This window comes from Electrona antarctica (genome assembly GCF_951216825.1).
Source record: "Electrona antarctica genome assembly, chromosome: 5".
NCBI lineage: Eukaryota > Metazoa > Chordata > Actinopteri > Myctophiformes > Myctophidae > Electrona > Electrona antarctica.
In genome coordinates, this window is record NC_136810.1 from 57,137,695 (window position 1) to 57,209,783 (window position 72,089).

General features: G+C 42.0%; 2 protein-coding genes across 4 annotated transcripts; both read right to left on the bottom strand.

Moving 5' to 3' along the window:
• Positions 1 to 2,500: 2,500 nt before the first annotated feature.
• e2f4 (E2F transcription factor 4) lies at positions 2,501 to 23,090 on the bottom strand. Of its 2 annotated transcripts, none has more exons than XM_079501720.1 (11): positions 22,642 to 23,090; positions 16,031 to 16,140; positions 15,307 to 15,468; positions 14,842 to 14,885; positions 14,231 to 14,295; positions 13,485 to 13,661; positions 11,348 to 11,420; positions 10,635 to 10,787; positions 9,451 to 9,486; positions 6,262 to 6,306; positions 2,501 to 5,037 (listed from the first exon to the last, which is right to left on the bottom strand). In XM_079501720.1, exons 1-11 carry the CDS (start codon positions 22,831 to 22,833, stop codon positions 4,922 to 4,924), a joined length of 1,173 nt encoding a protein of 390 aa, XP_079357846.1. In that variant the 5' UTR covers positions 22,834 to 23,090; the 3' UTR covers positions 2,501 to 4,921. The 2 variants fall into 2 exon arrangements, with proteins under 2 accessions (XP_079357846.1, XP_079357845.1); XM_079501719.1 differs by having other exon boundaries at positions 10,635 to 10,790.
• A 1,513-nt stretch (positions 23,091 to 24,603) lies between these two features.
• On the bottom strand, positions 24,604 to 49,028 carry fbxl9 (F-box and leucine rich repeat protein). Of its 2 annotated transcripts, XM_079501174.1 has the most exons (12): positions 48,776 to 49,028; positions 44,867 to 44,968; positions 43,601 to 43,735; positions 40,727 to 40,906; positions 38,463 to 38,777; positions 36,619 to 36,835; positions 32,203 to 32,363; positions 31,494 to 31,712; positions 30,110 to 30,250; positions 29,565 to 29,645; positions 27,287 to 27,501; positions 24,604 to 26,536 (listed from the first exon to the last, which is right to left on the bottom strand). In XM_079501174.1, the coding sequence occupies exons 1-12, from the start codon at positions 48,857 to 48,859 to the stop codon at positions 26,365 to 26,367; spliced, it is 2,022 nt and encodes a 673-aa protein (XP_079357300.1). In that variant the 5' UTR covers positions 48,860 to 49,028; the 3' UTR covers positions 24,604 to 26,364. The 2 variants fall into 2 exon arrangements, with proteins under 2 accessions (XP_079357300.1, XP_079357301.1); XM_079501175.1 differs by lacking the exon at positions 30,110 to 30,250.
• Positions 49,029 to 72,089: the final 23,061 nt, after the last annotated feature.

The following is a 72,089-nucleotide window of genomic DNA, read 5'->3' on the forward strand; positions in this document are numbered from 1 at the left end:
ATACTCTTGTGTGACGCTATGGTCACGTAGGCCATTCATTTACGAAAAAACACAAGTTAAAACACGGAGATAAGAGGTCTCTGCCCGACAGCAACGATGCATTTATAATTCCATTGCTTTAGTGGGGGTTGCTCAGTAACAGGGTTCTCCCCCTTTGTCTCTCCTGCTCTTTAGTTAAAACAGAAGGTACAATTTCAGAAGGATGCCAATTTTATCCAATCCAATATCAGAAAGGCACCGGGCAGCACATAAGATGCTTTCTGTGGACACGAGTCACACGACCCCCACATGCATGAGCGGAGTTCCTCAGGGCTCTATGCTAGTGGCCTGTCTGTTCACTAGCATAGAGCTAAGATATTTCAGAGTTAAATATCTTCAGCTGAAAATAGCTGATTGTAAGCTTGTAGACCCAATTGTAAGCTGTAGTGGATATAACAAAAATAACAACAATAACAGCGTGAAATTAAACGTTCCTGGTGTGTAAGGATTCCAAGGCTAAAAAATGACAGAGAGAGAAAGCGGCAGGTACAGTGGAAGAAAATGTTTGTTTTCCTTTCGAGGTGAAGTCAAAAAAGGATTAAAAGAATACACACTCAAAATAAAAACAAGAGTAATGCGCGTTAAAATATACATATAATACAACGCGAGAGGTACAGAAGGGAAACGTGAAAGCAAGGCTGGCTATAAATTGCATAAAGCCTTTTGGAGCATTTAGTGCTTTACATTACTGAGGATCACTTTGTGAAGACTTGTGACCAAAGTGAGGACTGTTAGGCAGTAGTTATTTTACCCAAAGAGCCTCAGAAATCATCATTTGGTCCATTTGAAATGAAATGAAGTCTCTCAAGCCAGTCCCATCTCTGCCACAATCTTGGAACGCGTCGGTCCATAATTCCATATATGCTAAAAGTCGAGAACGGGAAAGCCGCCATCAGCTCCAAACACCAAAAAGGGGTATCATGTTCACGAAAAAGGTATTTTAAAATATCATAAGATATTTTGTATTTGACTTTCCAGTAGGAGCATGGCCCAAATGGTGCAACCAAATATAAATTTAAACCGTGATTTACGCAAACAGCTTTATTTTAATACTCATTTTCGGAGATTCCAAAATACAGGGAACAGGCGGAAGCATTTGACATTGTGGAAGATGTCACGTCTTGTCTTGAGAGACTCCGTAAGATGTGTTTTTTTTAATTAAAAGCATTATGCCGAGCAGACTTCCAGCACCACACATTAGCTTAACCCATTCAGGCCTGACGTCGAAATTAAAAAAAAAAAAAGAATTCTAAATCATGACAATTTTCGGAAAGATTTGAGGCACATTTTAACGATTTTTCAAAAATAGCAGACCTACAAGTTCATAGCGCGCCACTCGGTGGCGCGCTATGAGCTTGTAGATCTGCTATTTTTCAATAGCTAAATTATAACAATGTTTAAAACACCAAAAGGGGTTCCCGCCCCAAAATGGGTTAATGGTTAATGTGGTTAAACGCTAACGTGACATGGATGCGTTCCAGGTCTCAATGGGTTAAACAAAGACTGGACTCTACCCAGACAACAGCACTACTGCAACTGTATGAGGCGTGTGTGATGAAAAAAAAAACGTGATGTAAAATCCTCCGTGTTAATTCCAAAAGCTGCAATCCGCAAGGTTTTAGGTACTTTCCCAAAAGGGGAGAGAGCGGCGATTTGCCATATAAATCTGTTAACACCCCAGATTCAAACACCTACTTTTACTGCTCATCCAAGAGCGAATCACGGCTTTTAATGGGTTTAACCATTTTGGGCGGGAACGCCTTTTGGTGTTTTAAAGAATTATGTTATACTTTAGCTATTGAAAAATAGCAGATCTACAAGCTCATACCTATGAACTTGTAGGTCTGCTTTTTTTTTTTATCGTGAAAATGTGCCTCAAATCTTTCAGAGTTTCAGTTTTTAACTCAAATATTCGCTTCTGGAGGGTCCCTGGAACAACATAATTTTTCAGATGGGGGTCGGCGGCATATTACATATAATTGTTGGGGTCCTTGACATGAAATATTGAGAACCACTGATACAGAAACAGGTTTTTCAGAAAACTGTCAGGATTTTGAAGACATTTTTTTAAATTTCGACGTCAGGCCTAAATGGGTTAACAGCCAGAGATACTGGACTCCTGAGCTTCAGGCAGTGCTAGCTGCGAGACCGCCTCCAACCGCTACAGAATGCAGATGGACTAGCTAATATATTGCATCAACATTACCCTACTGCAGGGGTTCTCAACCCATGGGTCGCGACCCCTCGGGGGGTCGCCAAATTATTTTAGGGGGTCCCCAAATTATTATTATTATTACAATAATTTTTATTCACGATTTTTCAAAAATAGCAGACCTACAAGCTCGTAGCGCGCCACTCGGTGGCGCGCTATGAGCTTGTAGATCTGCTATTTTTCAATAGCTAAATTATAACAATGCTTAAAACACCAAAAGGGGTTCCCGCCCAAAATGGTTTAAGGTTATTGTAGCAGTCAATTTATATTGGGGGTCGGGAGGGGGCGGGGCGGGGGTCCCGAGACATTGCTAAAGCATTTCCGGGGGTCCCCGGCCAAAAACGTTGAGAACCCCTGCCCTACTGTACACAGATTGATTAAAATTACATTGTATTCATTGAAATACGGATGGCAGCTTTCTATTTTTTTGAACTCCGAGACGGTGCAAACAGATTAATTTCATTAACACCCAATGAATTTACAGTGTAAGCATGCCATACATACACATATTACATAAAAAAAACGTGGTTATTTCAGTCGTTGCTTACTTGTTGTCAGCTATTGCTCTTGACTCCTCTCTGCGTTTATAATAAGTGGATAGTTTTCATGACTATAAACTTGTCTTTCTATGCTGGTAATACAAAATATATAATATATATTTATATTCTCTATGTAAACTAGGACAGTGCATGTTCAGACTAAAAAAAATGTCCCGTGATGTGTTTGCGAGTCGCGGTTGCCATGATGATGAGGGAGGTACGGGGGTAGGGGGGGGATCCAATAGCGTGCTCCGAATCATGATCATGAGGGAGGTACGGGGGTAGGGGGGGGATCCAATAGCGTGCTCCGAATCATGATCATGAGGGAGGTACAGGGGGGTAGGGGTGATCCAATAGCGTGCTCCGAATCATGATGATGAGGGAGGTACGGGGGGGTAGGGGTGATCCAATAGCGTGCTCCGAATCATGATCATGAGGGAGGTACGGGGGGGGTAGGGGTGATCCAATAGCGTGCTCCGAATCTTGACCTGATGCAAACGGTTTTGTTCCGTTTCCTCCTTACCAGAGAAGTTCCCGGCGAAAAGCCGACTTAAGTTTTATAGAGTACAGCCCGGAGGACCGTTATATGTTAAAAAAAACGATATAGAGTAGGCTACCAAAGTCCTGACGTCACTCCTGCTACCCCCCTGGGTAGTCTTTGCAAAGCCAGACAACTATTCCACAATCTCCGAATGCTATATATATATATAGAACTACACCTCCCGAAATCCGAGCAAGGAAAGCTGCCAATTTCGGTTCATGGAAATATATTCTGAAATATCTTTACATTGTATCGTTTTATTTCCATTTCTGCTAAGCAGCAAGCTATATATGCTGCCTTTGATGATTACGATTTATATTAGGAGAAATTTGCGCGACTGTAAAGATGAAACGGAAGCAGGGAGGAGGCTTCACTTCCGCTTTGTCGCTTGCTCATGATCAGAGCTTCCGTTTCTCCAGACTGTATGATGGAAACATTTGGAAAATTGTGAGAGGCAACAGTCTGGCAACGCGAGACTACCCCCTGGGTCAGGTTAAGAGAAGATTGAGTTACATTTGATATATTCATTCGCTTACTCTTTGGATAAATTAGTACTTTTTCACAGGAGTAAAATTCACCCGGTTGATTATTGTATATTAAATAACGCGATCTAAGATTTCTCTACAGGGAATTTCAATAGAAGAAACAGCGCAGTGACTCGCGGGGATAGCGGACTCTAGCTAGCGGCAGTAATATTAGACTCCAGCGCTCTATAGATCGCTCTGGACGACATATCAGCCGTGTTGACATCAGTATCGGCGTGCAATTATGCAGCCCACGTGCCGCGATGTTTTGACCACTTTCAACCTGGCTTCCCTATTTTAGGAGAAAACCTTAAAAAAAAGGTTTAAAATGTTGACAAAAATAGATGATTTACAAGCTCACAATGCACCGCGTTTGGGACACATTGAGAGCTTATGGATTGGCTATTTTCGAATAGGGCTTAAGTGGTTGAAATGAAATACATTTGTTGATGTTTATCTATCAAAATGTTACTTCGATTTGTATTCATTTGCTTGCTTGCGAGTGAAATGTCCGCGAATAGAAAATGGAATCAATTCTAAATATTTCAATTTGATTAGAAAATGTGTCACTTTTTGACAAAATATCAGCCAAAATATCGGCAATCGGTGGTTCTAGCACTTGGCATGGGTCGGGCTCCATTATAGAGAAAGCCTTTGAAAACCAACAAACACTCATTCGCTCGCTCTCACATACACTCTCATTCGCTCGCTCTCACTCTCATTCGCTCGCTCGCTCTCACTCACTCACGCGCACGCACACACACACACTCCAAAAATAGATTTGCTTGCACGTGCGTTCGTTGGTTTGTGTGTGTGTGTCTCTTAATTTGATCCCTAGGAGAAACAAAAGCAGTCGAAGTAAAAAAAAAAAAAAAAGGGGGTTTTGTTCTTTGTCGCCTGTATTTACAACATCATCATCACTACAGGCCGAGTGAACTCGCGCTGACTGAGCTCACAGCGTGGCCTCTAGGCCTCACCTCGCCTGGCGGAGAGGACGTGGTTGCGGGGGGGGGGGACTGAGGAGGGGTGGGTGGGTATTGGGGGGGGGGGGGGGGGGGTCGGGGGGTCAGAGGTTGAGGATGGGGACATCGAAGAGGTCACACAGTCCTTCCGTCTCGTCCAGGTTGTAGATGTAGTCGTGGTCGCCGGGTGGAGGGGACAGACGCAGGAGCGGAGAGAACACTGGGCGACAAGGAGATTAAAAAAAAAAGGCAATTTAGACATTTAGAAGACGCTCAAAATCCAGAGCGATTTACAGTAAGCAAAAACAACAAGGTAATACATCCAATACATAGAAATAGTCCAGGATCATAACGCAAGCTAAGAACCTAACATCCGTCTAGAATATCTGTACAATGAAACGTATGAGTATACACTATAGAGTGCTAGGTCTACATAAAATGATTTCTAAATGACATAAGTTGAGCCTTTGCATACGCCTGTAAGGTTGTCGAGGTTAGTGCAAGTGCTACAGGCTAAGATGGAGTCTGAAGAGGTGAGTTTTCAGACTACGGCGGAAGATTGGGATGGGAAGTGCAGTTCCGATTGTGATGGGAAGTGCATTCCATAGTTTTGGAGACAGAAGGGAGAAGAGTCTGGGAAGTGTGGAGCGGTGTAATATACAGGGTTCAAGGTTGTCTTTATTTGTCTCCCTTGGGAGAAATTTGTCTTGGCGACAGAGTAAAGGTTTATTCATAAAAGCAGCGTTTCCCAAACACTGGGGTCGGAACACATTTGTGTGGATCCCTTTATTTTTTGTTTCCAACACTTTGTTTTTAAAAGTCTTTGTCTGCCACACTGTGGCAGCAAAGGGTAGGTACAGGCTGCCACGATGCGTTGTGAGCTTGTAGATTTGCTATTTTCAACCAAGTGTAAGATGACTTACACTGGATCTCTTGTCCACTAGTCCCTTCCTAACATTTTAGTACGAAATTGTCAATATATTTACTTATCATCATAGCTTAATTTTCATTTAGTTTGTCAGTGAAAAAAGGTAGTCAACGAACATTTTTTGTCATTGTTTTAGTCGACGAAATCAACACTGTTAATAGGCCTATCTCAAAGAATTTCCCCACCCCCTTTCCACGCCCCCTTTCGGAGCTAGTGGTGATAGCGTGACGTCACTCCATAGACACACATGTTAACAGAGGTCATTTAAGAAGTCTACAACTTTTGTTTTCTCAAGGTAAGGTTTGTTCTATCTGTTCGAGCTGATTTACCATCTTGTTTGCTTCATAATAATATTGGTCTGTCACATTTTTACATTAGGAAATGTACTTAGATTCTCCAGAGAAAAAACATGTAAATGCTAATGTTAAATGACACCACTAGCTACCGGAAGGGGGCATGGAAAGGGGGCTGTGAGATAGGCCTATTATGTAGTTATGTGTGGACAAGCTAACTCACCTTCTGATGACATCAAGTCTTCCAACAAGTCTCCACTCAACATCTCTGTCAGAAAGAGACACCAGACATGAACTTCATGATGCTTCATTTACAGTTAACACTTTTTTTCCCACCGTGGAATTCTTCAAAATAAAGGCGCTAGAGTGGCAGCATATATGGCAGATTTTACTCTGAAAACACCCTTACTTCCCCCCCCCCCCCCACAAAAAAACGGGAGGCATAATCTTCCGTTCTTACCTCACGCTGGTCTCTCTAGAAGCGTTAATATTCCAAACGAGAGGCTAAAGTCTCTCTAGAAGCGTTAATATTCCAAACGAGATGCTAAAGTCTCTCTAGAAGCGTTAATATTCCAAACGAGAGGCTAAAGTCTCTCTAGAAGCGTCAATGTTCCAAACGAGATGCTAAAGTCTCTCTAGAAGCGTTAATATTCCAAACGAGATGCTAAAGTCTCTCTAGAAGCGTTAATATTCCAAACGAGATGCTAAAGTCTCTCTAGAAGCGTTAATATTCCAAACGAGATGCTAAAGTCTCTCTAGAAGCGTTAATATTCCAAACGAGATGCTAAAGTCTCTCTAGAAGCGTTAATATTCCAAACGAGATGCTAAAGTCTCTCTAGAAGCAACAATGTTCCAAACGAGATGCTAAAGTCTCTCTAGAAGCGTTAATATTCCAAACGAGATGCTAAAGTCTCTCTAGAAGCGTCAATGTTCCAAACGAGATGCTAAAGTCTCTCTAGAAGCGTCAATGTTCCAAACGAGAGGCTAAAGTCTCTCTAGAAGCGTTAATATTCCAAACGAGAGGCTAAAGTCTCTCTAGAAGCGTTAATGTTCCAAACGAGATGCTAAAGTCTCTCTAGAAGCGTTAATATTCCAAACGAGAGGCTAAAGTCTCTCTAGAAGCGTTAATATTCCAAACGAGAGGCTAAAGTCTCTCTAGAAGCGTTAATATTCCAAACGAGAGGCTAAAGTCTCTCTAGAAGCGTTTATATTCCAAACGAGATGCTAAAGTCTCTCTAGAAGCGTTAATATTCCAAACGAGAGGCTAAAGTCTCTCTAGAAGCGTTAATATTCCAAACGAGAGGCTAAAGTCTCTCTAGAAGCGTTAATATTCCAAACGAGATGCTAAAGTCTCTCTAGAAGCGTTTATATTCCAAACGAGATGCTAAAGTCTCTCTAGAAGCGTTAATATTCCAAACGAGATGCTAAAGTCTCTCTAGAAGCGTTAATATTCCAAACGAGAGGCTAAAGTCTCTCTAGAAGCGTTAATATTCCAAACGAGATGCTAAAGTCTCTCTAGAAGCGTCAATGTTCCAAACGAGATGCATGTTGAAGTAATGAAGACAGAACATTGTCCTTCTGGTCAAAACCATGGAGAGTTCCCTAGATTAGGAGTTACGAGCCATTCTTTTGGAGCCGTAAAACAAGGAAGTGAACGGCAGCGTGCATGTGTTGTAAAACACTTTTCTTTTTTATATTACTCCTCCAAATCGTTACACAGTATCTCTATAGTGATGTGCTCGAGTCGGATCTGTCCGATATTTCATATTCCATCCTAATTGGCTCACATTGGCTTTCAAACTTTTGCAGGATTGGCCCCGTTTTGAACAAAACCAAGCCTCAAACCATGAACGCAGCGTGCAATTTACGTGAAATCTTTTCACACATACTTTCCTACTATAGCTTTCTATCAATTCCACAACCCATGAAACCTTGAATTTGTGTTGCATTCCTGAGCCAATAATGTGATGACCGGTTGTGTTTCAGGCTTCCCGCTTGAATCTCCTTTGAGTCTCTTAGTGCAGCGGTTCTCAACCCGTGGGTCGCGACCCCTCGGGGGGTCGCCAAATTAGTTTGGGGGGTCCCCAAATTATTTATTTTTTTATTTTATTTTTTCACGATTTTTCAAAAATAGCAGACCTACAAGCTCGTAGCGCGCCACTCGGTGGCGCGCTATGAGCTTGTAGATCTGCTATTTTTCAATAGCTAAAGCATAACATAATGCTTAAAACACCAAAAGGGGTTCCCGCCCAAAATGGGTTAAGGTTATTGTAGCAGTCAATTTATATTGGGGGTCGGGAGGGGGCGGGGCGGGGGTCCCGAGACATTGCCAAAGCATTTCCGGGGGGTCCCCGGCCAAAAACGTTGAGAACCCCTGTCTTAGTGGAAAGTGGAAACACAGCCGGCCTCCATACATTCAAGGCTTCATGCCATGGGAGTGTAATTGATTTGAGAGAAAAAAAGAGCCATATTTTGGGTGAACTATTACTTTAACCCATTTTGACCTGGGAACGGTTCTACAAATGTCTTCTAAATCCTGACTGTTTTCTTGAAAAAGCTATGTTTCTATGTCAGTCGTTCTCAAACACTGTCATGTCACTTTTCACGATTCTTCAAAAATAGCAGACCTACAAGCTCGTAGCGCGCCACTCGGTGGCGCACTATGAGCTTGTAGATCTGCTATTTTTCAATAGCTAAATTATAACAATGTTTAAAACACCAAAAGGGGTTCCCGCCCAAAATGGGAACAGCTTTGTCTAACTATGCACAAAAACGAATTTCACCCACTATTTTACTTGCAAATCTGTGACGTGACAATAAAGTTGATTCCGATTTGTCCAGACTGCAGGCAAATCTGTGATGTGACAATAAAGTTGATTCCGATTGGTCCAGACTGCAGGCAATTCCCATTCGTTTTCTCAAAACTGCTCTTTTAGAACCGACTGTCCACACTGGACTGCAAGGTGGTTGTGAGCTTGAAGATTGGTCATTGATCGACAAGTGACACACGTATAACCCATTGAGACCTGAAGCAGATTCTACAAATGCCTTCTAAATGTCTTCTAATCTAAACCAATAGATTTTTCTAAAATGTAAGGAATAAATAAAAAAATCACACCCGTGTGAACTGACTGGTGTAAGGTCTTATATAGACCGATCAGCTGTGGTCTGACGTAATGTCTGACGTAATGAAATCACACCCGTATGAACTGGGTGACCATAGCAACCATGCTCATTTTTTGGTACGAACAGACAGACAGACAAACTAACAAAGCCAGTTGTAGGAGTGGTTTACACCACTCAAAAATAGCAGATGTACAAGCTCGCAAGCGTGGCACAAAGTGACTCGCTGTGAGCTTGTACATCTGCTACGTTTTAATAGCCAAGGTGTCGACGAGAGCACATGCTTTACCTTTTGTTGGGTCGAACATCTCAGTGAAGTCCAGCACTGGAAGAACAAGATAACAAGTCAACATTACGGCTGCACATCCACCACTACTCTAATGCAGGGGTTCTCAACCCGTGGGTCGCGACCCCTCGGGGGGTCGCCAAATTATTTTAGGGGGTCCCCAAATTATTTAAAAAAAAAAGAAAAAAAAAAGATTTTTTTAATTTTTTATTTTCACGATTTTTCAAAAATAGCAGACCTACAAGCTCGTAGCGCGCCACTCGGTGGCGCGCTATGAGCTTGTAGAGCTGCTATTTTTCAATAGCTAAATTATAACAATGCTTAAAACACCAAAAGGGGTTCCCGCCCAAAATGGTTTAAGGTTATTGTAGCAGTCAATTTATATTGGGGGTCGGGAGGGGGCGGGGCGGGGGTCCCGAGACATTGCCAAAGCATTCCCCGGCCAAAAACGTTGAGAACCCCTGCTCTAATGTATGCAGTCAAAGTTCTTAGAAAAATGATAGAAAAGTAAATGTAACCCGACAGCAATGATTGTAAGAATTGCACTGTACGCTGCATCAATGACACTGTAATTGTACTGCATGCTGTATAGAGCGTCGCAGTCCCGCCCCCTACCGGGGCCCAGGAAATGATTCCCCGTTCATTTTCCTCATGGACATTTCAAAAAGTATTTATTTAAAGACCTTTTAAGCCTCGTACAAAGCCAACTGGAGTTGTGACAAATCAACGAAATCATGACAACAAACACAATTTTTTCAGGCCGAACAAATAATTAGAAAGAAGAAGGAAACAGCAGGTTACAACACTTTTTGTTGTTGTTTTTCTTCTTTGTAATTATTTGTTTGGTCCAAAATATTGTGTTTGTTGTCAAGATTTGTCACGACTCGAGTTGGCTCTGTACGACGCTTATAAGGTCTTTAAATAAATACTTTTTGAAATGTCTATGGGGAAAATGCATTGGGAATTATTTCCTGGGCCTGGCGTCGTCATGAAAGGGGGAGGGACTGCAATGCTCTATTGGAAACGGCTTCAACTAGAGACAAGGCTCAAACATGGCTACTATATACCTGTTGCTTGAACTAGAGACAAGGCTCAAACATGGCTACTATATACTTGTTGTTTGAGGAGCCGTCTAAAATGCAATTCACTGGATATTTTTTGACAAAAGGAAAAAGTCCAACGCTCACTGTCAGAAGGATGCGACTTGATTGGTTCAAATACTGCAGGAGCCGAGGAAGAGGCGGATCCATCCAATGAGGCGGACGACTGGAGCTGCTGAGTGACCAATGGCGTCGTAGCAGGGGGGTTGGTGGTCAGGGCGAGTGACGTGCCATCCGCCACTGCTGGGATGAGAGAGAAAATCGCTAATTTGACTCATTTGAAAATAAATAAATATGCAAAACACTAAAACATGGTTAACACTATATTATACAGTTAGATCACTATTCCGATAGTTATCATTGCTGTGGAGTTTGTTCAGTAACGAGGGTCTCCCCGTAAAAAATAGACTAAAATGTTAGGAAGGGACTAGTGGACAATAGATCTAGTACAAGTTATTTTACAATTAGTTGCATGCTGAAAATAGCCGATCTACAAGACCACAACGCGTCGCGCTCGTGTAGATCGGCTATTTTCAGCAAGTGTAAAAACAGTCATTACGACAGCATCAAGGCCCGCCAAAACACATTTTGTTCGACTAAAATCAACTGTAGATTTAGTCGACTAAAACCTTATGATATTTAGTCGTAACTAACACTAAAACATTCCAGGTGACTAAAATGTGACTGAAACTAAATGAAAACTATTCAAGAGACCATGACTAAAACTAAAGTAAAAATGTGCTGCCAAAAACAACACTGGTGGACTGTCTGTGCGTTCATTGGTTGGACCTCCATCTTACCTGTGGTTGAGGTGGTGTGGCTTGCTGCTGCTGCTGTGATGGAGGGAGTGGGGGTAGCTGACGCGGTGGGGGTCTGCACAGGATCCAGGAGGGGAGACAAGAAAGACCAACACAGTGTTCATTTCATAGATTAGATTAAAACTATGGCGAAACATGTTTGTCGACTGCCTTTTTTCACTGACCAAATCTGAATAAACAAGTGTGTGTGTGTGTGTTAGGGCATTAACATAAAAATCGATTAGTCGACTAGCAAAACGGTAGTCGACACTGTAAATCAAAAATCGAGTAATCGTTAATATTATTTTTAATATTCTTTATGATTTTTCTTTTTTCTTTTACAGCAGACATGCAGCTGTGAGCTCTGTTGTTTTGTTGGTAGTTCTCCAACTTAAGTACTAATCCATTCCTGGCTGATTGTTTTCATATCATATACAAGCCTACTGTACATGGGTTTTACCGTCACCGTCACTCGTGTAGGTGCGGTGGGCGGCAGTGGCACTGGCAGCATTTAAGACAGATTTTTAAAAAGCATATGCCTCATACGCTCAATGGGGACAACTACAGTGTGTAAATACTTTTACTATTGGTGAGTTTATTACTGTAGTTTGTTCAACAAGTTAGATTGGAGACGTGTCGTCGTGTCGTCCGGTACAGTAAAGTATAGCAGGAGTTCCTCCTCACTCTGCCCAATATTATCCAGTTTGGTGACAGTCAAACTACAGTAGCTCTTGCCGTGATTTCATGTTTCTTTTTCTTATTAATCTTTCTTCATGCTTATCCAACAAAAGTGCAGGCGTGCGGCATTATTAAAAACAAACAGCTATGCCGCGCGATCATAGTTCTAATAGTCGCGAAGACAGTTGATCATCTGATTCATAGCCTGGCAAGCCTGCTAGCTAGCAAGCCTAGTATGTAATCATAACCTCCTCCTAGCTTGTAGCTCCTTCTAAAAACCAAAGGAACTGTGGTTGTAACTTGTTGTTGAACATTTAGGGTTGTATGAAAAACATTGCATCGTTCATTCCTCCTCCTCCTCCATCTCCAACAAACATTTTCAACAACGTAACATGCTATGCTGCGCCGTAGAAAGGTCTTGCGCATCAAAAATAGCAGATCTACAAGCTCACAGCGCATCCATCCGTGAGTCATTGTGGACTTGCAACTTTGACTTGACTTTTAACAGCTGATGTGAATTTTGGCCAATCAGAGCGGCATTCAGCGTAATCTAGTAAGAGAGTGGCGACACTAGCCTTGAATCCCATTGTAACAATGGAATGCGGAAGTGCTCATTCTATCTCAATGGAATAGTTCCAATGTTTGGAACTATAGCCCATAGGCACCCGCTTTGTGGTGAGATCAAAGCGTGTCGCCACTCTCTTCCACTCGGCCTGCATTCACCGGCTCTGTTTTGCAGTTAATCCTTCACTCGCGCTGGCCGTTTCAGAACACGATGTTTTAATGCTTGATTGGATGGAAAAAAATATCATATTTTACCGCCGACTAATCGACTATAAACCGATTTTGATGGTATTCGTGTCGACTATCAAAAATCACGTTTGGTTAATGCCCTAGTGTGTGTGTGTGTGTGTAACATGTTTGTCAACTGCCTTTTTTCACTGACCAAATCTGAATAAACAAACAAAATAAAAACCAAGCTACGATGTGTGAGGGAGGGACTAGTGGAGAAGAGATCCAGTACAACTAAAAGACAAGTCACGTTTGGTTGCGCTCTGAAAAATAGCAGATCTACAAGCTAATACGTTTCAAAACAGCATGCCAACGTGTGTGTGTGTAGGGACGTGCAGAGTGTTAGAGGGTAGAGGGTATCAGCTATTTTCGGGGGCGCAACCCAGCACTCTTTCGCTAGTGGAGATGCGGTTTAACGACATGGATTCCTAAACAAATTTGTTCAACGCAAAATGCTGCGTTCCAGTTCAGGAGACTTTGGGGAAAAAAAGCTATTCTCCTGAATGCTGCCTTCCGTTATGGCATGGAAAGGAGAGGAGGGCATTTGCATTTCTTCCACCATAGTAAATGCTGCATTCGTGGTCTGGAGAGGGCAGTTGTTTTACAGACACATCCCTGTGTGTGTGTGTGTGTGTGTGTGTGTGTGTGTGTGTGTGTGTGGGTACCGTACCGGCGTGCTGGAGGTAGTAGACGTGGGCGCCGGGAGGTTCTGCAGGACGTCCTCTGGAGGCGGGACGGGCAGCACCACGGGGGAGGGGCTGGACGGGTCCTTGTTGACCAGCAGGACCTCGATGGGGCCGGAGGAACTCTTCAGGCGGATCTGGTACTTCCTCTGGCCGTTCAGAACCTTGGATGGACGAGGCAGGCAGAAGACACACACACACACACCACAGTGTTGATTTGGACAGCAACATTTTTATTGTAGTTTTTGGTCACAGTCTCTTGTATCAGGGAATAATCGTCACACCACACACACACACACACACCCACCCCCACACACACACACACACAAAACAAAGAAACTTTATTTTTTGTGAACAATTTGGCGCCCCCAATGCATGATGATGAACGATGATGAGAGCGCCCCTCACTTCACACTAGGGCATTCACTTCTAGTCATTTTTACTAGTTGACTAGTTGCCTAGTTTACTAGTCGACTAGTTGTTTAACTACCTATTATGTAAAAAATAAAATAAATTAAAAAAAATACACTTTTTTTAATACATTGAAAAACTGTACATGGTGACTATAACTATAATCTACATGATCTTGAGGCCTACAAAATCGGGGAAAAAATAGAAAATAAAAAAGGTCGACTAGTGGATTTACTAGTCGACTAGTAAACTAGTCGACTAGTTGCTTAATGCCCTACTTCACACAGGTGTGATTTTTAACACACACACACACAAAACTTACAGACTCTGGTATGGGCACCTCTAGTTGTGTTCCGGTGGGAGCACGTATTGCTAGAAGAGTGTCACCTGGAAAGGAAAGAGACACGTTGCAATCAATGCGTAGAAGAGATGCAGAGGTCTAATAATAGATCCCCGTTGGACCCCCGTCAATTAAGTATACTAGCCCTTACCCGTTGTGAGATATTGCCCCCCCCCCCCTATTGCCCTGAGCGCATTTTTAATTCACTAATAAATTCATTATTAATCTATAATTTGTTAAATTGGAAAAAGGGCTTCGTCAAGACCTCCATATTATTATGGTCAATGCCTGTGTGAAAAGTGGGAGTGATTGGTGCAGGCAGTGAGGAGCTATGGCAGTGTTTCTGACAGACAGACACAAATTCAGACATTTGGTTAATTATAGTATGATGATGATGATGATGATGATTATAGTATGATCATGATATGATGATGATGATAATAGACAAAAATAAACAAAAAAAACTCAGATTTTATGTTTTACTCGCTTAAAGGTAGTGCGTTACCTCTTATTTTGAGGGTTAAAATCATTATCCTTTACTGTAACAAAACTAAAACAAAGCCTTCCCAAGATGATGAGAACTCAGAGCTTACCTTTGAAAGCTCCACACAGATCCTCATGCTTCACATAAGCCATAGTACGCGTGTGTTAAGGTCCAACGTGTGACTATGGTCATAAGTTATAACCACAGGTTGAAATGAGAAAAAAAACATCACTGAAAAGATCGCGTTAGAAAACCGACCTATGCCAGATTTGATATCTTCTCTGTCGGGTGGAAACCTCATGTCGTTTGGAGCTTATTGGATTCGCTACGTTTGATGCTTGTGTGTGACGCTGTACTAGTATGATCAAATATTAGTTTTCCCTTCATTGTCAATGGCGTTTACAAAACAAACATTGAACTAAAGACAAACATTAAACCTGTGTTTAGGAGGGGCCTAGCGCCCCTCAAAAACCCCTACAGATGTCTCCACATGTCACGGGCTTTCTACGGGTGTACTTATAAAGACACGTGCACTGGGGACGTCTTGGGCACAAAAGCTGTTATTTAAGGATATGGGCTGTTGTTGGAGTCGTCGGTGACGTTCCTGATGCTCTGCTGCACCCAGACCCTCTGCTGGTCCAGCTCATTTTCCCTCATCGTCAGGTCGTCCAGCTCCGCCTTCAGGTCCATCAGCTTGTCGGCGATCTCCCGCGTGTTGCAGCCTGGACCTACACCCCTGAGAGAGAGAGAGAGAGAGAGAGAGAGAGAGACAGAGACACACAGACAGACAGACAGACACATCTCCGTCATTTAATGTACTTTATCGATGTGAAACTGTCTCGCTGAAAATCAACATGCAACACTGACCCGTCTTTGTCACCCCCCCCCCCCCCCCCCCCCCCCCCAGCACCGATGGAATGGAGGTACGGTCACCAACGTCATTTTCGCAATTCCAGGCGGCAGATTCGCCGCACCATGGGAGCCAAACTACACCCGGAAGTTCGGTGGAATGCATTGGAGTCAGTGCGAGCCCAGTGACCAGCTCATGAACAAACACTATTTCTGAATGACTTAGACCTTTGTAAAGTAATCGCTTCTGGAAAATAACAGAAGACATATAACACATTATTGTCTACACTGTTTCATTTTATAGAGGTATCTAAAGAGAAAAAAGTATGTTTCTGAACGTGCCAAGTACCACGAGACTGTCCACCGTTTCCTGTCTGGCAGCGAAATCTCACGATACTTCCGAAACAGAAACGATACATATACAAGAAGAGCTAAGGAGGAGGACTCACTTCCACTGGATGCTGTTCTTGGATTTCTTCTCTATTAAGCCGATCCCTTCCAACACGTTGGTGATGTCGTAGATCCGTCGCTTCTGTCGAACCGCTAGCGTGTCTGCTGCCTGGAGGACGGAAAACAAGGAGCGGAATCAGTGTTGTTTTTGGCAGCAAATTTCGATTTTAGTTTTTCTTAGTCATTAGCTTTCATTTTGTCTGTTTTAGTGTTAGTCTAGTTTCAGTCGACTAAATGTCATGAGATTTTAGTCGACTAAATCTACAGTGGATTTAGTCGACTAAAATGTGTTTTGGCGGGCCTTGATGCCGTCGTAATGACTGATTTTACACTTGCTGAAAATATGCAACATGCAACCAAGTGTAAAATGACTTATACTGGATGTCTTGTCCAGTGTCCACTAGTCCCTTCTTAACATTTTAGTCTAGTTTTTATCTGTTGACGAAATTGTAAATGGTAAATGGTGCATATATATAGTGCTTTACATACTGTAGATTGTGCATTACATTCACCCATTCACACACACATTCATACACCGATTGCGGCGGAAGCCATGCAAGGTACCAACCAGCACATCGGGAGCAATTTGGGGTTCAGTGTCTTGCCCAAGGACACTTCGACATGTAGACAGGAGGAGCCGGGATTCGAACCGCTGACCCATGGATCATTGGACGACCTGCTCTACCTCTTGAGCCACAGTCGCCATTACATTTAGTCTTAGTTTTAGTCACCATAGCTTAGTTTTCATTTCGTTTCCACTTAATTTTAGTCAGTGAAAAAAGGTAGTCGACGGACATTTTTCGTCTTAGTTTTAGTCGACAAAAACAACAGAGTGAAATACCGCCCACCATGTCAACGTCATCACGCTCACCATATCAATATGATCAATGTGAAATGGAGACAGAAGGCCAGGAATTTGTCCTGCCTGCAGGACCCATAAATCATGCAACTAGAAAACACCAAAGCCTGCCCGATTATATACGCTGCTATTGGATAGATATTGTATCATATCGGTCTAGGACAAGACCCTAACCTACTGTATGTACTATTTAATGCTCATGTTGTTGCCTCCGTTTTGTCCCATGGTGGGAGAGGACCACACATGGTCCCATGGTGGGAGAGGACCACACATGGTCCCATGGTGGGAGAGGACCACACATGGTCCCATGGTGGGAGAGGACCACACATGGTCCCATGGTGGGAGAGGACCATACATGGTCCCATGGTGGGAGACGACCACACATGGTCCCATGGTGGGAGACGACCACATCAGAAACGTGGACCTCTACGGAGGCCTAAAGGGAAGGAGGAAGTCTGCACGCCATTTTGAATGCTCCCAAAGAGTGATAATGATAAGACTTCATAATATCAATATCACGATTATTTCAGACGTTTGCCTCGATTACTATAAATGAACGATTTTCTATTATTTATTAAGTTATTTTTCTGTTAACCTCCATTCCAAACATTTTATGAATACAAAGTAATTTTACATGGTGGAGTAAATACTTTGGCCTGATGAGCCAGGAAGGGGAAAAGAACCTTGCTTCTTGATTATAAGTCTGCAAATTAAATTATTTAAATTAATTCTAAATATTGATTTTGATGTATTTTTTGGCTAATTTGCCAGCTCTAGCTCATGACATTAAACACGACACTATCATGTATGATGATGAAGTGCAGTTCCAGAGGCTTGTTGACTGTGCAGTCACGCCACAAAAAGAAAACCCACACAAAGCTGACTTCTTGCATCTTTGCTTGAACTGCATGAACGAAGGAATGAATCAATGAGGACATTTGATAAAATGATGTCATGTGAACTGTTCTGAGAAAGAATGTTATGGAGTCTAGAGTCATTATCAGTCCCAGCCATATGGCTGGCTGGCTGTCACTCCTCCCCACAGGAGTCTTAGTTACTGCCAGCGCTGTTCAATAGCTGCCCACTGCTCCTAATAGTCTATGGGACATATTAAAATAATTTCAGGTACTGTATGTGCAAATGTACTAACAAGTTGACTTAAAAAAAAACCAACAACAAATAGTATGTCCGACTCCGATAGTGCTGCACAATTTTTGCTCAAATATGAAACTTGATTATTGACATCACGATTCTCACACGATTCTATTTTTCCCCCTGTGAAAATATGTATTGTCTTATTTGTCTAATTTGTCTTTAGTCTGTACTTGCTGAACATTAGACTCAAAATGTGGCACCTGGAGCAAACTACTGTGGCTTTAAACAGACAGTAACTAAAATGAATAGGACAGCGCTGTCCTCAGTCCTTCAGTGCTGAACGATTCTAGCTCAAATTTAATTTAATCAATTTAGATTGCATAGGGCAGGGGTGCCCAAAAGGTAGATCGTGATCTACCAGTAGATCACACAGGCTGTGCAGGTAGACCACATGACATGATGCCCCTAAAATATACAATTTAAATTAAATAAATAAACCATATTTGGCATCCGTCACTTGAATTCAGGTGACGGTGATTCATTGGATTGACATAAAAAAGGACAGCTCAAACCCACAATGCAATAGTTGCAATAATGTTTTGCACAAACATCAGTAGTACAAAAAAAGGGAAAAAAGGTGCATTTGTCTAATATGTAAATACTTTCAGCAATGTGATGATAATATATATTTTTGGTGGGTAGATTTGGTTGAGCTGGTCATTTTGAAAGTAGCTCTCAAGTCTAAAAAGTGTGGACACCCCTGGCATAGGGTGTCTGAATTTAGATCTCGATCTTTTTTAGTTATTGTACAGCACTAATGTCCGATATAGAGATGTTAACCAAGGAAAGGCACTTTATATATATATTACTTTTATATTGCCGCTGTTGTGCAGAAATGAACTATTCAGGAAATGAAGAAAACAAATAATAACCTCTGTTCCAATGACACAGTGTAATTATTTAGTCACAAGCACTTGTTAATACTTTTCATTGGTTCAATATTTATAACACCCACAGACACACACTTAAAACCACTTTTACCTATTTTGAGCATGTAGGTGAGAATGTATTTTCGCTTATGGGCCATTTTCAGAAATTGTGAAAATAGCCCATCTAAAAGCTCACCTGTCCATCAGGACGTGTTTTTGAGAGCTTGTAGATCAGCAATTTTAGATACATTTGTACAGAGTTTACGAGCTGCTAAACTCGTCGCACCGCGTTCCGAACTTGTGGAAAATAAATATTTTTTATCCCACGATTTTGCAACCCATTTTTTTCACCCAGTGTCAATTATCGAATGTAATCCTGCAAACCTGGGGAGAGCAATGGACTGACCTCATGCTTCCTTCTATGCATGAGGAGACCAATCCGCTTCTTTTCACCGGACAGGGGGGAAGTTTCCCTGGTTGGACGTAGCGTGTGGAAGGAACACGTAATTCCAACCAGTTCCTTAAATTCCCCTCCATCAGGCGCCCAGAGTTTAGAGACCAGGATTACTGCATGTTTTTTTGTGAGGGTACCTACTACTGTTGATGCTTTTGTGTGACGCTGTAGTGTGATCACGTAGGGCACACATGGGCAACTAGCCTAGTAGCCAAAAAGTGAACCCGGACATGTTGAGTACACCAACGTTTTATGTTATAAATGTTTAGTATGGGTCCCCACTCCCCAGCATGTAGAAACTGCCGGATGCTAACTTGCATATGTTGAGCAATTTTCATAATTGGCATAATGTGTGACCATACCATTAACAACCTATAGAAGGCAAAATATTCAAAATGTCATCATGCTTTCATGCTTCAGCATCATGAAAACCCCCTAGTTTGACACATCACATGCTACATAAAGCATGATGAAATTTTGAATATTTTGCCTTCTATAGGTTGTAATTGGTATGGTCACATATTATGCTAATTATGAAAATTGCTCAACATATGCAAGTTAGCATCCGGCAGTTTCTACATGCTGGGGATCCATACTAAACATTTCTAACATAAAACCTTGGTGTACTCAACATGTCCGGGTTCACAATGGGGCTCTATGGGCTGGCTACTAGACTAAACTGGCGGCCCGGGGGCCACATGCGGCCCCCACCTTCACGTAATGTGGCCCTCAGGTTAATATCAGAACACTGATATATTATTGATTTCAGCTGTTACAATTCCAAACATGACAATTCCAAACATGAATATAGCGAAAATAGCAGATCTACAAGCTCAAAATGCGTCGCAGTGCGGCAGTAATACAGACAGTAATACATGCAATGTATTACTGTGGACTCTGGAGTGAGTGTGGAACTACTGTATAGCGGCCCTTTGGAGCAAGTGTGGAACTATAGTGGCCCTCTCCATCGTCAAAGTTGCCCACCACTGACGTAGGGCGTTGAATTACGAAAAAACACAACAAAGTTAAAAACATGGAAGATAGGTTTCTGCCCGACAGCAAGAATATATCCTATGATATATCACTATTCCTTTGATGTTCCTTTTTAGGATAACATCCCTATCAGACAAACTAGTCGTTATTGGGGTTATAGGCATTTCTCTTAAAATGCACTAATAATTCCACGATTGATGTTTGGTCGTGACCTTTTAGTTCACTTCCTGAAAGCAGGCATTGGTAGGAGCGGGGGCAGGGGGGCAGGGAGTGGGACCCCTGTCCCCCGGGGCAGCAGGGGGCCACGTGGTTCACGTGTATAGACGTGCAGGGAGCAACAAAAGATGACCCACTTTTTAAATGGTGGCTCCGCAGGAGGGCAGAGTCTTCTCTTCAAGTTCACTGGCCCACACACACACACCAGCGAGCCAGTCTTCACCAGAGGTGAAACACTTCATCGAACACAGATACATTTAACCGATAATAAATAAAATAAAATCACACCCTGGCCTTGTGAAGTGAGGCTGAGGGGTGCTTTCATCATCATATTCGTCATCTCATTTTGGCCGATCACAATTTGCGTCCTCACTTTTCCGTCTTCACTTTTTTTTCTCCATACGTGTTGCGAGCTTGTAGATCGGCTATTTTCACTACTTTTCTGCCACACTGTTTTGTGACAAACTAGTATAAAACAAGTAATCCTCCCCATGTAACCTGATTTCTACTCTGGGATGTATTGTAAACAAATCCATATACTCGAGTCAAGTACATACTACTCTTACTGCAGTGCAGTGCAGTAATATATATATATATAGTAATATAGCATCAAAATTGGTCTAAGCACTTTAACCCTATTGTATACTATATTGAGTCACACAGATAAATAAAATAGAATATTTGTCCAAATGATCTTTTTGTGAGGTCCTTGGCATGAAAATGCACTGCATGTCACAGGTTGAGGTTGACAGCAAGTCGCTAACAATTAGATTTTTAAACAAAGTCTTAAGTTGACACAGATGAAGAGGATAACCCAGATAGTCCATAGAACTGCCGCATAGCTGCAATATTGGTGAGTTTATTGCCGTCTAATACAACCAGAAAGTACTCTTCTGTTTCGTTAATGGGCTGTCAATGGATGAGTTGCGACTCATTGCATGCAGATAGCATCTTAGGGGCAGTCCACACACTGAGCACTTATAACTATCAAACTAATAACTATATATTTAAATATTAAAAACCGATATTTGTTGTATTATTTATAGTTATAGTGATGGGTGTGGACGGCCTCTCTTAAGTCACCTGGGGCTGACAACTATAAAGAGCTGATCTGGAAGCCTTCTTTTCGGGGCAAAGGCGCGACACTGAGTCGCTGCATGCGAGCGAAGTGTAAAGTGTGGCTTGGCATTGCATTGTGGCTACAACAACTAGCTTTAGCAGCAGCAGCAGCATCGTTTGAAATGAATGGGAATCTATGGGGTCGGATTGAAGCACAAGTACTCTCTGACTCGAGTGAAAGAAGGCAGAAACAAGCAGCTCTCTGCGGCCAGATGGCATCCATCCATGCATGCATGGTAGCCCAAACATTTAGACTCTCGTAGAGGTTTTTTTCGATTCTGACGAATCTCTCAACGAGAGTCTAAACGACGAGGTCCCCTTTAAGAGGGCACGGGTTTACGTGTCTGCCTCAAAATCACTTTTACCTTGTACAAATGCAAAATCTAAAAATAGAAAAAGATTGCCCCACATGTCCGGTGGGTGTGCGGGAAACAATTACTTCCGTAGCGACCGTAGTTTTCAATAAAAAAAATATTGTAATCCACTCCGTCCATACTCCTCCATTGTAAATGCGCAACAGAACATTGGCCGCGCCCCTAGTGGCCAGGGTTCTGTTGCGCATTTACAATGGAGAGAAAACCAAGATGGCCGCCAGATTCCGAGACAGAGTATGGACTTTAGTATGGACGGAGTGGATTACAATATTTTTTTATTGAAAACTACGGTCGCTACGGAAGTAATTTTTTCCCGCACACCCACCGGACATGTGGGGCAATCTTTTTCTATTTTTAGATTTTGCATTTGTACAAGGTAAGAGTGATTTTGAGGCAGACACGTAAACCCGTGCCCTCTTAAAGGGGACCTCGTCGTATAGACTATCGTTGAGAGATTCGTCAGAATCGAAAAAAACCTCTACGAGAGTCTAAATGTTTGGGCTACATGCATGGTGTTGTGTGGATCAGAACCCACAACAAAGACCCAGGCAGGCAGCACTTCTCTACTCACCGCCTTCAGGTCCAGCACCCCGTCCTTGGCTTCCTGCAGCAGGGTGACGAACTTGGTGGTGAGCAGACCCAGGCTCTTCTCGTGGCGGCTCGGGGTCTGCGGCTCGACCGGGTTCGTGCCGCCGGACGCCGGCTCCACAGCCGCCGCCGAGGCGCCGGTCCTGGTTCCTCCACTAGACTCGATCTCCATCATCCTCCTCTCCCTCAATGATCCTCCACCACTGACCGCACCGCTGCTGCTTACCGACCGGACCGAGGGAGCCACCCGGAGCCAAATGACCGCTGCACACACCACCACACCACACCGGTGCCTCGGTCAGGATCTTCCCCCCCACCCCCCGGCCTCCTCCTGACTGCGATTAATAGTTCCGACCCCAAAACAAAACAAAAAAATGTTGTTTTTTACCCACTCCAGTATGAAACCCCTCCTCCACCGCAGCAGAGGTTCGGCATCGGTTCTTTCTAATGTGTTTTATGAATGTGCTGCTGCTGCTCCGGTTCCGTTTAATTTAAAACTGGATTTGTTTTATTGTTATTATGCAGCGGAATACATTTCCACCGCATGCATGTTGGTTTCAAAGAGCGAGACGGTCTACTCTGAAGAGAGAGAAGAGCCGTTGAACCAGTGTTGCCAGGTTTTGCGAGAGAAACAAGCCAACCCAGGTTTTTGATGAAAACCAAAAACAAATCCAAAAGAAGCGACTACAAGCTCGTAGTCGCATTGAAAATCTGCTATTTTCAATCAAAATAAAAAGTAATTTGTGGATTTATTTATTTTCTTGCCCCTGGCATAAAATATGTTCAGGTGTGGCCCGGGTCTACACTCTGCAGACCTTGCAGAACAAATCATGTTTAGGTTTTACAGAATTATTTTAGGGGCCCTTGACATGAAAATGCTTGATAATCACTAACACTTTAGAAACAATCCCCAAAAACTTGCATTGCAACCCCCAACTACCAATATTTTAAAAAGCAACTTTACAGGAAAAACTGGAAGCATAAAGCTGCCAAAAACAAGCCCGAACTTGCTTATAAAAAGCGGACATGGCAACCCTGTCGTTGAACACGCGGGGGATGCTGGGATGGATGGTCCCGGCGAGGGAGGGAGCGTCTGGAAAGAGTCGGACGAAGTAAATAACGTTTTAAAATGACGTTCTTGAGAAAAGACGATGTTTTAGTTGCGTCCAGATATTATTGTATAATAATAATGAGTTACCTACTGCTCCAGAAATGTAGACCGTCCGGGCGTCGTGTAGGCCGGCAAGTCGGTGTTTTCGTTATCAGAACGGATGACTCTTGTGTGATGCTCCCTTACCAACTCAAACAGGCCGAGGGACCGTCTGTCAACAGTCTGGCAATTCAGTAAAGATTACAATTTAAATTTAGAGCAGCATTTTAATTCAAATGTATTTAAACATAGTTGTTTAAATGAATTTATTAGATCCAAAATGCAGAGAAAGTGTCAAGTTAATTTCTAGTCGCATGATGGTTGGCATCACAAACGCAAAGTGAAGTTATTTAGGGATGATGTCATGATGATGAACTCTTGTGCATGCCCCCCGATGCCTCCAATTATACTCAAACTTGTCGGGCACGCGCACCACGATGTGCACACATTTTGAAATTTGTGAAGCAAACGTGATATTTGTTCTGGAAGTTATTTTTGTTTTAATAGGTGTCATTGAGGAGATATTTAGTCTAATAAGCTTGTTATTGTGATGCCTATACTTTTGGCATCGTAATAGAGGACTTAAATTAACAGTATTTCTGCTTTGTGATAATTGCTACCATTAATGGCCTGAATAAAATCAAATCAATGTAGGCTACTCCACTTCCACTGCGGACTATTACACAGTGGGCACTAGAGAACTAGACACTTAAACTGGGCTCTGTGCAAATCAATTTCTCCTGCTATGCCACCAAAAAATGTGCCTGCCAGTGCCACTGCAATATTTCCAAGAAAGACAGTAATAAAACAAATTTTATTTTCTTTCCTGTTCTGATTTATTCAGGCTTTATTATACACATCCCTGATAATGTTGATTTTTTTTTTCATCCAACACAATTTAAAACAAACAATATTTAAACAATACAGTAAATGTTGACATGGTGGTCCCTCTCGAAATAGCCTTCTACTCTATATACATGGACTAAAACTTCTCAGTTACCTCGACTGATTTCAGTCATTTTTATACACGATTGAAGAATATTAGAATGGGTCAAACTAGCAATAGAATACATGTTCTATAACACTTAAATTGATGTTCAGAAGAAGCATCTTCCATAAAACCATAATGGGCTCGGATATTTCATAAAAGCTTCAATCTGCAGTTTCTTCAACTGGTTGTCTGTATGTGTACAACAGCAAGACTATAGTGTAGGTTTAGAATTACATTATGGAGAGTATTGTGCTGCTAATTATTTAACCTATTTAGGCCTGACGTCGAAATTTTAAAAATGTCTTGAAATACCTATGTTTCTGTATCAGTGGTGCTCAATATTTCACGTCAAGGACCCCAAACATTATATGTAATTGGCCACCGACGCCCATCTGAAAATATGCAGGAACTCCTCAGAAGCCAAGATTTGAGTTAAAAACGTTCGCTCTGAAAGAATATATATTCAAAGATTTGTGCCGCATTTTCACGATTCTCAAAAATAAAACCTACAAGCTCATAGCACCCGCGCTATGAGCTTGTAGATCTGCTATTTTTCAATAGATAAAGCATAACATAATGCTTAAAACACCAAAAGGGGTTCCCGCCCAGAATGGGTTAAGAAACAGTGCTGCTGTTAAACTCCTATACAGGCTGTTTCAGCCGAAATCGTTCGATGTGTTTAATTGCTTTAAACCCAGTGTGTATGTTTGCTTCTCAAACTTATTTCTGGGGGATCCCCAGATGACAGTTAAAGTGACCATTTAAGGACTTTTAAGACCTTTTTTAAATACCTCGAAATAAACGCAAAATACCATTACAGCATCAAAAGTAAATCAAGACACTATAGCGTACTATAAAAAATTGGTCAAACATTGGCAAAAGAAATGTGAAAATAGCCGATCTACAAGCTTGTAGATCTGTGGAACCCAGTCAAACAAAATGCAATCTGAGAACCCATCGTCAAAAAATAAAGGAAAAACAGCGCACTCTCGAGAGACTAAACAAAATGTAATGATGCCTCAACTCCTGCAATCCCATGTGCTTGTCAGGGTGGGGGGGGTCCCCGGTTCAAATATGATTATTTTGGGAGGTCGCGGCCTGAAAAGGTTGAGAAAAGCAAAGGCTCGCAACTCACTTTTGTAATGCTCCACGTATTGTATTCACAATCACAGCAGGCAGGACATAAGTAAAAAGACCAATACCGGTCGAAACATTGTATGTCCTTCCTGCTGTGATTGATTGTGAATAAAATACGTGGGAGCGTTACAAAAGTGAGTTGCGAGCCTTTGCTTTTTCTTCATGATTTCTGTTAGTTTAACAGTTTGGCTCAGCACCAAGATCGGAGGATGTGCGCTGTTCTGTTTTATTCTGAAAAGGTTGAGAACCATTGGTATTATGGTAGCAGCAGTACTGCGTACTTCTACAGCATCAAGTACTTCCACAGCACTGTGTAGTACTACAATACCGTGTACTTCAGTACGATGTGTTGTAAATGGTGCAAACGGGGTCGCCTGCTTTTAACGACGTTTTACACAAACAGAAAATACAGTGTCCATTCCGTCCAATCAGATCAGTGCGAAGGTGGGGTCGGCCCCGCCCACGAACCGGCAGTGGACGTTCTCCAGGAAGGGCAGCTGCGATTGGAGGAGGTCCACTGTCGTCATAGAGACGTCTTTGCACGTGGACACGTCCAGCGTTTTCAGCCGCTTGCAGTGTTGCATCAGAGCAGACAGGGACCTGAGGGAAAGCATTGGTTGATTTGTACAACGAAGTCCACACCCACAACACCAGAGGGAGTGCAACGAACCATGTACAACCCAGATTCGGCACAAAAAAGGGACTAAATTATTTTCGCTCCTATGCCACCAAAATGTGGAACGCCCTACCAACAGTCATTAAGACATGCGAATCCCTTGACTCCTTCAAAACCGCTCTCAAAGGGCACCTACGGATGGCTGCAATTCGAAACTGGCCCCCGTAAAATCTTTTTTTTGTTTTTTGCCATAAGGAAGTCAACTGACAATACAATTAAAATGTAATTGTATTACCTTCGTAAACATTGTGATACATACTTTATAGGTCCCATTCATTTTTATAATTGATTGATAAAGTAGGGTATGGCTTGTACTGTTTCTACTCAGTGAAGACTTGCCCTCGTCCATATGTTTTGAGGTTTGTGTGAACAAACATTGGCTTGTGATTGGCTGATCACCCCATATAGCGATGATTTGATTGGCTGAGCAAAGTACATATTGAAGATAAAAAGTGAGGGCATGAAAATTGAAGACGGAAAAGTGAGGACACACATTTGTGATTGGCTGGAATGAGACGATGTATGATGATAATAGCGCCCCTCACTTCACACAGGTGCGATTATTTTAGTCTATGTGCAAAATGTGTGTGTGTGTGTGTGTGTGTGTGTGTGTGTGTGTGTGTGTGTGTGTGTGTGTGCGCATAACTCAGCGCGTGCGTGCGTGCATATCTCACCTATCGGTGACATTACAACCGGCCAGATTGAGGTGCTGCAGTCGGTACAGGAGTGGAGCAGCCCGGATGACCCCGTGGTCGCTGATCCCAGAGCAGTGGCTGAGCGACAGGCTGGTCAGACATGGACAGTGAGCCGCTACAGACTCCAGGCCCGCGTCACTGATCTCAGGCAGCAGGGACAGAGACACACGCTGGAGCTCTGGGAAACGCAGCACCTGCACCACGCATGGGGGAGCCAAGGTTATAGTTCAGAATTGTACATGAATAAACTCACAGAAACTATATGCTTAACACATTCACACATTCGTACGACGTGTGGAAACGTCATAACTAATCCAACCGACTGATTGCGACGGCGTGTGTACACGTCCTATCGCTTTTTGAGTGGTGCAACCACTCCAAGGAACAGCAATGTCCGTCCTAACCTATGTGACTATGAGTACCAGTAGGGGCAAACGTGGCGCTGTTGTGCCAGAAACAAAGAGAGCGAGATAGTGTTGCACTGTTGCCTGCTAATTACACAGAGAGAGAGAGAGAGAGAGAGAGAGAGAGAGAGAGGCAGGGGGAGAGGGGAGTTGCAACCTCAGTTCACACGGGTGTGATTTTTCAATGACGGGGAAAAAAATATTCAGATTTTGTTCCGTTTTTTGGGGGTTGGCCTATCCTTCTGCAATGCACTCCTTGCTTTTGACACATGCGTGCCCTCGTTCACTTCCCTGTTTAGCGATCAGAAAGAAAGGCTCGCCACGCGTAATCTAGGGAGCTCTCCGTGGTTTTGACCAGATGGCTATACTTCAGCCTTCACTTCTGACTTCAACATGCCTCTCGCCCGGAATATTAACGCTTCTAGAGAGACTTTATCATAATGATCACGAGGTAAGCAAGCAACATACATCATGCCTCCCGGTTTTTGTACGGAACGGAAGCCCTCGGCTTTCAGAGTAAAATCTGCCATATCTGCCCGGTACCCAAGCTTCTATTTTGAAACAGTGATTGTGTTAAGATTCCATGCACGGACAGAAGAAGCTGTCTTTTGCGTAATTTCCGGGTTTTTAGACAGCTGGTGGATGGAAAAGAAGCTCCACCCACGCGGCAGGTTGCCGTGTCGGCCAGCTTCTTTTCCACCCACCAGCTGTCTAAAAACCCGGGAAATGACGCAAAAGACAGCTTCCTTTGGCCACGCATGGAAGTTCAAGTGTGCCCAGGCTCAGGGAGGGGGCAGCAACACCTACCCTCAGCCACGCCCTACCAACGTCCCTGAAAAGAGAATCTTGTATGAATTAATGAATGAATGAATGAATGAATGAATGAATGAATGAATAAATTAAATATTTATTATACGTTTAACAACGTACATTGAAAACAACTGACATTACAGTCCTTCCTGTTCATATTCCAAAATGCATTATTAAATATATGAATACATATTTGTACAGTATTTGAACACAAATGAAAACAAAATGAAAACAAATAAACAAGGCAATTTTACATGCAAATGGCCCTCCTCCTCATTGACCAGGCCTTTTCAAGGAATGAGGCAAATGAAAAGGTGTACTTTTGAAATAGGCGTTTCAGTTTCGTGTATGTGTTCATCCTCAGAATCATCTTTATTCAGTATTTTAGCCGTGACGTACAGTAAGCGCCCCCTCCAGAGATACTTCCGGGTCCTACTGTTTGTGTCGCTTTTGTGTCCCCATAGAGTTGTGTCGCTCGTTCGGACTAAATCTGAGACTAAAACAACCACGAAAGTCTCATTTTACCGCTTTCAACAAAGCTGCTGCTCTCCCAAATCTGGCTGTGACAGGCCGTCTGCCCCACACTGGATACTATCGCCATTTTATTTCATTGTGTCAACTAAATCCTCCATTAGAGATCGTATTAATGCAAACTAGATCCGAAATATTGTACTGAGCAAATGGACTGTTGCCACCTTCAATAATAATGATAATAATAGTCTTTATTGTCTCCACATCATATATTTTCTTTGTCATGGACACTTGTACAGAACATTAATAATTATACTCGAGTTGGAAGCATTGAGACCCATTTTAACCCTCAATGGCTTCCTTTCTGAAAAATAACGTTATTGTGAAAAGATTCACGCGTTTAGATATTGCTATTTACAATGAGAAGCGGACGGGAGCTGGTGCCACTTGGACGTAACGTAGGACTACAAAATTACGTCGGACTTAAATACCGAATTGTCACATCACAGACAGTTTTACAAGTAAAAATTGAAAAATTAAATTGGTTTTTGTGCATATAGTTCCCACCTCACCTGTCTGATGGAGCTGTCAGTGAGTTTGGAGCAGGCAGACAGGTCCAGTTCCTGCAGCCTGGACAGAGCCAGCACGGAGGCCTGCCATGAAGCAACATGACATTTATCACATTACTTATTAACCCATTCTGAACGGGAACCCTTTTTGGTGTTTTAAAGCATTATGTTATACTTTAGCTATTGAAAAATAGCAGATCTACAAGCTACGAGCTTGTAGGTCTGCTATTTTTGAAAAATCGTGAAAATGTGGCACAAATCTTTGAAAATATATTCTTTCAGAGCGAATGTTTTCACTCAAATCGTTGCTTACGGGGTGTCCTTGGAACAACACATTTTCAGATGGGGGGGCCGCGGCCAAATACATATAATTCTGGGTGTCCTTGACATGAAATATTGAGCACCACCGATATAGAAACATGGGTATTTCAGAAAACTGTCAAGATTTAGGAGGCATTTTTGTAATTTCGATGTCAGGTCTAAATGGGTTAATTACTAATTATATTACGAAGTGAATCCATGAATGAATTAGTAAGGACTCGGCCCACCTGCTCCTGCTGCCTGAACAGACCCAGGTCCTGCTGCGTCACCAGCCTGGGACGGTCCTGGAACGGAAGGCTGGGCGGCCGGAAGAAACCCATGTTCCCAAAGGTCCGCGTGAAGCTGGGGCCTTTATCCACCTGCACAGACTAGATACACCAGTCCACCACACAGTGGAGTTATATAGAATAACTGGGGCCTTTATCCACCTGCACAGACTATAGTAGAGACACCAGTCCACCACACAGTGGAGTTATATAGAAGAACTGGGGCCTTTATCCTCCTGTACAGACTAGAGACACCAGTCCACCACACAGTGGAGTTATATAGAAGAACTGGGGCCTTTATCCTCCTGTACAGACTAGAGACACCAGTCCACCACACAGACCCCTTTTCCACCAGTTGGTTCTCAATGGGAACCGGTTCAGTTATTTTTGGTTTTTAGTCCATGAGCCAGAGCTCCAAAATTGGTGGGCAAACTAGACCTATATTAAATTATTTATAGGATCAATACAAGTAAATTAATACTTGATAACCCTTCCACAGTAGTAGATCTTTCATATTTTCTATTATTTTGCATATTTTCCTACATAATGCCTCATTTGCATATTTAAAAATGTAACATTTGTAATACAATAAATCATTGTCTTCGTGTAAGTACTCAATTGGGGAAGTTTAATGGTGATAACAATCTAATATAGACCTGGTTTTTCCCACTCAATTCATAATTAAAGTTTAAATTTTGGAGCTCTGGCTCATGGACTAAAAACCAAAAAGAACTGAACCGGTTCCCATTGGGAACCAACTGGTGGAAAAGGGGCCACAGTGGAATTATATAGAAGAACTGGGGCCTTTATCCTCCTGTACAGACTAGAGACACCAGTCCACCACACAGTGGAGTTATATAGAAGAAACCCATGTTCCCAAAGGTCCGCGCAATATTACACGAGAGGGGGTGGTTTAACGCCATTAATGCACGCCTGCGATGCTGCAGGAATGAGCCCGCATGAGGGCGAGTTCCGAAAGCACTCCATCTTTAACCCATTTTCGACTGAGGCCGATTCTGCAAATGTCTTTCTCAAACATTTTCATGTCAAGGACCCCCAAAAATAATTGGCCGCCCACCCCCATCTGAAAATATGTTGTTCCAGACCCCCACCCCCCCCACAGAAGCAAAGATTTGAATTAAAAACGTTCGCTCTGAAAAAAATATATTTGCGACACATTTACAAAAATAGTAGATCTACAAGCTCGTAGCGCGGCACTCGGTGGCTTTTCTCTGTTTTTACTCACCACCGCTCAACGTTATTTCAGCTCCGGTGGTCACCTCACCACCGAAAATCCAGACTATGAATGAGCCTTAAGTGTACTTTCCACCACTGTTGTTCTCACCGTGTGCTGGGGGGGTTGGCAGGTCTTAGCAGGCTCCGTCATCCCCAGCAGACCCCAGTCTGTGATCTCCGCACACCGGCCGAGGCGCAGCACCGCCAGGCCTCGCAGGTGGGTGGCGATGGCGTGCACGGACAGGTCGGTCAGATAGACGCACAAGCTCAGGTCCAGCTCGCGAAGAGAACCGCCGAGAAGCTGGGCGAGAGACACCACCAATGCATCCTGGAGACAGGCAGAGAGAGAGAGAGAGAGAGAGAAAGAGAGGCCGATGAGACGCATTGTGTGAGCTTGTAGATTGAATATCTGAACAGGTGAGTCTCTTTGAGAGGTGGTGAAATTTGATGCTCATTCCCTGGGACTCAAACTATAAAATAGCAGATCTACAAGCTCACAATGCACCGTGATATGACACATTGTGAGCTTGTAGATCAGCAATTTCTTAAATGTTTTTTTTTCTTTTTTGTTTGTTTGTATATTTTTATGGAATGTGTATATTTTCTTTATTACGGCTGAAAATTGGGAGTGAGTCCGCAGTTCGGACCGCAATGGCTGAGTTTGTTCTGCACGCACGCACGCACGCACGCACGCACTCACGCACGCACGCACGCACGCACGCACGCACGCACGCACGCACGCACGCACGCACGCACGCACACAGACGCAGACGCAGACGCAGACACAGACACAGACACAGACACAGACACAGACAGACCCTGATATAGGTGCAGCTTTTGAAGCTGATGCTAGTCAGCTGTGCTCGGTCTGTGAGGGGCTGCAGCGACAGGCCTTTGAGCAGCTCCGTGCCGCTGATGTGGAGACACTCGGACACGTCCAGGGTCCTCAAGGACGACACACACGCCAGCTCAGCCATGCCTGGGAATGTAGCGGATTCCAAGTGTTAATGTCAACCCATATCAACCAGTTATCAAGACCATTATAATGGAGCCAGTAGATATACTGGAGTGGAGACGTTGTTGCGTTGGTCGTGTTATCCGACTATTAGGCTACTAACCTTAACCCATTTTTACCTGAGGACGATTCTACAAATATCTTCTAAAATCCTGACAGTTTTCTTCAAAAACTCATGTTTCTATGTTAGTGGTTCTCAACCTTTTGCATGTCAAAGACCCCCAGAATTATCTGAATTTGGCCGCCGACACCCCATCTGAAAATATGTTGTTCCAGGGATCCTCCAGACGCAAAGATTTGAGTTAAAAAACGTTCGCTCTGAAAGAATATATATTCAAAGATTTGGGCCACATTTTCACGATTTTTCAAAAATAGCAGACCTACAAGTTCATAGTGCGGCACTCGGTGCCACGCTATGAGCTTGTAGATCTGCTATTTTTCAATAGCTAAAGTTTAATGATTAAAACACCAAAAGGGATTCCCGCCCAAAATGGGTTAAATCTAACCCTGGGCAGGTTCAGCAAGTCCGCGAGGCGGTAGCACCTACACCTCGGACATGCCAGCTACAGTCAGATGAGGCTAAACAGCAGACACGCTACCCTCCTAGAGTGCGCAAGGCAAGATCTACGCTGTAAAGACTATCATTTGTTTGTGGCGGAAGTTGCGGGATTTTAGCGGAAGTATCGCCCCAAGGAAATTACGTTGATTCTCCGCGAATGAAACAAGTGTTGTCATTGGTCGGGGAAAATATCGTATCCGGGGGAAATACATCTTGACGGATGTTCCGGAGGATACATCCGCCGATAGCTTCTCTGCCTTACGCTGTGACCAGGCTTTTCTTTTCGCAGATAAGTAAGCTTAGGGACCGAGGCTACCTAGAGTGAGGAGGAGGCCAGCCTATTTACCTGACTATGTAACTAGAGCCACGAGATAGAAAACCCGTTGGACTAAACCAAATTATAAAACGGCAAAAGGAAAACTACCTGACACATTGGAAAGAAGCAACACAAAAGCAGAGTAAACTAGAATGCTATCTGGCCCTAAACAGAGAATACGCAGTGGCAGAATACCAGAGCACCGTGACCGACCCAAAACAAAGAAAAATCCTAACTAGGTACAGACTCAGTGAGCACAGTCTTGCGATCGAGAAAGGCCATCATAGGCAGACCTGTATCCCGAGAGAAGACAGACTATGCACCCACTGCACACAAAATTAAGTGGAAACCGAGCTACACTTCCTAACCATCTGTCCATTGTACCAAGACATCAGAGACACATACTTCCCACAGATTAAAACCACACACGGAGATTTTGAAAACATGACCAATGACAAAAAACTCCCATATCTGCTGGGCGAAGTACAACAACGTGCAAACACAGCAGCAAGATTCGTGAGTTGCTGAAGGATATCAAACGGAACACAACCACCCTAAAGACTAATCATTGTGTATATTCCTGCACTATACCTGCATCCAGTGATCTTGGTACAATATAGAAATTGATCTATTGAAGATTCTGACGTTCAAATGTACATATTTTTTGTTTTGATTGTATTGCTGTATTGTTGTATTGTGCTTTCTGCTTTGGCAATGTAAACGTATGTTTTCTCATGCCAATAAAGCCCTTTGAATTGAATTGAATTGAAATTGAGTGCAGACAAGTAAGACGCGTGAACACGGGAAGCGAACGCAGCTGTTGTGGCAGTCTGACACACAGAGCTTTTCCCCCCCTCTTTTTTGTTAATTTTTTCTTTTAAACTTTCTTTTCTTTTAAACTTAAAAAGAAAAAAACGTTAAAAATAAAACTTAACTTAAAAAGTTACGTTTTTTTTAACGTTTTTTTCTTTAAGTTTTTTTTTAAGTTAAGTTTTTTTTAAGTTAAGTTTTGTGTGTGTGTGTGTGTGTGCGTGTGTTTCTTTTTGTGTGATACAGCTGCGCCCTCTGGTGGCGGGCCGGTGGTGACACACACACACACAGACAGACAGACAGACAGACAGTCAGACAGTTTAGGCCAGCTTCTATAGTTAGTGCTCACTGCGTTCGCAAACAGGTTCGGATGAACATTGACTACTGCTACAGGTTACAAGTCAGACAGCCAGAGCCAGAGGACAAGAAAGCAGTGGGGGAGAGAAACGTGGTGGTGCATGATTGTTTGACTGAAAACCACAACACTCAAAACCCAGCTATGCAAACGAAACTAAGAACAAAAAAGAAACGGAAGAAATGTTAAGTTTGTTTTGTGGTGATCTGATCGTGTGAATGATTTATGTTTGCTCGGATCATTTGAAGAGAAAAGTAAATATGCATTTGAAGAAGAGTAACATGTGTATTTAAGGTCATCATTGCAACCAATAATGGAATGTGAACTGAAGACTGATGTCAAAGATTTAAGTTGAAAATGTTCAAGTTGATGAGAAACATTTTCCTGGTGTAGGCCTATATACAAAGTTTGAGTTTAAAGACTGTTGAATGATTTGTTTGAAGAGACATATGCATTTATTTGAATTGTGGGGGAAAAAAGTGTGTTTAAGGGATAAGAAAAGAGAAATGTGTGAAAAAGAATATATAACCAATGTGAGATCAAGTGGGGGTGTTGAGATTTATGATCTGAATTGTATATATTTTATTATTGATGAACTCTTATTGTGAAGTAACAAACCCCAGACCGGAAGTGCTTGTTAAGCTGATCTGTATATATAGCTGATGTGAATAAACCTGCTCATAAACGTGTGTCGTACTGAGATCCAGCAACACAACGCTGATGCATCCTGGTGTGTTATTTATTTTAAAGAAATCAATGCACTTCTGCGTTGCTTTCGGAACTCACCCAAGGATAAACCACCCCCTCTCGTGGAATATTGCAATTATACAACAGTTACCCTTGAAACTAAGAAAATCGCTGAAAAGAACTATTTTTTTTAATGACAGATGTAGTCACTACGACCTCAACTGTCCCAAGAAACTAGCTAGCCTAGCCACCAAGTTTGCTGCGCTCTGGGAGAACAGAGCAGCGGAATTCTTTGTTTTGATTAGGTGTGGAGTGGTGCTCGTTTGAACCACGGCTAGAAGGCTGTTTCAACCAATCAGATTGTTTCCTCGAAACGACCTGTTGTATAATTACTGAGTATTATTCCTTCCTCCGTCTATTATTCTTCACTTCTATATTTCTGGTACACACGCTAAGATAGCTGTGAAACTCAGCGTGCACGCACGCACGCACGCACGCACGCACACACACACACGCACGCACGCGAGGGGTCGTTCCGTACCGGATATGGTACGCGTACCATAGGTTGAGAATCACTGAACTATTCAATCAATCAAAAGAAATATTTGAATATTCTAACCACACCTGGGGGGGTCAATTAGAGTAATGTTATTTCCATAGACATACAAATCAGAAAAAGTATAAAACTATGGCACTCCATCTTTAATATAGTATATATCAGGTATATCGCAGGTTCTGGACAACCGCCTCTCGACTCCTGCCTCGGCACCGAGCCCTTGCTGTGCCTTGCTGCCACGCAACCCTGACAGAGTTGTGTGAACTCCTTTTGGTTAAGCATTATGTTATACTTTAGCTATACTTTAGCTATTCAAAAATAACAGATCTACAAGCTCATAGCGCGGCACCGAGTGCCGCGCTACGAGCTTGTAGGTCTGCTATTTTTTTTAAATCGTGAACATGTAGTGCAAATCTTTGATATTCTTCCAGAGCGAACGTATTGAACAAAAATCTTTGCTTCTGAGGGGTTCCTGGAATAACACATTTTCAGATGGTGGTCGGCGGCCAATTTCATATATTTTTGGGGGTCCTTGACATGAAAATGTTTGAAAACAACTGACATAGAAACATAGGTTTTTCAGAAAACTGTCAGAATTTAGAAGACATTTGTAGAATTGTCTAAATGGGTTAACCCATTGAGACCTGGAACGCATCCATGTCACGTTAGCGTTTAACCACATTAACCATTAACCCATTTTGGGGCGGGAACCCGTTTTGGTGTTTTAAACATTGTTATAATTTAGCTATTGAAAAATAGCAGATCTACAAGCTCATAGCGCGCCACCGAGTGGCGCGCTATGAACTTGTAGGTCTGCTATTTTTGAAAAATCGTTAAAATGTGCCTCAAATCTTTCCGAAAATTGTCATGATTTAGAAAACTTTTTTTTTTTAATTTCGACGTCAGGCCTGAATGGGTTAAGGAAAACGAACCGACCTTTCTCGGTGAGCCTCCAGTCTCTGGCCATGTTGAGGTGTCTGAGTCTCTTCAGAGTGCGCGCCACGGCCAGCAGGGCTCTGCTGGTCAGCTCCGTACAGCCGCTGAGGTCCAGCCTCTGCAGGCTGGGCTGGTGCTTCACCAGAACCTCCACGGAGTAGTCCGTCAACTCCTTACAGCCCCGCAGACACAGCTCCTCCAGGACCAAGCCCTGCACCTGAGAGAGAAGGAGAGAGATACATACATAATACATATACACACCAGAGAGATTTTTGGCAGAAAATTCAGATTTTTGTTTTTAGTCATAGTCTCTTGAATAGTTTTCATTTAGTTTTAGTCACATTTTAGTCAACCGGAATGTTTTAGTGTTAGTCTAATTTTAGTCGACTAAATATCATAACATTTTAGTCGACTAAATCTACAGTTGATTTAGTCGATTAAAATGTATTTTGGTGGGCCTTGATGCCGTCGTAATGACTGTTTTTACACACACAACCGATACCCGAAAAAATCCGATAACAAGCTCATTGAGTACCTGGTATCAATAAGCTTTGGGCTTATCAAGCCTGTTATGGAGCATAGCAGCCCATGACATCATGTTTAAACAGTGGAGACAAGGGTTGATCAAGAAATAAATGTAATCATCCATGCTGGCACAAACATGTCGGTCTAAAAGTGTATAGAGACACACGGGGACTACAAATTTCACGCCCCCAAATGAGACAGCGTCCCCACTTCTGGTCCGTTGGCACGGATACTGCAGGCCAGCCCATAGAAGTCCGTTGAAATTCAACTGTAGTTAGCCTACTTTTAAAATAATATGAAATGAACTGAAGACTATATTGATATGTTTCCAAATGTATGAAGTGTCTTTGTCAACATATATTGTTGTTTTCTCAATAGAGGATGTATTTCACATTTAATTTACCACTTGAATGAGTTACCCATAATGTTAACGGAGCAGAGGGCAGCAATTAACTTTGCTGAATAGTTGCATGGGAAAATAACCCAGCTAAATGGAGGAGTGACATCCTGACATTTTCAACTACCTAGTGAATTCTCCAGATGAGTATTAATAGTAGTCTTGCAAGATGCTGTTTAGATCATTTTCAACAAATACATAGCATATGAAACGAAATACAACAAATATATCTGGGTATTGAAAACCTCAAGGGATGCATCCGTGACGTATATACCGTGCGACCACTTTGACTTGAGAATTACAATGCTAGTACTTTTCACAAACTGATGGAGTATATTATAGTACATTGTAGGATGTATATTGAGATGGCAGGTATGTGACATTGAAAAGGACAAATCAAACATATGGGACACTTTATTAGAACACAAAAAAAATCGCTATAGCCTCAGTAATGAACCAGTGAAATTAGGGTATTTCATGATGCCTCTCATAGGGATTGCATTGGCAGCTGCAGTACACAGTTGAAACGGACCAGAAGTGGGGCCGCTGTCTCATTTGGGGGCGTGAAATTTGTAGTCCCCGTGTGTCTCTATAGATACCTGCCAACCAGCGCTGTCCGGGTAAACAAAATTACGCTTTTAAAGTGACGGTACACATATTAACCAGTTCACAGTTTCTTTAATATTATTTTATTGGTAAAAAAAGGTCAATTGCAAAAGTTCTATATTTTGCCCTAGTAAAATATGCTGGTTCTGTTCAGAATTTCGTCTTTCCACAAAATAATAGAAAATGCTCGATAGTGGGCTCGATAAGAACCCGGCTCGATAAGCCTGATCGATAAGGTGTTATAAATTAAACTTAACGAGCTCCATCCCTACTCACCAGTGTCCACATGCAGTGCACTGGACATGCAGGGACTCACCTGAGCCACGGTGCGCAGGGACTCGGGGGTGATGGAGGTCCTGCTCAGGTCCAGGCCCACCACGGTGTTCCTCTGCTGCGCCAGCAGCCCGCGCAGGTTCCTGAGCGACAGCAGGGCCGACGAGTCCAGGTCCAGGCCGTCGGCGCCCGCCGGGCGGCCTCGGTACGGGTCGAACTCGAACGCCACGTGGCAGCCGGCCAGCGAGAGGCGGCGCAGGCGCGGCGTGCAGCCCGTCAGGCGGTTGAAGGTCAGGTCGGAGAGGTAGCGGAGGTCGCTGAGGTTCAGCTCCTCCAGGTTGCACAGAGCCGAGCGCACCTATATACACAAGTTACACACGCTATCAAGTCCCTAAAGCCAGAACAGGGTCTATGCAGCACACAGTACTGTATAGAGCCATGGCTGAGTGGAACAAACCGCCAGCTATGATCACAAAAGAAAAAACTAAATCAAGTTTCAAGAGACAATTGAAGAGGCATCTTGAAACCCAAAGACTGTAGGGCGCTCGAACGTGCACGGACACGCATACACGTACACACGCACACACACAGTCATGATCATGATTAGGATAATATTTTCAATTTTTATCTCTACTTTTGTTTTCTACCCCAGGAGAATGGAAGGCTAATATGTAACTGAGGCAGATATGATGATATGCTTTCTGTTTTTTTTTCTCTTCCAAGAAAATGGGGAATCAGAAGGTGGATGAGGAAATTGTTGACCAAATCTTTTATTTTATTTTATATATATATCATTGTCCTGTAATGTCATTCATGTCGAATGTCATGTTTTTATGTTCTGTGTGGACCCCAGGAAGATTAGCTGCTGCTATGCACCAGCTAATGGGGATCCTAATAAAACTCTAAAACTCTAAAACACAACCAGGTGGTGGAACGTCTTACTGAGTATATTTAGTCAAGTACTGCACTTTTACAATTCTGAGGTATACTCCTTTTTTGAGGGTCGCCCCTTCTATGCCCAAATCAGTGTCTGATGAACACTGATGAAGGCTGGATAGCCGAAACGTTTGTCCCTGTTCAAAAATGCAAGAAATATTTTGAACTGAAGTCTTGGTGTGTGTGACCCACTACCGTTATTTTGATATGTTTTGAACGGGTAGCGCACCTACAGTCAGAGCGCGGTGGTCACATGAAGAGTACATTTAGTGTGTACAGTGTGTACCCCATAGCGATGATTTGATTGGCTGAGCAATGTACGCATTGAGGATAAAAAGTGAGGACAGAAAAATGAGGACGCCAATTGTGATTGGCCGGAATGTATGACGATAAGAGCGACCCTCACTTACTTCACACGAGTGTGATTTTTGGTTTCCTCTTCACCCATTTTCAACCTAAACTTCATATAGTTGGTCCTCACTAATGCTCATTCAGGCTGTGGACAGATCAGAAACCTGCCTCCCTGTGGTAGGCAGCGAAGAGACGGGGCGGTGGCTCAGGGGTATAGTGGCTGGATGGTGTCGAAGTGTCCTTGAGCAAGACTCTGAACCCCTAATTGCTCCTGATGTGCTGGTTGGTGCCTTGCATGGTTTCCGCCGCCATCGGTGTATGAATGTGTGCGTGAATGGGTGAATGTAATGCACAATCTATGTAAAGCGCCTTGGATAAAGGCGCTATATAAATGCACCATTTACCATTTACCAAGAGAGGTCGCACAGCTCGTAGTCACGATAAAAATATACTTTATTTTTGAGTACCAACGTTTCGACAAAAAAATGCCTTCTTCTTTCTTTTCAGTGATGCAAGAACAATGGCTTCTTTTTCAGCATGCTAACTTTCCAGAAAGAGAGACTGTAGTTCCTATTTGCTTGGAAACGCAGTTGATGATGTCACTGGTAGGCAGGTTACTGTCTGTGGCATGAATCTATTTTGCGTCCGAGCATAGACATGGTAACGCCCCGCTGCCTCTGATTGGCCTACCGACACTGCCCGTCTTGACTGTCCTCCGAGGTGGATATAATGCTGGATAGTCTGATGCGAGGTTACTCCGTGATGCGAAAGAATACAAGTACGGTATGATACAAGAGAACTGTAACTTGTAACTTTTATTTTCGTAGAAGAGGCAAACTAACATTGTTTATGCTGTTTGCTTTGATGGAATAATTGATTGAACATGTACGCCGTAATTTGATTTGGGTGTGTTCTAAATAAAGTGTTGATTATTGTGGAATTTATTTGTATGTGTAAACTTGAAACATTTTATTCAAAAGACTAAAAAACAAACATCTAAATGTCCTGTGCTTAGCGTACCTGCTGCCTGTGCTCCTCTCGGGACAGGAAGGCTCCGGACATGAAGAGGCTGTCCAGGCCCGTGAGGTCCAGCCTGCGCAGGGAGCTGAGGCAGGGCAGCACGGCCAGCAGAGAGGCCTCCGTGAGGCTACTGCCCGGGAGGGACAGGCCGGTCAGCCTGGGACCCAGACACACAGCCACCTAGAGGGGACACACAACCAGGGGTCATCAGAGAGGCTCTCCGTGAGGCTGCTGCCCGGGAGGGAGAGCGCAGTCAGCCTGGGACCCAGACACACAGCCACCTAGAGGGACACACAGCCAGGAGGGACAGGCCGGTCAGCCTGGGACCCAGACACACAGCCACCTAGAGGGACACACAACCAGGGATCATCCCCATGCTGGCTTGTGGTAGACATTTTGTCAAACTATTTTTTTTGGGTGAACAATAATATGTGACCAGATTTGACTGAGAGACTGCCATCGCGCAAATTCCAGCTTTTCACCAGGAGAAAAACCTTTTTTTGTTTTTTCAAAATGAGTTAATTTTGCAGACTCTTCACATACTAGAGCATGTCTGAAATAAGTGTCAGAGCTGAAATCGAAATGTAAATATGAAATAAATGCTTAAACATGTAGCTAGGTGTAATGTTGGAGACCACAGAAGTGAACCTTTCAAGCCTGTTTTCTCAACTCGCTGTTTTCTTTACTCTAGAAGCCATATCTCCAAAACTGGTGGGTCAAACTGAACAACCACTATGTCAATTTGAAGCTATGATTCCCTGCTTTCATATGACAAGAAAAACGAAAACTAAAAAAAATCCAATGGCAGTCCCTCAGTCAAATTTGGTCACATATTACAAACACAAGAGCTAGCCCTGAATGACCACCATGACAGGTCTGTAACTCTGAGAGTACCAAATGGACCCTTATGGGTCTATTTTGGTTCCATTAGTTAAGGACTAAAATGCAACTAAAACATTTGAGAAGCACTAGTAGTACTAGTATGTGTCATACATAGTGTCGTAGTAAATCAGTGTCGCCGCAGAGTGCAAAACACCCGAGTCATTTAGTTCTGTAACTTCTCCACTATGTCACTCCCTGACATAGTCTAGTTTTTGTTTGACGACATTGTCATATTAGTCTTAGTTTTAGTCATCATAGGTTCGATTTGATTTCGTTTTTATGTAGTTTTCATCAGTGAGAAAAAGTAGTCGACTGACATTTTTCGGCATAGTGTTAGTCGACGAAATTAACACTGACGCGCACACACACACACGCACGCACGCACACAACTTTATATTGACAGCTAAGAGTATACACACTTACACTTAACTAATATACTAGTAAACACAATAGAGACAATATTGTTGAAAAGTCCTGTTGCATTTACCTATAGGCTACAATGAATGTGACTAGGTTAGACTTTGACCCCGTCTCCCTGGGCAACCGCTCATATTATGCAAATACAGTTCAAATCAACTTCATGTCTGCTATTCTTACTTCCTTGTGTTAGTGATATATAAGCAAACACCTTATGTTTACATTGACATTGTTTGCTGCTATTATAATCAAGAATATATTATACATATCTGACTCGACCTGTTTTCCTCGTTTCTTTCCTCCTCCCCGTCTGTCCACAAACTTTGTCCTCCACAAACATTAAATTAAATTCCCATTGACAATGAATGGATTTTAACGTCATAGTGTAAATTTTACGTCATAGTCAAATTACGTCAAGTTTTACGTCATAGTGTAAACGCAAACATTGCGTAACACAAACATTGATGACGAAGGTGAGGACGCAAATTGTGATTGGCCGGAATGAGAAGATGTATGATAAAGTACGATGATAAGAGCGCCCCTCACTTCACAATGGTGTGATTTACTGATTACTTTCCACCACTTGAGAGGGGTACAGTGTGGTGTGGATGCAGGCCTACGGCAGTGTTGTTTTTGACAGCAAATTTGGATTTTAGTTTTAGTCATAGTCATAGTTTCAGTCACATTTTAGTCACCTGGAATGTTTTAGTGTTAGTGTTAGTCTAGTCTTTAGTCGACTAAATATCATAATATTTTAGTCGACTAAATCTATAGTTGCTTTAGTCGACTAAAATGTATTTTGGTGGGCCTTGATGCCGTCGTAATGACTGTTTTTACACTTGCTGAAAATAGCCGATCGACAAGTCGGCTATTTTCAGCATGCAACCAAGTTTAAAATTACTTTTCTAAAACGGTTAGTCCCAATACTTGATTCTGATTGGCTGGTTACCGTCACGTGACCGGTGTAAATTTCACCGATAACCCACACCTTCAATCACTTTATATCATTCCCAGCTGATTCCGCACTTGATTCCGCAGCTGTACTGGGGAAGGGGAGCGCTTGATTGTCTTACAAACCCATGCCGTGCGGTCGTCTAAGCACCGCCCGGCTCATATGACTGTGAATGTGTGGCTCCAGGCAGCCCCGTAAAGACATCAAGCGCTATTCTCCCGTCACATAGCCTACTTGCTGAGCAAAACAAGGAAGTGATGTGGCTCGCTCTGGTGGCGCAAAGCAGCTACTTTTGTGAATTGAATAGTTTTATTAGGTTAATATTGCTATATGTTTGTAACCGTTTTAGAAAAGCAATAAGCCACTCGATGCCCCAGCTTAACGGGTATTTTACAATGCCTCCCAGCCATTGTAAAATACCCGGTAACCTGAGACCTTATTGCTTTAATACTGGATCTCTTGTTGACGAAATTGTCAGTATATTTAGTCTCAGTTATAGTCATCATAGCTTAGTTTTCATTTAGTTTCCATTTAGTTTTCGTCAGTGAAAAAAGGTAGTCGACGATCATTTTTCGTCTCGGTTTTAGTCGACGAAATCAACACTGGCCTACGGTATAGGCTACCTGGTGCAGCAGGCTTCTGGACAGGCTGGACGCATCCAGGTGGCTGATGGTCAGACTGCAGCGAGGCCTGCCACTCAGACCGGCCACGAAATCCAACGACGCTGCTGATGCCGTGAACCTGTATGTCACGTTCTTCTAACAAACACACAACGCAGACACACACACACACACACACACACACACACACACACACACACACACACACACACACACACACACACACACACACACACACACACACACACACACACACACACACACACACACACACACACACACACACACAGCATGAAAAGATGGAGGAGTTTGATTGGTCCGCACACTTTATTGAAAATTAACTCAAAGGGGTAACAAATAAAACGTCAAACACAATAATGCCTGGAGGCTGGTTTCTATTGTGGTTCTTTGACACTAAACTTGCACATTAAAATTAAAACCACGTTTAACCACGAGGGGGCAGAAACAGAGAGAAAGTGAGACGGAGAGCATTATTGCTTTCAATGTTGCACATCGGTTGAAGCCAACATGCTCTACCTTTGACTTAACCTGACTCCGCCAGATGGGGCAGCAGAGAGTACACTTGGTTCCCCCCTCCTGCTCCCATCTGGGAACTCTCAGGTAGACTTGATGCCCGGCTACAAAACGGCCTGGCCAATCAGCGGCAGCTAGAGGCGGGATCAAGGCATACACAGTGCTGCCTTGATCCAGGGAGCAGGAGGGGGGAACCCAGTGTACTCTCTGCTGCCCCATCTGGCGGAGTCAGGTTACCTTTGACTGCCTGCGGAAATGAAATGAAAGCGATAGAACGCCTCAGATTAGAACCAATTTGCCAACAACTATACCAATATACTAGTAAAGGATCGATAGTGGGATCGATAAGAAATCGGATCAATAAGGCGATTGAAATCGATAAGAGTTTACAAATGAACCCATTCATATATAACACCCCATTTGGTGTTATACTTTATCTATTGAAAAACAGCAGATGACACCTACAAGCTCGTCGCGCGGCACAGAGTGCCGCGCGACGAGCTTGTAGGTCTGCTATTTTTTTTAAATCGTGAAAATGTGGCACAAATCTTTGAATGTATATATTCTTTCAGAGCGAACGTTTTTAACTCAAATCCTTGCTTCTAGGAGGGTGCCTGGAACAACATATTTTCAGATGGGGGTCCGCGGCCAAATACATATAATTTTCAGGGTCCTTGACATGAAATAGTTTGAGAATTACTGAAACATGTTTTTTTTTCCAATCGTCCTCAGTACCTGGAAGGAGGGATCCTGACTAGCATAGTACCACCACCGACTGACCAGCGAGGCTTCCCTTCTGTCGGAAGCACGCAGGAAACTCAGTATGCAAACGATGATCTACACACAAGAGACACAAACACACATCACTGTTAGATGATAGAGCAAGCGATTTCTTTCTGTGTTTCATGTAAGGTATTGAATGGAGTATGTTGGAGAGTAAGGGCAGTATTATGCGTGTCTTAACTCAAAATTTAAAAAAAAAAATCTAAATCCTCCAGTTTTCTGAAATAAATATTTTCACGATTTTTCAAAAATAGCAGACCTACAAGCTCGTAGCGCGCCACTCGGTGGCACGCTATGAGCTTGTAGATCTGCTATTTTTCAATAGCTAAATTATAACATAATGTTTAAAACACCAAAAGGGGTTCCCGCCCAAAATGGGTTAAGTACCAGGTCTTATTACTTAACTTAAGACCTGTAGGCATGGTCAATGCTGTTTGGCCACTCAGAATAGCCAAATGGCATTGATCACGCCTCCAGGTCTTAAGTTAAGTAATAAGACCTGGTACTTAAGACACGCATAATACTGCCCTAAGAGAGGCTGATGGCTGGCAGTGATAGGTGAATGATTGAATGCAGACTTGGCTGTGAGATTGACAGGTCCCTGCTCGGACCTGCCCCTCCTTCCTGATTGGGTGTCCTCGCCCACACCCTAATCCCAGTTGGCTGGGCCATCATCCTGTTGCCGATAAATGCTCAGTTGAACTTTAATATGCTCTGGTGGGGACGACAGCAGTTTGCAGCAGAGACTCGGGTCCTCTTGTCCGCCACCCTTTGCCTGCCTTTTTGTTTGTTTTAGTTTCTTTGTGCCTTTGAATTCGATTCCCTTCTGTTTTCAGTAAGTTATGCCTTAGTTCCTTTTGCTTTTTGTTATCTCTGTTATAGGTCAGGGCTTCTCAACAAGAGGGGGGGTCACCAAATTATTTTGAGGGTTCCCCAAATTTTGCAACTGAATGGCTGGGAAATGGAAATTAAGAGTTTCCTTAATGATTATATCTCGTTTCAGTATTCATTTATGATGTATTTTCTCTATTATTAAGGTTATTTTTGCAGTCAGTTTGTACTGGTGGTGGGGCGGGGTAGCGGGGCAGGGGTCGCGAGACAGGGCCAAAGCATTTCCGGGGGTCCCCTGCCAAAAACGTTGAGAACCCCTGTTATCGCTGACCTCAGTTTCCTTGGCATTCATGCAGCCGGAGGCCAACCTTGGCACACTCTGACTGTTCAGGATCGAGTTCCTGTGCTTGTGCCACATTTACATCTAAATAACTGGTACAAAAGATTTTAATCAATGACATTATTTTATAGAACCATTATCATGTATACAGATCTAGAAGCATGTTGACACAGCTTGACAGCCAACGCCCAACTGCCCTTTTCCAACTCGCCCCGGGAGTACAGCTGGCGGAACAGCGCGGCCTGGTATTCCTAAAGTAATCTAAGTAAATGATGCTTAAACGGTTAAACCTAACCTTATTCCTAACCTCAACCTCAGTAAAACGATGCCTAAACCTAACCCTATTACTAAACTTAACCCCAGTAAAACTATGCCTAACCCTAAACTAATTTCTAACCTTATTCTCAGTAAAACAAAATAAAGAATACAAGAACCTCCGCTCCGAGCTGTCGGCGTGAGGTCGGCGGAAAAAAGCTGGGGCGAGTTGGAAAAGGGGCGAGATGACCTGGTACCGCCTACAGTATGTGCTGCTGACCACATGGGCATATTGGGCACAGTTCATTCGTTCATTCATTTATATAGGCCTACATTTATTTGTTTAAATGGGGGCCAAATACATATAATATTTTGTGCTGACATTTAAGGCCTAATATTCCAACAAGTACTACAAAATTGATGTATGAATGAACACCTGTCTGTGGATACATACATACATCCAGTCATTTTGGGGAAGAACTGGCTCTGGTCCATAGCTCTAATGCCTGCAACGGCAGCAAGAGCAGTAAGGCTATGGACCAGAGTTAGGGAAACTAGCCTGTGATCAAGACAGACATCATACGGTATAAGACAGTCTTGTATCAGGCTATAGGGTCGGACTCGGAATAAACAAGAAATGGAAGGGTATTAAATCTGTCATTTGTCTTTCCCCAAATCATGTACTGTATATATTGGCTTTTCAGGAGCATATCCTACACATGCATTCTTTATTTATTTGTCATACATTTAGTTAGGTATAAAACAGCGATTCGACGAGCTTCCCACGTGATTTAGGTGCTCAATGATTGATTGATTGATTGATTGATTGATTGAAGTATATGTATTAACAGTTTGCAGAATTACAGTACATTTCAAGTGCAACTCAATACAAAAAAATCACACCCGTGTGAACTGAGTGGTGTAAGGTTTTATATAGCATGATCAGCTGTGGTCTGACGTAATGTCTGACGTTAAAGATCTTTGGCTAGGTAGACTCGTCTTCTGATGTGATGATTTGTGACCATGAAGTTGATTCAGCTGGAGTTTTTGTCCGATGTGAGGTATTATATAAGGTAAGGTATTATATAGCCTGATCAGCTCTGATCTGACGTAATGAAATCACACCTGGATGTGATTTCACAACTGGCTTTTTTTGTGCAGAGAAAATGAGCATGGTTGCTACGGTCATCCAGTTCACCCGGGTGTGATTTAATTACGTCAGAAATTATTTTGAACATAGCAACCATGCTCATTTTTTTCTGCACACAAAAGCCAGTTGTAGGAGTGGTTTACACCACTCAAAAACAGTTAACTATGAGTGGACGACCCAATAAAGCACTACACTTGTTTAGATTTAGATCAGATTTAGATCAGATTTTACGGGGGCCAGTTTCGAATTGCAGCCATCCGTAGGTGCCCTTTGAGAGCGGTTTTGAAGGAGTCAAGGGATTCGCATGTCTTAATGACTGTTGGTAGGGCGTTCCACATTTTGGTGGCATAGGAGGTGAAAATAATTTAGTCCCTTGTTTGTGCCGAATCTGGGTTGAACATGATTCGTTGCACTCCCTCTGGTGTTGTGGGTGTGGACTTCGTTAACATTAAGGAAGTATCTACACAGGTACATGGGTATCTTGGTGTAGTATCGAATCTTGTGGACCAGACCCATTGCAAGATGCTGTACTCTGTCGCCGACCCTAAGCCATGTCAGTCTGTCAAAGTGGGCAGGGGTGAGGTGGGTTCGGGGGGTGAGGCCAAGTAGGAGCCTGACCAGTTTGTTTTGGGAGGTCTGGAGCCTAGTTTTAAGGGCCTTTGAGGTGCTGTGGTACCAGGAGGTGCAACCGTGCATGCATAGTCAAAGAAGCCTTGTACAAGGGCTCCTGTTAAGGTCTTCAAGGTGTTTTTGTCGACCAGTGAGGAGATCCTGTAAAGGAATCTTGTTCTTTGGTTGACTTTTTTGATTACGTTGGTGGCCATTTTATCACCGGAAAGATTAGCCTCCAGGATGGAACCTAGGTAGGTAATTTCATCTTTACGTGTGATAACATTGTCACCCACTCTAACCAAGAAGCCATTTGCCTTGCTGAGATTACTATTAGATCCAAAGAGAATGGATTCAGTTTTTCCCAGGTGTAAAGATAGTTTGTTATCAGTTTGTTATCAGTGCAAGCCTGCATGGCTCAGGGAGTAGGACGCCCCTGCCTTGCAGAGTCCCTAGTAGGCACTTTGGACTTAACATCATGGTCCTGTGTTTTCGAAATCACCTTGTTAAATGCATCATAACATTTAGAGACATACCAATAAATAGAAATAAAGATACACTTCTATATTTGTATGTATGGGCCTGCATGGACCTGCATGTATATTTATAATAATATAGGTTTAGTAGTAGCTACTACTACGGACGGTAATAACAGGGTAATAATAATCCATATCACCTCAAGCGGCAGCTCCGGTGTTTGACTTCCATCATCTTCTTCTTCTTCATCTTCATCATCATCATCATCACTGCCACTCATCATCTTACTATAGCCTACTTATTGTTTTCAAGCGTAACGTTACCGGCACAGTGAGCTAATTAAGTAACGCTTTAGTTCTATCATAGTTTGTGAAATCGACTCATTCATTCATTCATTCATTCCAGATCCTATCCTGTCATGTCATGCCCATAATTCTCTCATGATCAGCTGATCGTCTATGCTTCTCCGTACGACGGTGTATGTTTACGAATGAATCCGGCTTGAATCCTCTTCCTCGTCCTCCTTTTCTTCTTCTTTCGTTTTAATAAGGCGCGAACGCGCACGAGCGCCTTCTACTGACGGCACGTGGTATTGATTGAATGATTGAAAATTGTGACAGTTTGCAGAAGCTAGGTCAATACAACATCTGCTATAAAGAGGATAGAACCAGAAAAAGCACTAAGACTTGGGGTTTCAATGGATTTTCAATTAATCAAAACATTTATTTTAAATACATACAATTTAAATATACACTTACCATGATTAAGCATATTTACACTTGTTTATAACAGGGTACTTGAAACGAAAGCCTGAGGTTTACAGGGTCCTTAATTGTAGATCTGCTATTTTCTAAATTTTAAAACTTTAAACGAGACATTCTGCACAATGAGTACTTTCTACTTTTGGTACTTGAAGTATACATTTTGATGCCAATTCTTTTGTTGTACTTTTAGTCAAGTAGTTTGAATTCCAGACTTTTACTTGTAATGGAGTATTTCTATATGTCAGTATTGATACTTTGATTTAAGTAAAATATTTGAGTACTTTTCCCACCACTGCTTTAAAGGTATATTCAGTGATTTGACTTAATTCAAATATCACTTATTTTTTCTTTTTTTCTGGATAATTCTCCCTACTATAGAGTGTGCTGACCATATAAGGAGTTCCTCCCTGTCCCCAGTGAGCCCCTGGGGTCAAAAAACCCTAGTTTCAGTTTGGGCTTTGGGTGGCAAAGCCTTCATCCAATCAGGATGAGAGGGGCCTTCCTCCAATCATGATCGAGTGGGGGCGGGCCTTGGTGCACATGCTGTTGGCCTGTTGCACTTCCCCTCACTGTAGAGCGTGCATGTGCACATTTTGTTACCGGGGAGGACTGGGTGGTTTTCCAAATCACTGAATGCTCCTTTAAAGACGCAATATGGGACCCCCCTTGGCGAGGAGCTGCTCTCCTATTTTTCAAGCAGCAGTAGATTTAAAAATATATCAGCACTCCCTGCAGGGAACTCTTTATTTACACCATCCTTTTGTGGAGTGCCTTTTCTTCAGGGTTAATGTTAGGGTTAAATGGGAAACGTTTGTGTATATTTATTAGGCTTACAAAGGTTATCTTGTGGTGCACAGCTGCCTATATCCTGCTGGAGTCCTTCTGCTCATCTAAGAGTGTTTTGACTTATTAAATGTACTCTCTCCACTCTCCACCAGATGGCGTTCTCGGATCACAATCAGAATGGTACAGCTCAGTGATTAAGGGAACCAGCCAATACTATCTATTATTATATTGTATTCACTGGCAGGGCTTGAACTTGAGATCCTTAGTTTAAAAGGCAGAAATGTCTTAAGTCAGCAATGTTAATTGAATACACCAGTCCAATGGCATTTTGACCGCCATCTTACAACAACCAACACTATTACAGCTTTGATTGATTGATTGAAAATGTATTAACAGTTTGCAGAATTACCGTACATTTCAAGCTGCACAACTCAATACAAAGACTGTTAACTGTGAGTGGACGACCCAATAAAGCATTACACTTGTTTACAAGAGGGTCCACCTTGTTCAATTCATCAAAACATTTAGAGACGTACAAATATACACTTCTATATAGCCAAAGAACAGAACAGGAATTCATCATAAAGGAGGTAAAAAAAAAAAAAAGGGAAAAGAAACATATACAGTGAGGGGAAAAAAGGGGTGGGTGACCCTGCAATGATGAAATGTGGGAAATGTATTAAGATGCCTTCAATCATTTCCCACGTTTCGGCCGTCTAGGCTTGGAATTTAACTTTAATTGAACTTAATTGTGATCAGGCAATTATGGTAATTGCGACAGGCCTATGCATGTACGGTGACCTTTTGGGCCTTAAGAAAAAACATATGTTTGGTTGTTACCCATGGAGATACTTTGTGTTGGCTCATGCTGGAAATTGTGGACCAGCTCCTGAGAACTTTCCTTTTATTTCCACAGCCCTGTATCTCAGCCTGCTGCTGCTCATACAGTCTGCTTCTGCTGATGGACTTTTTTTTTTTTTTTTTAGTGGTGCAACCACTCCAAGGAACAGCAATGTCCTAACCTATGTGACTATGTCCTAACGGTTAGGACATAGTCACACTTGTTTACAAGAGGGTCCACATAGGTTAGGACCTAACCTATGTGGACCCTCTTGTAAACAAGTGTAATGCTTAATTGGGTCGTCCACTCACAGTTAACAGTCTTTGTATTAAGTTTGTGCTTGAAATGTACTGTAATTCTGCAAACTGTTAATAAATATTTCAATCAATCAAAAAACTGTCCTAACCTATGTGACTATGTTTAGAGTACCAGTAGGGGCAAAAGTGGCGCTGTTGTGCCAGAAACGGAGAGAGAGAGATAGTGTTGCATTGTTGCCTGCTAATTAGAGAGAGAGAGAGAGAGAGAGAGAGACACACACACACACACACACACACACACACACACACACACACACACACACACACACACACACACACACACACACACACACACACACACACACACACACACACACACACACACACACACACACACACACACATACTGGTTTTTGTGGTTTGTGGGGACCAACATTTTTTTCATCCCTCGTGGGGACCACCCTTTCTAAAGGTTATACAGCTATGAAAAAAATCAGGTATAACAACTATGGCTTTGTAAGCTTATACACGACTTTAAATATCAGAATTGATGAAGTAATTGCTGGACCATGCCATATGGGGACTTGTGAAAAATCTGGTTAACATGGTTGATGGGGACCTCATTTGAATATCATTTAAATAATTCACACAAGGTCCGCTCTAATGTGATTAATGGGGACCTTGCAACAAGTGTAATTACTAACTAGTAAAACGCCCTTAATGACTTAATACTAGTATTAAAATGTTATTGCCTTCTTTCATGTCCAATGAATTTGTAATTAAGTTATTAAGGTAACATACCATATGGGAAAATAATAATAATAATAATAATTCAAAACCATAACCAATTCAAAAATAGCTAAAACATAATTCAGTTTTCCAATTAAAAAATAGCCAATCTACAAGCTCAAAACGCATCAAAGCACAACACATTTTGAGCTTGTAGACTGCTATTTCTGCTATTTTTGACAGTATATGCATTGTGACCCCCTGGAGTGACTGAAAATATAGTGGCCCTCTCCATCATCAAAGTTGCCCAATCCTGACATAGATAATGCACAATGTTGACATAAATAAATGACAATTTTAATTGTACAAGCGAACAAATTGGTACTAATATCCTGACTACGCCACCTCTCGCTTGTTGAGGGGGCAGGAGGAACCCCTAGAGTGTAAACTTTGACCAACTTCCCCTTTAACAGGAACAATGTACGAGAGGCATTTGTGGAAAATGTAACAACTTTATTTATATATAACTACACAGTATATATTAAAAGGTTAGGGCAATACATCAGTGAGGCAGATAAGATAATAAAGTGAAAAGTATATAATTAGCTCAAATACATTTTGGGAAAGAAAGGGGACAGGCCTAGCACGAAAAAAAACTTGTGCAATACAACAATAAAATCAATACAAAACATGCAGTGCAGGGGGTTAACAAATACACACCAATAAAACCCAAACCAATAAAAGACAGTCATACTAAATAGTAGATAGATAGTAGGTATTTAGAACACACTTTCAGTTCTGTGATATATGGGGACATTTAACACACTTTAAGCTAATGTGCATCACGGGGCCATATAAAAACACACACACAAACAAACAAACACACATCTTAAAACATGCATCTTGGGGACTCCGTGCTAAATGTGCATCATGGGGACGTCTTCTGAAGTTTCAATTATTTTGCCTTCAAGCTTGCATAAATACACACACACACATCTTAAAACATGCATATTGGGTACCCCGTGCTAATGTGCATCATGGGGACGTCTTCTGATGTTTCAATTATTCTGCCTATTATGTGATCTACAATATTTAGACTTTTAATGCCCTTTACATTAGGCTAATGTGCGTCACGGGGACATACATGCTGTTAGAGTTCTCAACGGGCCTGACAATAAAGCCTGGACCCGAACTGGTCCAACCCAAGGCTTGGCCCGGCCCGAAACATTACCATAATGTTAAGTCTGATAAGCCCCAGTAAAGGTAAAAACACCACCAGTTGGCTGCGGCTATGTTGTTAAATTTACATCATTATACCGAGTGAGTGTGTGAGAGAACGGACAGTCATACTAGACATTAGGACATTACACAACATCCTTGTAAGGTGTGCTCTCCCCATTTACCTTTTCAATGGAAGTGGATGTCTTGGCAACTGCTGGAGCCATGTGTGTCTGTTGGGGAGTCTCCAACCCCTGTTGCAGGCATGTCATTCAACATCTGTTTAGAATAAGATTCATTGAATATTTAAAAGAGTTAGGCATGTGAAAGTAGTGCACTTGACTATCAATGTTGAATGCACTTATTGGAAGTTGCTTTGGATAAAAGCGAGTTCGAAATAACTCATGTAAGATAATGTTACTAGTATTACAACATCCTGATGTAGTCCAATATACAATTTTGTTACATAGTAGGTATTTAGAACACACTTTCAGTTCTGTGATATATGGGGACATTTAACACACTTTAAGCTAATGTGCATCATGGGGACATATAAATACACACACACAAACAAACACACACATATCTTAAAACATGCATCTTGGGGACTCCGTGCTAAATGTGCATCATGGGGACGTCTTCTGAAGTTTCAATTATTTTGCCTTCAAGCTTGCATAAATACACACACACATCTTAAAACATGCATATTGGGTACCCCGTGCTAATGTGCATCATGGGGTCGTCTTCTGATGTTTCAATTATTCTGCCTATTATGTGATCTACAATATTTAGACTTTTAATGCCCTTTACATTAGGCTAATGTGCGTCACGGGGACATACATGCTGTTAGAGTTCTCAACGGGCCTGACAATAAAGCCTGGACCCGAACTGGTCCAACCCAAGGCTTGACCCGGCCCGAAACATTACCATAATGTTAAGTCTGATAAGCCCCAGTAAAGGAAAAAACACCACCAGTTGGCTGCGGCTATGTTGTTAATTTTACATCATTATACCGAGTGAGTGTGTGAGAGAACGGACAGTCATACTAGACATTAGGACATTACACAACATCCTTGTAAGGTGTGCTCTCCCCATTTACCTTTTCAATGGAAGTGGATGTCTTGGCAACTGCTGGAGCCATGTGTGTCTGTGGGGGAGTCTCCACCCCCTGTTGCAGGCATGCCATTCAACATCTGTTTAGAATAAGATTCATTGAATATTTAAAAGAGTTAGGCATGTGAAAGTAGTGCACTTGACTATCAATGTTGAATGCACTTATTGGAAGTTGCTTTGGATAAAAGCGAGTTCGAAATAACTCATGTAAGATAATGTTACTAGTATTACAACATCCTGATGTAGTCCAATATACCATTTTGTTACATAGTAGGTATTTAGAACACACTTTCAGTTCTGTGATATATGGGGACATTTAACACACTTTAAGCTAATGTGCATCACGGGGACATATAAATACACACACACAAACAAACACACACATATCTTAAAACATGCATCTTGGGGACTCCGTGCTAAATGTGCATCATGGGGACGTCTTCTGAAGTTTAAATTATTTTGCCTTCAAGCTTGCATAAATACACACACACATCTTAAAACATGCATATTGGGTACCCCGTGCTAATGTGCATCATGGGGTCGTCTTCTGATGTTTCAATTATTCTGCCTTTTATGTGATCTACAATATTTAGACTTTTAATGCCCTTTACATTAGGCTAATGTGCGTCACGGGGACATACATGCTGTTAGAGTTCTCAACGGGCCTGACAATAAAGCCTGGACCCGAACTGGTCCAACCCAAGGCTTGGCCCGGCCCGAAACATTACCATAATGTTAAGTCTGATAAGCCCCAGTAAAGGAAAAAACACCACCAGTTGGCTGCGGCTATGTTGTTTAATTTACATCATTATACCGAGTGAGTGTGTGAGAGAACGGACAGTCATACTAGACATTAGGACATTACACAACATCCTTGTAAGGTGTGCTCTCCCCATTTACCTTTTCAATGGAAGTGGATGTCTTGGCAACTGCTGGAGCCATGTGTGTCTGTGGGGGAGTCTCCACCCCCTGTTGCAGGCATGCCATTCAACATCTGTTTAGAATAAGATTCATTGAATATTTAAAAGAGTTAGGCATGTGAAAGTAGTGCACTTGACTATCAATGTTGAATGCACTTATTGGAAGTTGCTTTGGATAAAAGCGAGTTCGAAATAACTCATGTAAGATAATGTTACTAGTATTACAACATCCTGATGTAGTCCAATATACCATTTTGTTACATAGTAGGTATTTAGAACACACTTTCAGTTCTGTGATATATGGGGACATTTAACACACTTTAAGCTAATGTGCATCACGGGGACATATAAATACACACACACAAACAAACACACACATATCTTAAAACATGCATCTTGGGGACTCCGTGCTAAATGTGCATCATGGGGACGTCTTCTGAAGTTTAAATTATTTTGCCTTCAAGCTTGCATAAATACACACACACATCTTAAAACATGCATATTGGGTACCCCGTGCTAATGTGCATCATGGGGTCGTCTTCTGATGTTTCAATTATTCTGCCTTTTATGTGATCTACAATATTTAGACTTTTAATGCCCTTTACATTAGGCTAATGTGCGTCACGGGGACATACATGCTGTTAGAGTTCTCAACGGGCCTGACAATAAAGCCTGGACCCGAACTGGTCCAACCCAAGGCTTGGCCCGGCCCGAAACATTACCATAATGTTAAGTCTGATAAGCCCCAGTAAAGGAAAAAACACCACCAGTTGGCTGCGGCTATGTTGTTTAATTTACATCATTATACCGAGTGAGTGTGTGAGAGAACGGACAGTCATACTAGACATTAGGACATTACACAACATCCTTGTAAGGTGTGCTCTCCCCATTTACCTTTTCAATGGAAGTGGATGTCTTGGCAACTGCTGGAGCCATGTGTGTCTGTGGGGGAGTCTCCACCCCCTGTTGCAGGCATGTCATTCAACAACTGTTTAGAATAAGATTCATTGAATATTTAAAAGAGTTAGGCATGTGAAAGTAGTGCACTTGACTATCAATGTTGAATGCACTTATTGGAAGTTGCTTTGGATAAAAGCGAGTTCGAAATAACTCATGTAAGATAATGTTACTAGTATTACAACATCCTGATGTAGTCCAATATACCATTTTGTTACATAGTAGGTATTTAGAACACACTTTCAGTTCTGTGATATATGGGGACATTTAACACACTTTAAGCTAATGTGCATCACGGGGACATATAAATACACACACACAAACAAACACACACATATCTTAAAACATGCATCTTGGGGACTCCGTGCTAAATGTGCATCATGGGGACGTCTTCTGAAGTTTCAATTATTTTGCCTTCGAGCTTGCATAAATACACACACACATCTTAAAACATGCATATTGGGTACCCCGTGCTAATGTGCATCATGGGGTCGTCTTCTGATGTTTCAATTATTCTGCCTATTATGTGATCTACAATATTTAGACTTTTAATGCCCTTTACATTAGGCTAATGTGCGTCACGGGGACATACATGCTGTTAGAGTTCTCAACGGGCCTGACAATAAAGCCTGGACCCGAACTGGTCCAACCCAAGGCTTGGCCCGGCCCGAAACATTACCATAATGTTAAGTCTGATAAGCCCCAGTAAAGGAAAAAACACCACCAGTTGGCTGCGGCTATGTTGTTTAATTTACATCATTATACCGAGTGAGTGTGTGAGAGAACGGACAGTCATACTAGACATTAGGACATTACACAACATCCTTGTAAGGTGTGCTCTCCCCATTTACCTTTTCAATGGAAGTGGATGTCTTGGCAACTGCTGGAGCCATGTGTGTCTGTGGGGGAGTCTCCACCCCCTGTTGCAGGCATGCCATTCAACATCTGTTTAGAATAAGATTCATTGAATATTTAAAAGAGTTAGGCATGTGAAAGTAGTGCACTTGACTATCAATGTTGAATGCACTTATTGGAAGTTGCTTTGGATAAAAGCGAGTTCGAAATAACTCATGTAAGATAATGTTACTAGTATTACAACATCCTGATGTAGTCCAATATACCATTTTGTTACATAGTAGGTATTTAGAACACACTTTCAGTTCTGTGATATATGGGGACATTTAACACACTTTAAGCTAATGTGCATCACGGGGACATATAAATACACACACAAACAAACACACACATATCTTAAAACATGCATCTTGGGGACTCCGTGCTAAATGTGCATCATGGGGACGTCTTCTGAAGTTTCAATTATTTTGCCTTCAAGCTTGCATAAATACACACACACATCTTAAAACATGCATATTGGGTACCCCGTGCTAATGTGCATCATGGGGTCGTCTTCTGATGTTTCAATTATTCTGCCTATTATGTGATCTACAATATTTAGACTTTTAATGCCCTTTACATTAGGCTAATGTGCGTCACGGGGACATACATGCTGTTAGAGTTCTCAACGGGCCTGACAATAAAGCCTGGACCCGAACTGGTCCAACCCAAGGCTTGGCCCGGCCCGAAACATTACCATAATGTTAAGTCTGATAAGCCCCAGTAAAGGAAAAAACACCACCAGTTGGCTGCGGCTATGTTGTTTAATTTACATCATTATACCGAGTGAGTGTGTGAGAGAACGGACAGTCATACTAGACATTAGGACATTACACAACATCCTTGTAAGGTGTGCTCTCCCCATTTACCTTTTCAATGGAAGTGGATGTCTTGGCAACTGCTGGAGCCATGTGTGTCTGTGGGGGAGTCTCCACCCCCTGTTGCAGGCATGTCATTCAACATCTGTTTAGAATAAGATTCATTGAATATTTAAAAGAGTTAGGCATGTGAAAGTAGTGCACTTGACTATCAATGTTGAATGCACTTATTGGAAGTTGCTTTGGATAAAAGCGAGTTCGAAATAACTCATGTAAGATAATGTTACTAGTATTACAACATCCTGATGTAGTCCAATATACCATTTTGTTACATAGTAGGTATTTAGAACACACTTTCAGTTCTGTGATATATGGGGACATTTAACACACTTTAAGCTAATGTGCATCACGGGGACATATAAATACACACACACAAACAAACACACACATATCTTAAAACATGCATCTTGGGGACTCCGTGCTAAATGTGCATCATGGGGACGTCTTCTGAAGTTTCAATTATTTTGCCTTCGAGCTTGCATAAATACACACACACATCTTAAAACATGCATATTGGGTACCCCGTGCTAATGTGCATCATGGGGTCGTCTTCTGATGTTTCAATTATTCTGCCTATTATGTGATCTACAATATTTAGACTTTTAATGCCCTTTACATTAGGCTAATGTGCGTCACGGGGACATACATGCTGTTAGAGTTCTCAACGGGCCTGACAATAAAGCCTGGACCCGAACTGGTCCAACCCAAGGCTTGGCCCGGCCCGAAACATTACCATAATGTTAAGTCTGATAAGCCCCAGTAAAGGAAAAAACACCACCAGTTGGCTGCGGCTATGTTGTTTAATTTACATCATTATACCGAGTGAGTGTGTGAGAGAACGGACAGTCATACTAGACATTAGGACATTACACAACATCCTTGTAAGGTGTGCTCTCCCCATTTACCTTTTCAATGGAAGTGGATGTCTTGGCAACTGCTGGAGCCATGTGTGTCTGTGGGGGAGTCTCCACCCCCTGTTGCAGGCATGTCATTCAACATCTGTTTAGAATAAGATTCATTGAATATTTAAAAGAGTTAGGCATGTGAAAGTAGTGCACTTGACTATCAATGTTGAATGCACTTATTGGAAGTTGCTTTGGATAAAAGCGAGTTCGAAATAACTCATGTAAGATAATGTTACTAGTGTTACAACATCCTGATGTAGTCCAATATACCATTTTGTTACATAGTAGGTATTTAGAACACACTTTCAGTTCTGTGATATATGGGGACATTTAACACACTTTAAGCTAATGTGCATCACGGGGACATATAAATACACACACACAAACAAACACACACATATCTTAAAACATGCATCTTGGGGACTCCGTGCTAAATGTGCATCATGGGGACGTCTTCTGAAGTTTCAATTATTTTGCCTTCAAGCTTGCATAAATACACACACACATCTTAAAACATGCATATTGGGGACCCCGTGCTAATGTGCATCATGGGGTCGTCTTCTGATGTTTAAATTATTCTGCCTATTATGTGATCTACAATATTTAGACTTTTAATGCCCTTTACTTTAGGCTAATGTGCGTCACGGGGACATACATGCTGTTACAGTTCTCAACGGGCCTGACAATTAAAGCCTGGACCCGAACTGGTCAAACCCAAGGCTTAGCCCGGCCCGAAACATTACTATAATGTTAAGTCTGATAAGCCCCAGTAAAGGAAAAAACACCACCAGTTGGCTGCAGCTATGTTTTTAAATTGAAATAATTATACCGAGTGAGTGTGTGAGAGAACGGACAGTCATACTAAATAGTAGATAGATTGTAGGTATTTAGAACACACTTTCAGTTTTGTGATATATGGGGACATTTAACACACTTTAAGCTAATGTGCATCACGGGGACATATAAATACACACACAAACCAACACACACACACATCTTAAAACATGCATCTTGGGGACTCCGTGCTAAATGTGCATCACGGGGACGTCTTCTGAAGTTTCAATTATTTTGCCTTCAAGCTTGCATAAATACACACACACACACACACATCTTAAAACATGCATATTGGGGACCCCGTGCTAATGTGCATCATGGGGTCGTCTTCTGATGTTTCAATTATTCTGCCTATTATGTGATCTACAATATTTAGACTTTTAATGCCCTTTACTTTAGGCTAATGTGCGTCACGGGGACATACATGCTGTTAGAGTTCTCAACGGGCCTGACAATAAAGCCTGGACCCGAACTGGTCCAACCCAAGACTTGGCCCGGCCCGAAACATTACCATAATGTTAAGTCTGATAAGCCCCAGTAAAGGAAAAAACACCACCAGTTGGCTGCGGCTATGTTGTTAAATTTACATCATTATACCGAGTGAGTGTGTGAGAGAACGGACAGTCATACTAGACATTAGGACATTACACAACATCCTTGTAAGGTGTGCTCTCCCCATTTACCTTTTCAATGGAAGTGGATGTCTTGGCAACTGCTGGAGCCATGTGTGTCTGTGGGGGAGTCTCCACCCCCTGTTGCAGGCATGTCATTCAACATCTGTTTAGAATAAGATTCATTGAATATTTAAAAGAGTTAGGCATGTGAAAGTAGTGCACTTGACTATCAATGTTGAATGCACTTATTGGAAGTTGCTTTGGATAAAAGCGAGTTCGAAATAACTCATGTAAGATAATGTTACTAGTATTACAACATCCTGATGTAGTCCAATATACCATTTTGTTACATAGTAGGTATTTAGAACACACTTTCAGTTCTGTGATATATGGGGACCTTTAACACACTTTAAGCTAATGTGCATCACGGGGACATATAAATATATACACACAAACAAACACACACACACATCTTAAAACATGCATCTTGGGGACTCCGTGCTAAATGTGTATCATGGGGACATCTTCTGAAGTTTCAATATTTTGCCTTCAAGCTTGCATAAATACACACACACACACACACATCTTAAAACATGCATATTGGGGACCCCGTGCTAATGTGCATCATGGGGTCGTCTTCTGATGTTTCAATTATTCTGCCTATTATGTGATCTACAATATTTAGACTTTTAATGCCCTTTACTTTAGGCTAATGTGCGTCACGGGGACATACATGCTGTTAGAGTTCTCAACGGGCCTGACAATTAAAGCCTGGACCCGAACTGGTCAAACCCAAGGCTTAGCCCGGCCCGAAACATTACCATAATGTTAAGTCTGATAAGCCCCAGTAAAGGAAAAAACACCACCAGTTGGCTGCGGCTATGTTGTTAAATTGACATAATTATACAGAGTGAGTGTGTGAGAGAACGGACAGTCATACTAAATAGTAGATAGATAGTAGGTATTTAGAACACACTTTCAGTTTTGTGATATATGGGGACATTTAACACACTTTAAGCTAATGTGCATCACGGGGACATATAAATACACACACAAACAAACACACACACACATCTTAAAACATGCATCTTGGGGACTCCGTGCTAAATGTGCATCACGGGGACGTCTTCTGAAGTTTCAATTATTTTGCCTTCAAGCTTGCATAAATACACACACACACACATCTTAAAACATGCATATTGGGGACCCCGTGCTAATGTGCATCATGGGGACGTCTTCTGATGTTTCAATTATTCTGCCTATTATTACCATTTTCTTTAATATCACATCATTGCAGAGTCACTGGCTGCACTGCTACAGTGCTACACAGAAAGACAGCAGCTAAAGGAAGCTAATGCTACAACACTACAAACTGGACCAAACTCAACATATATACTTTATACAGTAGAAAGTCCTAACACAAAAACGAAATTGTATACCCATTCTGACTATTTTCACAGAATATAATAGCAAAAAAAAACGTTTCAAGGGCCCACATTGGATTACATTACATGAAATTACCACCAAACAACATCATCCTTATATCTGAAGCTAAACTGAAGCTAAGTATCTTAACTTCATCACAAAATTATTTGTGTTACAAAACAGTAGTTTTAAGGTCATTACTAACCTGAAAGTACAGGAAAAGCAATCCCTCTAACTGATCTAAACTGTCTTCAGCCCATGTGAGCCATTTGAGCTAACTTAGCTAACTGAGCTAGCTTAATAATCAGAGCTAATTCACAAAATGTTATGAGCTAACTTAGCTAACTGAGCTATCTTAATAATCAGAGCTAATTCACAAAATGTTATGGTCAAATACTGGTTATAGTGATCTTTCAAATATCTGTGGTTGAGCACTGTTTTTATTAATTGTTCATTCAGAAAAAAATAGCTTACCTTGTGTTTTGCTTTTGCTTCCATCTTCACTGCCTTGTTCTGGAATCTCCTGTTCTGTTACACCTGTTAACACTCAATTTGATGGTATAATCCCTCCTTGTGGGGAACAGGGTGGGTGGGGCCACATAATGATGTGGGTGCGGCCACAAAAGTGTGTGTGAGAATGTAATGAGTGCAATAGCAGCTAAAACCCTTAGGGGGAGATACTGAGCACCACTTACACACACACGATGATCAAAAAACGTCCCTTATGGGCCAAGGCTAAAAACCTCACAGGCACATATAAAGCATCTCCTGGGTTGGTTTTTTAACGGTTTCCCTCATGGGGACTAGGTTTTTTGTCCCCATACCGTAACTGGTCCCCATGACGTGACTGTGTAAACAGATTTGTGTCCCCACAAAGATATAAAAACCAGAGCGCACACACACACACACACACACACACACACACACACACACACACACACACACACACACACACACACACACACACACACACACACACACACACACAACTATTTGAATTGCATTGAAGTGTATGATTCCACTTGTCATGGTTAATAAATTGTTTTAAAATGTTCTATAATAAAAAAGCAAAGCAACTTGCGGGCTAAATCGCAATATTTAAGAATCGCAATATAAATCAAATCGGCACCCTACAGTAGTAGGTATCAATATTGTATGGAATTCAATTCAATTAGAATTTCTAACTGGACTAGTCGTCCACGTGCAATTATAGGCCAGTCAATCTAAGATTTGACCCAAAATAAATTGCAATATCGTTCAAGGTGTTTTATGATCTTATAGGGGCATCCAAATAACATATTTAAAGTTGATTACTATACATTTAGGATCATGGTAAATTCAGGGGTTACATGTGTGACATGTAAAATTAGGGGCTATTCATGATTCTGAATCAATTGCAAGCATTAGTCGTGCACGAAAAACACTCCTTGGGCTAAAAACGGCCATAGCCGTCTTCACAAATGTGATGAGGTCATCACATTTGTGATGAGGTCACAAATGAGGTGTGATGAGGTCATCACATTTGGGCAAGTGGGTAAGATGACAGGTTGCACTGAATAATGTACTACAGTGATTGAAAAAAAAACATTGTAAACATGATTGATTGATTGATTGAACAGTTTGCAGAATTACAGTACATTGCAAGCACAAACTCAATACAAAGACTGTTAACTGTGAGTGGACGACCTAATTAAGCATTACACTTGTTTACAAGAGGGTCCACCTTGTTCAATTCATCAAAACATTTAGAGACGTACAAATAGACACTTCTATATAGTCAAAGAACAGAACAGGAATTCATCATAAAATGCCTGATATTGAAGGTCGTCCCTTGGCCAAATTGATCGGCACTCTTACAATTAAGCATTTATCGGGAAACAAAAACATTTAAATTAAGAATGGACAAAAAAAACACAATGGATTAATGATATCAGCTAGTTAATTTCTTTTAAAACTGGCCGTGGATTCAGAAAGCCGCAGGTTCACATATAGGCAGGCCTGTTCCACATTTTAGGACCATATTAAGTGCTTCTCAGTCAGTGCCTGTTAGTTTTATGTATAGCCTTTGGACCTTAACCCATTTTGGGCGGGAACCCCTGTTGGTGTTAGCATTATGTTATGCTTTAGCTATTGAAAAATCACACCCGTGTGAACTGAGTGGTGTAAGGTCTTATATAGACTGATAAGCAGTGGTCTGACGTAATGTCTGACGTAATGAAATCATAGAAACCGTGCTCATTTTTTGAGTGGTGTAAACCACTCCTACAATTGGCTTTGTTAGTTTACGTGTCTGTCTGTCTGTCTGTTCGTACCAAAAAATGAGCATGGTTGCTATGGTCACCCAGATCACACGGGTGTGATTTCATTACGTCAGACATTACGTCAGACCACAGCTGATCAGTCTATATAAGACCTTACACCACTCAGTTCACACGGGTGTGATTTTTTTTGGTGCGGACAGACACGGGTACATAGCTTTTTTTGGTAAGAACAGACACGGGTACAAAGCCAGTTGTTGGAGTGGTTTACACCACTCGAAAATTGCAGATCTACAAGCTCATAGCGCGCCACTGAGTGGCGCGCTACGAGCTTGTAGGTCTGCTTTTTTTGAAAAATCGCAGAACGACTGACATAGAAACATAGCTTTTTCAGCTGTCAGGATGTAGAAGACATTTTTAGAATCTGATCTCAGGTCAAAATGGATTAAGAGATCAGTTCCATGGAGGATCTGAGAGCTCTCCCAGGCACATTGCAGCATTGCAGATAAATATGCAGGTGCATTTCCATCCATGTCAACATTAGGTAATGGTGACGTCTGCATGCCGTCCTTTTTGAATCATTGCGCCTGTAGTATTTCTTTCAATGGTGGAATGTGGAACGTTCTCTTGAACGTGTGTCAGACTGACATCTTAATGTGAGCAGAGGCATGGATCACTGAGCTTCACTTTATCAATGTGACAGCTGGCACGGTGTCGTGGAGGGAGGCAGCCACCAGTGTTGTTTTTGGCAGCAAATTTCTATTTTAGTTTTAGTCAACTAAAATGTGTTTTGGCGGGCCTTGATGCCGTCATAATGGCTGATTTTACACTTGCTGAAAATAGCCGATCTACAAGCTCACAACGCGTCGCAGCGTGACACTTTGTGAGCTTGTAGATCTGCTATTTTCAGCATGCAAACAAGTGTAAAATGACTTCTACTGGATCTCTTGTCCACTATTGCCTTCCTAACATTTTAGTCTAGTTTTTATTTGTCGATAAAATTGTCAATATATTTAGTCTTAGTTTTTTGTCATCATAGCTTAGTTTTCATTTAGTTTCCATTTAGTTTTTGTCAGTGAAAAAAGGTAGTCGACGAACATTTCTCGTCTTAGTTTTAGTCGACGAAATCAACACTGGCAGCCACACACAACACATCTATGGTCCAAACCAACGACAAGGCTAGAATAATAATTTAATGCATAGTATAAGTAAGGCATTTATGTCATGAATTTCTCTTTGATTTAACTTAACCCAGTTGATCCTGAGGCCAATTCTACGAATACCTTCTAAATGGGTTTCAAACTTTTAGGTGCCAATTAAGGATCCCGACATTGATATATTTGGCCACGGACCCCCACCTGAAAATGTTCTGTGCCAGGGACCCCCAGAAGAGAAGGTTTGTGTTAAAATGTCCAAATTATTAAACATTTTTCAAACGTTTTCAACACAATTCTTTCAAAAATGGCACGAAGTGGCGCGGTGAGTTGTACATCAGCTATTTTTGATTTTGAGAACCACTGTTTGAAGAGATTTCTGAAAAAAGCATGTTACTAATATATAGCTACAAATAGGGATGGAGCTCGATAACCGATACCCGAAAAAATCCGATAAAAAGCTTATCGAGTACCTGGTATCAATAAGCTTTGGGCTTATCAAGCCTGTTATGGAGCACAGCAGCCCATGACATCATGTTTAAACAGTCGAGACAAGAGGCGATCAAGAAATATATGTAATCATCCATGCTGGCACAAACATGTCGGTCTAAAAGTGTATTTATACCTGCCAACCAGCGCTGTCCGGGTAAACAAAATAGGCCTATCTCACAGAATTTCCCCGCCCCCTTAATACGCCCCCTTTCGGGGCTAGTGGTGATAGCGTGACGTCACTCCATAGACGCTACATGTTAACAGAGGTAATTTAAGAAGTCTACAACTTTTGTTTTCTCAAGGTAAGGTTTGTTCTATCTGTTCGAGCTGATTTACCATCTTCTTTGCTTCATAATAATATTGGTCTGTCACATTTTAGGAAATGTACTTAGATTCTCCAGAGAAAAAAACGTGTAAATGCTAATGTTAAATGACACCACTATCTACCGGAAGGGGGCGTGGAAAGGGGGCTGTGAGATAGGCCTATTACGCTTTTAAAGTGACGGTATACATATTAACCAGTTAACAGTTTCTTTAATATTATTTTATAGGTAAAAAGGTCAATTGCCTTCCGTCTGTTATAAAAGTTCTATATTTTGCCCTATAGTAAAAGATACTGGTTCTGTTCAGAATTTATTGTCTGCCGTCTTTTCCACAAAATAATAGAAAATGCTCGATAGTGGGCTCGATAAGAACCCGGCTCGATAAGACTGATCGATAAGGTGTTCGTTATCAATAAAACTTAACGAGCTCCATCCCTAGCTACAAATTTAAATGAGTTAGCCGGTTTTTACTGGGTGTTTTTTTCCTAGAGGTGTATTTGCCCTTACGGACTTAGAGAAAGAATGTCTCTAAAAGCATTTTTACATGCTATTATCTGCCAACAGACCTCATAACGTCAGGCGTCCCTCAAATGAGATTAGGTAGATTTGAGGCTAAAGATGTGTTTTCAACAGATGTGTTGGCCATGCGCTACTATCCCCCATCCCAGTTTGCAAGTACCCAGTGGTGGAAAGTAAGTATGCTTACATAAGTACTGTACTTTTTGAGGTATTTGTACTCCACTACATTTATTTGACAACTTTAGTTACTATAGATACTTTGTAGATTTACAGTATTATTGTTTTTTTGTGGCTTTCGCCTTTATTTTATATTTTTTATGGAGGGACAGACAGTAGGCTGACAGGAAATGGGGAGAGAGATGGGGGGAAGACATGCAGTAAAGGCCGTCGGGATCGGGAGTCGAACCCGCGGCACACTGCTAGACTGGATTACCAGCCAAGGTACCTGGACCGCTGAGCCACGGCCCAGGATGTACAGTATTAGTACAGAACATACATTAACCACTTCAGCCCCATATACATTTCAGCCTTTTGAAAATAGCCGATCTACAAGCTCACAATGCGTCGTGATGTGACACACTGTGAGCTTGTAGATCAGCTAAGGACAGAGGACATTCTGCATAATGAGTACTTTTACTTTAAAGTACTTTAAGTACATTTTGATGCCTATACTTTTGCACTTTTACTTGAGTACATTTTGAATACGGGACTTCTACAATGTATGTATATGTACAACGGAGTACATATACATTGCAGTATTGGTACTTTTACTCAAGCACGAAATGTGAGTACTTTTTCCACCACTGGCATGTACCATGGACTTAATTTGAACCTCGTATTGGTATTCTTCTTCATACTGTACATACCAGCAGCTTAAACCATAAGGTCAGATAATAGTTGAAATAACTGAAATATAGTGCATCTGTAAATCTTGATTCTTGACATTTGGCGTGACGGCAACCATCAGACCTCCGACCGAAAACGCAGAATATTTTGTTGTCCACAATTCCACGCTGCAGTGTCATAGGAAAGACGACAGGCAAAAGATGAAAATAACATTTCTTATTGTGTAGACTTCTTGTGTACATGTATAAGGCATGCAGATGTTTAACAATATTTAACTCTTGAGGGTCCATTTGGTTTCATTTTATGCGCTCAAGAGTTAATGATCTAATAAGGGTCCATTTGGTTACCAACTCTCCATCATTTAATTAGCTGGGGACCACCTGGAACCCGCTCATGGACTACTGGTGGTCCCTGGACCACTGGTTGAAAACCACTGTCATAAAATGTAATTTTATGGCAATAAACAATTTATTTTGATATACATAACATTTAAAAAAAAGACAAATGTAAATTGAAAACATCAGTCATCAGAACAAGGTTTATACAATGAGTCCATCATGGTTAAAATGGAGTTTGAAGTTCAATGGGCTTATACAAGGGGCGTGTATTGAATCAATTTATAAACTGCACACAAAAGCCTTGAGTAGACCTTTAAATGACCCCAGAAAGCCTTGAGCAGACCTTTAAATGACCCCAGCATTGTTTTAGAGGGCCTCAGCGTATTAGCCGTTCTCAAATGTAAACAGAAGGGGGCTTGTTAGCACCCTGCTCAAGACGGCAAGATTGATGTAAAGTTATTTCTTCTGGCCTTGAATTTCAAAGGAACAGATCATATGTCGGTATTTCAGTTAAGACACAAGTCTTACGGCTGAAAATCTTTCTTAACTGCAACACATTGTGATGTAACGCTTATTATAGCCAGAGCCCTTCCATCTTAATCCATTGAGACCTGGAACGCATCCATGTCACGTTAGCGTTTAACCACATTAACCATTAACCCATTTTGGGGCGGGAACCCCTTTTGGTGTTTTAAACATTGTTATAATTTATCTATTGAAAAATAGCAGATCTAAAAGCTCATAGCGCGCCACCGAGTGGCGCGCTATGAACTTGTAGATCTGCTATTTTTGAAAAATCGTTAAAATGTGCCTCAAATCTTTCCGAAAATTGTCATGATTTAGAAAACTTTTTTTTTTAAATTTCGACGTCAGGCCTGAATGGGTTAAATGGTCAAAATGGGGCATTTATATACTGTATAGCGCCTTTATCCAAGGCACTTTACATAAGATTGTGAATTACATCCACCCATTCACACACACATTCATACACCGATGGCGGCGGAAACCATGCAAGGCACCAACCAGCACATCAGGACTCAGAGCAATTAGGGGTTCAGTGTCTTGCTCAAAGACACTTCGACACTTACTCTGGGGGAGCCCGGGTTTGAACTGGCAACCTTGCGGTTGCCATCCGGCCACTCTACCTCTGAGCTCTGACCCACCGCCGGCCCCTATCTTCGCCGCTGCCCTATATATCTTCTAGATATACGAGTATGACAGAGAGTAACCCCAGGACAAGCTCTCCAAATGGGTTCCCAGACTGAACACACACCCACACACACGCACACACACTCGAGTGCCAGGGCACCCTCTGTAAATTCAAAGCACCCTTGGCTAGACTAGTAGTCCATTCACGTTAAACCGCTTTAGGTGGAGACTCGGAAGCACCTCCAGCCCCCCACATACGCACTTCACACCTAAGGTGTGAAGTGGTGTGTTTATGTTCAGGTTCAGCACCCTTGGCGGCCCCTGATTTGCACGCACGCACGCACGCACGCACGCACGCACGCACACACGCACGCACGCACGCACGCACGCACGCACGCACGCACGCACGCACGCACGCACACACACCAATCGGAAAGCAGTAATGTCAGCAGGAACTTGTAAAGTTTACAATGTAAACCATTCGGGAACCAATCTGTCTTGAAATTGAACACACTATAAATGTACTTGTCTGTTAGTGCCGCCTTATAATGTCGGACAACGTGCGTCACTGCTGTCAAAACAGTAGTCACAATATAACGTTTGGCGCTGGAGACGGTTGCGGTTGGGTCAGTATGAGGCGTCTACTGGAGCGTTGAATAATCAGATTAAACGTGATTTTGTCCCTTTCAATGCATTGATGTGATCAACATCTCATCAACCTGACCATGACCTGATCTAACAATGGCTACACTGTCGCCGGAGAAAAACAGCAGGTGGCACAGTGTGGCCACCTGCTGTTTTGTTCTCTTTTTTTTGTTTGCTTCATTTGTAAGTAAGTAAGTATCAATTTGTCTCTGCCAAAACATACTGCCAGAAAGTATGTGGCGGGCGGCGGGTCAGTGGGCGCGTTTTAAGCGTTATTCATAGTCTGGATTTTCGGTGTTGAGGTGACCACCGAACTACAACATGACGTCATGAGCCGCGGTGAAGAGCAAACCACTGCCACCGCCCCAGCCCTTCTCTCTGTTTTTACTCACCACCGCTCAACGTTATTTCAGCTCCGGTGGTCAGCTCACCACCGGAGCGGTGGTCACCTCACCACCGAAAATCCAGACTATGAATGAGCCTTTACAATTCTATCAGTGGAACGGCCGCGTTTTACAATTCTATCAATCGAGCGGCCTAGTTTTACAATTCTATCAATCGAACGGCTGCGTTTTACAATTCTATCAGTCGAACGGCTGCGTTTTACAATTCTATCAGTCGAACGGCTGCGTTTCACAATTCTATCAGTCGAACGGCTGCGTTTTACAATTCTATCAGTCGAACGGCCTAGTTTTACAATTCTATCAATCGAACGGCTGCGTTTTACAATTCTATCAGTCGAACGGCCGCGTTTTACAATTCTATCAGTCAAACGGCATCGTTTTACAATTCTATCAGTCGAACGGCTGCGTTTTACAATTCTATCAGTCGAACGGCTGCGTTTTACAATTCTATCAGTCGAACGGCTGCGTTTTACAATTCTATCAGTCGGACGGCCGCGTTTTCCAGAATTGTAAAACGCGGCCGGTCGACTGCGACGCGTTGTGAGCTTGTAGATCTGCTATTTTCAGCATGCAACCAAGTGTAAAATGACTTATACTGGATCTCTTGTCCACTATAGTACCTCCCTAACATTTTAATCTAGTTTTTATTTGTTGACGAAATTGTCAAAATATTTAGTCCTAGTTTTAGTCATCATAGCTTAGTTTTCATTTAGTTTCCATTTAGTTTTCGTCAGTGAAAAAAAGGCAGTCGACGAACATTTTTCGTCTTAGTTTTAGGCGAAGAAATCAACACTGGTTGGTATGTACCGATGAGACATTTTGGCCGATATCGATATCCGATATAATTAATTGATGTTATGGCCGATAACCGATCTCATTCTGTATTAAGAAAATATAATATTTTTTGCCATTCTGAAAAAAGGCTTATAAACTCTGAATTTTAAAATATTCCAAACTGTCTGTTTTGAAAGCTTCCCCAGAAATCATTGATTTAATTTGCAGCCTTCATCATAACAAAAGGCTTTTTCAGACTTTTTTTCAACCTAAATCATAAAATAAAATATGTTAAAACCGATATATTATTTTACAGATTACCGATATATCCTTTTAAGGCCAATATCGGCCGATACCGATGTGTTTGCCGATTAATCTCCCATCACTAGTTGGTATATTTGTCTCAAAAAACACTACTGGTCAGACAGCATGTTCCAGTAGTACAGAGACAGGACTTTGAGAAGCATTCCATTACAATCATACAGTAACCAGGATCATATTGTAGACGTGTAGCGCACAGACAGACAGCAGGGCATTCATGGCCGTCTGGAGATTATATAGGATCGCTTGAAGTGTTTTACTTTGAAATGTTTGTATTTGAGGTTTTCTGCAGGTCTCCAGTTTCATCATGAACTCTCAAACCTCTAAAATATGTAAAAAAAAATATATATATTTTTTTTTTATGACACATGCATAAAGGCTGTGCCAAAACATTCCACATAAAGTGGCCTTTTGCAGGATTAGGGCTATACTACACAATCATAGGCTTATATGTTTAACTATGCTTTAGAGGCTGATAGCAATCCCCAGGGAATTGATCAGCCGGTAGTCTAAGCCTGGGAGATGCATAGCTGTAATGACACGCACAATAAAAAATTATTCACGTCCCAAACAATGGCTTGTACGTTTAAAATTATTTACTTCTCTCGACAGTGCACCGGATATTACAAATACCATTTCCAATAAATATATATATAGCCTGTGTAACCCTATGTGATATATATGTGCAGAGAAAAAAATTAACAGCAAGTAATAATACAAAATACGAAATGTAAAATAAATCACACCCGTGTGAAGTATCATCGTACATCATCATGACATGTCTATTTGCTCAGACACTATGACGTAAAACTCTCCATTCATTGTCAATGGGAAATTAATCTGTGTAGGACGAAAATAGACGATTTACTCAGACACATACAGTATGACATTCTCCAATCATTGTCAATGGGAAATTAATGTTTGTAGGATGAAAATAGCCGATTTGCTCAGACACTGACGTAAAATGTTCCATTCATTGTCAATGGGAATTTAATGGTTGTGTAAGACGAAAATCTACACTAATAGCTGAATATAGCCCTCAAAAAATGCGATGTGAATCAAAGTGCGGTAAACAAAATGTATCGTTCCCAGCTCACCCTACCCCCTCCAGACTGGTCAAATTAGCCTTAAGCAGGTAAGGACCGCCATTTGTAA

Bases quoted from the DNA above. Each gene is read 5' to 3' on its own strand.
- e2f4 (XM_079501719.1), bottom strand. From the start codon at position 22,833: ATGATGGAGATCGAGTCTAGTGGAGGAACCAGGACCGGCGCCTCGGCG. The intron at 14,296-14,841 runs GTAAGCTCTGAG...TTTCCTTTCCAG, and splicing joins TCTGTGTGGAGCTTTCAAAG to GTGACACTCTTCTAGCAATA. The intron at 9,487-10,634 runs GTGAGCGTTGGA...TTGTTCTTCCAG, and splicing joins CAAGTCGCATCCTTCTGACA to TGCTGGACTTCACTGAGATG.
- fbxl9 (XM_079501174.1), bottom strand. From the start codon at position 48,859: ATGATGAGTGGCAGTGATGATGATGATGATGAAGATGAAGAAGAAGAA. The intron at 43,736-44,866 runs GTACTGAGGACG...TGTGTTTGTTAG, and splicing joins GTCAGGATCCCTCCTTCCAG to AAGAACGTGACATACAGGTT. The intron at 30,251-31,493 runs GTGAGAACAACA...TGGTGTATCTAG, and splicing joins GCCAACCCCCCCAGCACACG to TCTGTGCAGGTGGATAAAGG.